Source organism: Aegilops tauschii, chromosome 5 (genome assembly GCF_002575655.3).
Source record: "Aegilops tauschii subsp. strangulata cultivar AL8/78 chromosome 5, Aet v6.0, whole genome shotgun sequence".
In the NCBI taxonomy this organism is placed as follows: domain Eukaryota; kingdom Viridiplantae; phylum Streptophyta; class Magnoliopsida; order Poales; family Poaceae; genus Aegilops; species Aegilops tauschii.
Genome location: NC_053039.3, coordinates 408813339 through 408885427, shown reverse-complemented (window position 1 = coordinate 408885427; position 72089 = coordinate 408813339). Strand labels below are relative to the sequence as shown.

The 72089-nt window shown below is 43.9% G+C and overlaps 4 protein-coding genes, 1 long non-coding RNA gene and 1 pseudogene across 5 annotated transcripts; 5 read left to right on the top strand and 1 right to left on the bottom strand.

The window, feature by feature from the left end:
* Positions 1 to 34052: 34052 nt before the first annotated feature.
* LOC141022929 (uncharacterized) lies at positions 34053 to 35016 on the top strand. The gene is made up of 3 exons (XM_073499216.1): positions 34053 to 34844; positions 34890 to 34935; positions 34994 to 35016. The coding sequence occupies exons 1-3, from the start codon at positions 34053 to 34055 to the stop codon at positions 35014 to 35016; spliced, it is 861 nt and encodes a 286-aa protein (XP_073355317.1).
* LOC109753938 (uncharacterized) lies at positions 34984 to 36494 on the top strand. Its single transcript, XM_045228166.2, has 2 exons — positions 34984 to 35989; positions 36072 to 36494. The coding sequence occupies exons 1-2, from the start codon at positions 35042 to 35044 to the stop codon at positions 36330 to 36332; spliced, it is 1209 nt and encodes a 402-aa protein (XP_045084101.1). The 5' UTR covers positions 34984 to 35041; the 3' UTR covers positions 36333 to 36494.
* A 207-nt stretch (positions 36495 to 36701) lies between these two features.
* LOC109753944 (uncharacterized) lies at positions 36702 to 38023 on the bottom strand. Its single transcript, XR_012185052.1, has 2 exons — positions 37140 to 38023; positions 36702 to 37058 (listed from the first exon to the last, which is right to left on the bottom strand). It is a non-coding gene; the product is annotated as an uncharacterized lncRNA (long non-coding RNA).
* A 196-nt stretch (positions 38024 to 38219) lies between these two features.
* Positions 38220 to 42831, top strand: LOC123494172 (uncharacterized). The gene is made up of 3 exons (XM_045229036.2): positions 38220 to 38463; positions 39213 to 39338; positions 42151 to 42831. The coding sequence occupies exons 1-3, from the start codon at positions 38308 to 38310 to the stop codon at positions 42409 to 42411; spliced, it is 543 nt and encodes a 180-aa protein (XP_045084971.1). The 5' UTR covers positions 38220 to 38307; the 3' UTR covers positions 42412 to 42831.
* Positions 42832 to 43624: 793 nt separating this feature from the next.
* On the top strand, positions 43625 to 47374 carry LOC109753939 (uncharacterized; annotated as a pseudogene).
* Positions 47375 to 47863: 489 nt separating this feature from the next.
* LOC109753928 (uncharacterized) lies at positions 47864 to 51409 on the top strand. The gene is made up of 4 exons (XM_020312851.4): positions 47864 to 48335; positions 49264 to 49361; positions 49458 to 49523; positions 50517 to 51409. Exons 1-4 carry the CDS (start codon positions 47968 to 47970, stop codon positions 51194 to 51196), a joined length of 1212 nt encoding a protein of 403 aa, XP_020168440.1. The 5' UTR covers positions 47864 to 47967; the 3' UTR covers positions 51197 to 51409.
* Positions 51410 to 72089: the final 20680 nt, after the last annotated feature.

The following is a 72089-nucleotide window of genomic DNA, read 5'->3' as shown; positions in this document are numbered from 1 at the left end:
TGACGGTAATGTTACTGTCTACAAAGCTCGACTTATTGCGAAAGGTTTTCAACAAGTTCGAGGAGTTGACTACGATGAGACCTTCTCACCCGTAGCGATGATTAAGTCTGTCCGAATCATGTTAGCAATTGCCGCATTTTATGATTATGAAATTTGGCAAATGGATGTCAAAACTGCATTCCTTAATGGATTTCTTAAAGAAGAGTTGTATATGATGCAACCAGAAGGTTTTGTCGATCCTAAAGGTGCTAACAAAGTGTACAAGCTCCAGCGATCCATTTATGGACTGGTGCAAGCCTCTCGGAGTTGGAATATACGCTTTGATAGTGCGATCAAAGCATGTGGTTTTATACAGACATTTGGAGAAGCCTGTATTTACAAGAAAGTGAGTGGGGGCTCTGTAGCATTTCTAATATTATATGTGGATGACATATTGTTGATTGGAAATAATACAGAATTTCTGGATAGCATAAAAGGATACTTGAATAAGAATTTTTCAATGAAAGACCTCGGTGAAGCTGCTTATATATTGGGCATCAAAATCTATAGAGATAGATCAAGACGCTTAATTGGACTTTCACAAAGCACATACCTTGATAAAGTTTTGAAGAAATTCAAAATGGATCAGTCAAAGAAAGGGTTCTTGCATGTGTTACAAGGTGTGAAGTTGAGTCAGACTCAATGCCCGACCATTGCAGAAGTTAGAGAGAAAATGAAAGTCATTCCCTATGCCTCAGCCATAGGTTCTATCATGTATGCAATGTTGTGTACCGGACCTGATGTGTGCCTTGCTATAAGTTTAGTAGGGAGCTACCAAAGTAATCCAGGGGTGGATCACTGGACAACAGTCAAGAACATCCCGAAATACCTGAAAATGACTAAGGATATGTTTCTCGTTTATGGAGGTGACAAAGAACTTGTCGTAAATGGTTACGTATGGAGGAAGGAGAAGAGAAGGGTGTACCCAATTGTTTCCTTAGGGTATCCTATGAAGACGCACTTCTCTGATTTGGGTTCGAGCTTATCAGGCTGAAGCCTTTAGACATAAGTGCAACCCCAAACTTTAAGAAACGACAGCTTAGGTTTCTTGCCAAACCATAGTTCGTACGATGTCGTCTCAACGGATTTAGACGGTGCCCTATTTAACGTGAATGCGGTTGTCTCTAATGCATAATCCCAAAATGATAGTGGTAAATCGGTAAGAGACATCATAGATCGCACCATATCTAATAAACTACGGTTACAACGTTCAGACACACCATTACGCTATGGTGTTCCAGGTGGCGTGAGTTGTGAAACTATTCCACATTGTTTTAAATGAAGGCTAAACTCATAACTCAAATATTCGCCTCCGCGATCAGATTGTAGAAACTTTATTTTCTTGTTATGATGATTCTCCACTTCACTCTGAAATTCTTTGAACTTTTCAAACGTTTCAGACTTGTATTTCATTAAGTAGATATACCCATGTCTACTCAAATTATCTGTGAAGGTCAGGAAGTAATGATACCCGCCGCGTGCTTCAACACTCATCGGACCGCATACATCGGTATGTATTATTTCCAATAAGTCATTGGCTCGCTCCATTGTTCCGGAGAACGGAGTTATAGTCATCTCGCCCATGAGGCATGGTTCGCAAGTATCAAATGATTCATAATCAAGTAATTCCAAAAGTCCATCTGCATGGAGTTTCTTCATGCGCTTTACACCAATATGACCTAAACGGCTGTGCCACTAATATGTTGCACTATCATTATCAACTTTGCATCTTTTGGCATAAATATTATGAATATGTGTATCACTATGATCGACATTCAATAAACCATTTCCATTGGGTGTATGACCATAGAAGGTTATTCATGTAAACAGAACAACAATTTTACTCTGACTTAAATGAATAACTGTATTGCAATAAACATGATCCAATCATATTCATGCTCAACGCAAACACCAAATAACATTTATTTAGGTCCAACACTAATCCCGAAGAGTGTGCGATGGCGATCTTATCAACCCTGGAATCACTTCCAACACACATCATCACCTTGCCCTTAACTAATCTTTGTTCATTTTGCAACTCCTGTTTTGAGTAACTTATCTTAGCAACTGAACCGGTATCAAATACCCAGGGGCTACTACGAACACTAGTAAGGTACACATCAATAATCTGTATATCAAACATACCTTTGTTCACTTTGCCATCCTTCTTACCCGCCAAATTTTTGGGGCAGTTCCGCTTCCCGTGACCATTTCCTTTGTAGTAGAAGCAATCAGTTTTAGACTTGGGTCCAGCTTTAGGCTTCTTCACGGGAGTGGCAACTTGCTTGCCATTCTTGTTGATGTTCCCTTTCTTTCCCTTGCCCTTTTTATGAACTAGTGGTCTTGTTAATCATCAACACTTGATGCTCTTTCTTGATTTCTACCTTCACTAATTTCAGCATCGCGAAGAGCTCGAGAATCATTTTCGTCATCCCTTGCATATTATAGTTCATCACAAAGGGAAAATTTTGTTTTTGCCACTCTAGATTTTGCCAATTTTTCTTATGCCACTCTAGATTTTATTTCATTTTTGCCACTCTTAGCTTTTGAAAATTATCATAATTACCACTTTGAAAATTTTGCTTTTGCCACCGGAATGGCAATTGTGATAATTGTCAAAAACTAAGAGTGGCAAAAGTGAAATGTCAAATTCTAGAGTGGCATAAGGAAAATTGGCAAAATCTAGAGTGGCAAAAACAAAATTTTCCCCATCACAAAGTTCTAGTAGCTTGGTGATAGTGACTAGAGAATTTTGTAAATCACTATCTTATCTGGAAGATTAACTCCCACTTGATTCACGCGATTGTAGTACCAAGACATTCTGAGCACATGCTCACTAGTTGAGCTATTTTCCTCCATCTTGTAGGCAAAGTACTTGTCAAAGGTTTCATACCTCTCGACACGGGAATGAGTTTGAAATACAAATTTCAGCTCTTGGAACATCTCATATGCTCCATGGCGTTTCAAAACAAAAGTTTGAAGTCCCGGTTCCAAGCCGTAAAGCATGGTGCATGATGTCTACTACACAACCTTCTTCTTGTAGACATTGTTGGGCCTCCAAGTGCAGAGGTTTGTAGGACAGTAGCAAATTTCCCTCAAGTGGATGACCTAAGGTTTATCAATCCGTGGGAGGCGTAGGTTGAAGATGGTCTCTCTCAAACAACCCTGCAACCAAATAACAAAGAGTCTCTTGTGTCCCCAACACACCCAATACAATGGTAAATTGTATAGGTGCACTAGTTCGGCGAAGAGATGGTGATACAAGTGCAATATGGATGGTAGATATAGGTTTTTGTAATATGAAAATATAAAAACAGCAAGGTAACTAATGATAAAAGTGAGCACAAACAGTATTCCAATGCTAGGAAACAAGGCCTAGGGTTCATACTTTCACTAGTGCAAGTTCTCTCAACAATAATAACATAATTGGATCATATAACTATCCTTCAACATGCAACAAAGAGTCACTCCAAAGTCACTAATAGCGGAGAACAAACGAAGAGATTATGGTAGGGTACGAAACCACCTCAAAGTTATCCTTTCTGATCGATCTATTCAAGAGTCCGTAGTAAAATAACATGAAGCTATTCTTCCCGTTCGATCCATCATAGAGTTCGTACTAGAATAACACCTTAAGAAACAAATCAACCAAAACCCTAATGTCACCTAGATACTCCAATGTCACCTCAAGTATCCATGGGTATGATTATACGATATGCATCACACAATCTTAGATTCATCTATTCAACCAACACAAAGTACTTCAAAGAGTGCACCAAAGTTTCTACCGGAGAGTCAAGACGAAAACGTGTGCCAACCCCTAGGCATAGGTTCATGGGCGGAACCCGCAAGTTGATCACCAAAACATACATCAAGTGGATCACGTGATATCCCATTGTCACCACAGATAAGCACGGCAAGACATACATCAAGTGTTCTCAAATCCTTAAAGACTCAATCCAACAAGATAACTTCAAAGGGAAAACTCAATCCATTACAAGAGAGTAGAGGGGGAGAAACATCATAAGATCCAACTATAATAGCAAATCACGCGATACATCAAGATCGTATCACCTCAAGAACACGAGAGAGAGAGAGATCAAACACATAGCTACTGGTACATACCCTCAGCCCCGAGGGTGAACTACTCCCTCCTCGTCTTGGAGAGCGCCGGGATGATGAAGATGGCCATCGGTGAGGGATCCCCCCTCTGGCAGGGTGCCGGAACAGGGACCCGATTGGTTTTTGGTGGCTACTGAGGCTTGCGGCGGCGGAACTCCCGATCTATTCTGTTCCCCGATGGTTTTAGGGTATATGGATATATATAGGCGAAAGAAGTCGGTCAGGGGAGCCACGAGGGGCCCACGAGGGTGGAGGGCGCGCCTCCTACCTCGTGCCTTCCTCGTTGCTTCCCTTACGTGCACTCCAAGTCCCCTGGATTGCTTCCGTTCCAAAAATAACTCTCCTGAAGGTTTCATTCCGTTTGGACTCCGTTTGATATTCCTTTTCTGCGAAACACTGAAACAAGGGAAAAAACAGAAACTGGCACTGGGCTCTGGGTTAATAAGTTAGTCCCAAAAATAATATAAAAGTGCATAGTAAAGCCCATTAAACATCCAAGATGAATGATATAATAGCATGAATACTTCATAAATTATAGATACGTTGGAGACGTATCAGCATCCCCAAGCTTAATTCCTCCTCGTCCTCGAGTAGGTAAATGATAAAAAAAAGAATTTATGAAGTGTGAATGCTAGCAGGTGCATAAGTTTGATCAATGATAATTTCAATCACCTTTTCTAGCATCATTATATGTCATAACAGTAGCTCAACTCATAGAACTTTGCATGATCAAGTAACAAACTATTCACATGTTAAAGTATAGATCATAAACTTTCTTGAAAACTAACAAACCGTGTTATTAGTCATCAAACAATTACAATTCATCTTATTTTCAGGAAGTGTCTATGTCAGAGCTTTGATTTAGCAAACTCCACATACTCAACTATCATTTAGTCTTCCATGATTGCTACCACTCAAAGCATATTTTTAGAACAAATAGTATTCATCAAACACAGAGAAAGATAGGGGCTTAATGTTTCGCCTCCCAACCTTTTACCTCAAGGGTAATGTCAACAATAATAATTCATGCTCAAATATATTTGAATGGCCATATATGCTTAGATCTTTCTCCACCACATGATGCTTGCCAACTAAAAAGTAGGTTGGAATGAGAAAGAATACTACTGACTCTTGCATAAAAGTAAAAGATAGGCCCTTCGCAGAGGGAAGCAGGGATTTGCAGAGGTGCCAGAGCTCGAAGCAAAAACAGAGATGAAAATAATTTTGAGAGGTATGCTTTCATTGTCAACATAACGACCAAGAGTTCCCAATATCTTCCATACTAGATACATTATAGGCGGTTCCCAAACAGAAAGGTAAAGATTTTACTCCCCCTCCACCAACAATCACACTCCACGGCTTGTCCGAAACAACGGGTGCCGTCCAACTTTCAACAATCCTGGGGGAGTTTGTTTAAATTATTTGCGAATTTGTTTTTGATCTTTTGATCATAGGACTGGGCATCCCAGTTACCAGCCATTTTCTCGTGAATGATGAGCGGAGTCCACTCACCGTGAGAATAACCCACCTAGCATGGAAGATACTGACAGCCCCTAGTCGCTACATGAGCGATTCGGGCATACAAAACAAATTATTATTTGAAGGTTTAGAGTTTGGCACATGCAAATTTACTTGGAACGGTAGGTAAATTCCGTATATAGGTAGATATGGTGGACACTCATGGAATAAACTTGGTTCAATGAATTTGGGTGCACAAGCAGTATTCCCGCTTAGTACAGATATTTTGGCTAGCAAAGGATTCTAAATAACAAGCACCACATGTTAGAGGATCCATAACAATATAACTTCTATACAAATATACCCAAGCATAACTCATTATGTTGTCTTCCTTGTCTAGCTTCAACTAATTTGCTCAGGTTTAAAAATAATTAATGGGGCTCACAATCATAGAAGATGTCCAAGATAGTATATTTATATGTGAAATCTCTCTTCCTTCAATATTCTTTCATGAATTGTTCAAGTGACCAATACAATGTTTGCTAACCTTCCAAAAATTTACCACCTCTACTTCTTATATGTGAAGCCATTACTCCCCATGGGAAAGGCATATGAAACATATATAATTTCAGATTTATGACATTCAAATCATTCAACCATTTACTCATAGGATATAAGTGAAGCACATGAGTAAATGACAAACTACTCCAAAAAGATATAAGTGAAGATCAATGAGTAGTTAAATAATTATGTAGCTTTGTGAAGACTCTCTCTCATTTAAGAATTTCAGATCTTGGGATATTATTCAAACAGAAAGCAAAACAAAATAAAATGACATTTCAAGGATAGCACTCATCATGTGAAGAAGCAAGAACTTAGGCTCAACCGATACTAACCGATAATTGTTGAAGAAGAAAGGTGGGATGCCTACCGGGGCATCCCCAAGCTTAGATGCTTTAGACTTCTTGAAATATTATCTTGGTATGCCTTGGGCATCCCCAAGCTTGAGTTTTTGTGTCTCCTTAATTCCTCTCATATCATGGTTTCCTAAATCTCGAAAGCTTCATCCACACAAAACTCAACAAGGACTCGTGAGATAAGTTAGTATAAACCAATGCAAAAACCTTATCATACTCTACTGTAGCAAATCACTAAAATTATTATTCAACATTGCATACTAAATGCCTCTCCATATTTAATAGTCCCATCCTCAAATAGAATCATTAAACAAGCAAACATATGCAAACAATGCAAACATAACAGCAATCTGCCTAAACAGGACAGTCTGTAAAGAATGCAGCAAGATCCATACTTCTCTAGCTCCAAAAATTATGAAAGAAACTTCCCACTGTAGTAAATTTATCAGAGCTTATTATGCAAAAGGTTTCAACATTTTATCACATTCTTACTTTTCTAGGGAATTTTTGCAACAGCGGTAAACTTTCTGTTTTGAAACAGCAACATGTATACTTGCAAAATAAGCATGGTAAAGGCTATCCTTGACATTTTTATTGAAAATAGAGATGCAAAACATTATTCTAAATAACAGCAAGCAAAACAAAAGAAAATAAAATGACGCTCCAAGTAAAGTTACCGATGAACGAAGACGAAAGAGGGGATGCCATCCGGGGCATCCCCAAGCTTAGGCTTTTGGTTGTCCATGAATATTACCTTGGGGTGCCTTGGGAATCCCCAAGCTTAGGCTCTTGCCACTCCTTATTCCATAGTCCATCGAATCTTTACCCAAAACTTGAAAACTTCACAACACAAAACTTAACAGAAAATCTCGTGAGCTCCGTTAGCGAAAGAAAACAAAACACCACTTCAAGGTACTGTAATGAACTCATTTTTTATTTATATTGGTGTTAAATATACTTTATTCCAACTTTTCTATGGTTTATAAACTATTTTACTAGCCATAGGTTCATGAAAATAAGCAAACAACACACGAAAAACAGAATCTGTCAAAAACAGAACAGTCTGTAGTGATCTGTAACTAACGCAAACTTCTGGAACTCAAAAAATTCTACAAAACCAGGAAGACCTAGATAATTTGATTATTGATCTGCTGCAATTGGAATCAGTATTTTATCACGTTCTGGTGATTTTAAACAATTGTTTTCGTGAACAGAAAGTTTCTGGAATTTTCAGCAAGATCAAATAACTATCATCCAAGAAGATCCTATAGGTCTTACTTGGCACAAACACTAATTAAAACATAAAACCACATCTAACCAGAGTCTAGATGAATTATTTATTACTAAACAGAACCAAAAAGTAAGAAACAAAAATAAAATTGGGTTGCCTCCCAACAAGCGCTAACGTTTAACGCCCCTAGCTAGGCATGATGATTTCAATGATGCTCACATAAAAGATAAGAATCGAAACATAAAGAGAGCATCATGAAGAATATTACTAGCACATTTAAGTCTAACCCACTTCCTATGCATAGGGATTTTGTGAGCAAACAACTTATGGGAACAAGAATCAACTTGCATGGGGAGGTAAAACAAGCATAACTTCAAGATTTTAAGCACATAGAGAGGAAACTTGATATTATTGCAATTCCTACAAGCATACATTCCTCCCTCATAATAACTTTCAGTAGCATCATGAATGAATTCAACAATATAACCATCACCTAAAGCATTCTTTTCATGATCTACTTGCATAGAAATTTTACTAATCTCCACATAAGCAAAATTCTTCTCATTCGGAATAGTGGGAGTATCATAAGAGACTTGAATACTATAAATTGTTTCCACATTAAAAGAGTAATGTTCAGAAAAAGGGTAATCATAATCATGACAAGTTTTATAAATATAATCATCACTACTTTTTATAGCATAAGTACCATCACAATAATCATCATAAGTAGCAACTTTGTTCTCATAATCAATTGAAACCTCTTCCGAAATAGTGGATTCATCACTAAATAAAGTCATGACCTCTCCAAATCCACTTTCATAATTATTATAAGATTCAACATCCTCCAAAATAGTGGGATCATTACTTCCTAAAGTTTACACTCTTCCAAACCCACTTTCATCAATATAATCATCATAGGTAGAAGGCATGCTATCATCATAACAACTTTGCATATCAAAACTTGGGAGGCTAAAAATATCATCTTCATTAAACATAGCATCCCCAAGCTTGGGACAAACATTAATTTTAGCAAATATATTCTCAAATATGTCATCCTCATTAAACATAGCATCCCCAAGCTTGGGCCTTTTCATATCATAAGCATAATCACTCTCATCATTAATAGTATGGATAGCACCAATAGTATAGCAATTATCATCATCACAATGAGTAGTAGGAGCAACATCATTTGGGAGGGATACCTTTTTACCTTTGCTACTCCATTTTTTCTTTTTCTTCTTCACATCATTTGTGGGTTTATCCCTCTTTTTTGAGCTCCTTATTGATGAGATTGGTTGAATAGAAAGCTCCTCCTTGTTACCTGATTCATCATAAGAAATAATAGGAGGACATTGGGAAGTATCTTCCCTTTCATCAGTGTTCTCTTCATCTTCTATTTGCTTTCTTTTCTTTATGTAATTGACAATATACGGATTTTCAACGCAATTCACTGCACAATACATATAAATTTCCTCTAGATCAAAATCAAGAAGTTTATCACGGGCAAATACTGGAAGATAGTTAGTTATACGTTTCATTTCTTCATAACCCATAAGCAAACTAAGTTCATTATGATGTGCAAGGGAAATCAAGTCATCACAATTTTTGGGATTAGATCATGAAACAATTTGCATCGGATAGTTGAATGACCATGTTCATTGCAAAGTTCACAAGTATGGCTAAGAAAATTTAAATTTTCAGCACAAACATCTAGCCTTTCTTGCAACCATTGAGTTTCTAAGTACTTATGCCTCTTGCAAAATCTATCTTCTCTAATTGGTGTGTACTTGCAAACTGTATGTATTCCACAAAAGTTGACATGCTTATAAGAGATATTTCCATCATGACTAGTGCAATCATCATTAGTACTATGGATATTCAAAGAGTTCATACCAACAACATTGCAATCATGCTCATCATTCAAAGATTTAGTGCCAAACATTTTAATGCATTCTTCTTCTAACACTTTGGCACAATTTTCCTTTCCATCATACTCACGAAAGATATTAAAAAGATGAAGCGTATGAGAAAAACTCAATTCCATTTTTTGTGGTTTTCTTTTATAGACTAAACTAGTGATTAAAACAAGAAACTAAAAGATTCGATTGCAAGATCTAAAGATATACCTTCAAGCACTCACCTCCCCGGCAACGGCGCCAAAAAAGAGCTTGATGTCTACTACACAACCTTCTTCTTGTAGACGTTGTTGGGCCTCCAAGTGCAGAGGTTTGTAGGACAGTAGCAAATTTCCCTCAAGTGGATGACCTAAGGTTTATCAATCCGTGGGAGGCGTAGGTTGAAGATGGTCTCTCTCAAACAACCCTGCAACCAAATAACAAAGAGTCTCTTGTGTCCCCAACACACCCAATACAATGGTAAATTGTATAGGTGCACTAGTTCGGCGAAGAGATGGTGATACAAGTGCAATATGGATGGTAGATATAGGTTTTTGTAATATGAAAATATAAAAACAGCAAGGTAACTAATGATAAAAGTGAGCACAAACGGTATTGCAATGCTAGGAAACAAGGCCTAGGGTTCATACTTTCACTAGTGCAAGTTCTCTCGACAATAATAACATAATTGGATCATATAACTATCCCTCATGCAACAAAGAGTCACTCCAAAGTCACTAATAGCGGAGAACAAACGAAGAGATTATGGTAGGGTACGAAACCACCCCAAAGTTATCCTTTCTGATTGATCTATTCAAGAGTCCGTAGTAAAATAACATGAAGCTATTCTTCCCGTTCGATCTACCATAGAGTTCGTACTAGAATAACACCTTAAGAAACAAATCAACCAAAACCCTAATGTCACCTAGATACTCCAATGTCACCTCAAGTATCCGTGGGTATGATTATACGATATGCATCACACAATCTCAGATTCATCTATTCAACCAACACAAAGTACTTCAAAGAGTGCCCCAAAGTTTCTACCGGAGAGTCAGACGAAAACGTGTGCCAACCCCTATGCATAGGTTCATGGGCGGAACCCGCAAGTTGATCACCAAAACATACATCAAGTGGATCACGTGATATCCCATTGTCACCACAGATAAGCACGGCAAGACATACATCAAGTGTTCTCAAATCCTTAAAGACTCAATCCAACAAGATAACTTCAAAGGGAAAACTCAATCTATTACAAGAGAGTAGAGGGGGAGAAACATCATAAGATCCAACTATAATAGCAAAGCACGCGATACATCAAGATCGTATCACCTCAAGAACACGAGAGAGAGAGAGAGAGAGAGAGAGAGAGAGAGAGAGAGAGAGAGAGAGAGATCAAACACATAGCTACTGGTACATACCCTCAGCCCCGAGGGTGAACTACTCCCTCCTCGTCATGGAGAGCGCCGGGATGATGAAGATGGCCACCGGTGAGGGATCCCCCCTCCGGCAGGGTGCCGGAACAGGGACCCAATTGGTTTTTGGTGGCTACTGAGGCTTGCGGCTGCGGAACTCCCGATCTATTCTGTTCCCCGATGGTTTTAGGGTATATGGATATCTATAGGCGAAAGAAGTCGGTCAGGGGAGCCACAAGGGGCCCACGAGGGTGGAGGGCGCGCCCAGGGGGTGGGCGCGCCCCCCTGCCTCGTGCCTTCCTCGTTGCTTCCCTTACGTGCACTCCAAGTCCCCTGGATTGCTTTCGTTCCAAAAATAACTCTCCTGAAGGTTTCATTCCGTTTGGACTCCATTTGATATTCCTTTTCTGCGAAACACTGAAACAAGGGAAAAAACAGAAACTCGCACTGGGCTCTGGGTTAATAAGTTAGTCCGAAAAATAATATAAAAGTGCGTAGTAAAGCCCATTAAACATCCAAGATGGATAATATAATAGCATGAATACTTCATAAATTATAGATACGTTGGAGACGTATCAGTGCACTAAACTATCAAGTAGTCATCATTATGAGCTTGCCAAACATTCATAACGTCTACATCTGCTCCTGTAATAGGTGTGTCACATAGCGGTGCAAAACTGTCTTGTACCCTTTGTATGTGAACGTAGAGTCTATCACACCCGATCATCACGTGGTGTCTCAACACGACGAACTGTTGCAACGGTGCATACTCAGGGAGAACACTTATACCTTGAAATTTAGTGAAGGGATCATCTTATAATGCTACCGCTGTACTAAGCAAAATAAGATGCATAAAAGATAAACATCACATGCAATCAAAATATGTGACATGATATGGCCATCATCATCTTGTGCTTTTGATCTCCATCTCCAAAGCATCGTCATGAACTCCATCTTCACTAGCTTGACACCTTGATCTCCATCGTAGCGTCGTGGTCGTCTCGCCAACTATTGCTTCTACAACTATCGCTAACGCATAGTGATAAAGTAAAGCAATTACATGGCGTTTGCATTTCATACAATAAAGAGACAACCATAAGGGTCCTGCCGATTGCCAGTAACTTTTACAAAACATGATAATCTCATACAATAACGTATATCACATCATGTCTTGACCATATCACATCACAACATGCCCTACAAAAACAAGTTAGACGTCCTCTACTTTGTTGTTGCAAGTTTTACGTGGCTGTTATGGGCTTCTAGCAAGAATCGTTCTTACCTATGGCACGAAAACCACAACGTTGATTTATCAAGTTTGCTGTTTTAACCTTCAACAAGGAACGGCCGCAGTCAAATTCGATTCAACCAAAGTAGGAGAAACAGACACCCGCCAGCCACCTTTATGCAAAACTAGTTGCATGTCTGTCGGTGGAACCGGTCTCATGAACGTGGTCATGTAAGGTTGGTCCGGGCCGCTTCATCCAACAATACCGCTGAATCAAAATAAGACATTGGTGGTAAGCAGTATGACGATCACCGCCCACAACTCTTTGTGTTCTACTCATGCATATCATCTACGCATAGACCTGGCTCTGATACCACTGTTGGGAAACGTAGCAAGCAACTTCAAAAATATTCCTATGCTCACGCAATATCTATCTAGGAGATGCATAGCAACGAGAAGGGGAGAGTGTGTCCATGTACCCTCGTAGACCTAAAGCGGAAGCGTTTGACAATGCGGTTGATGTAGTCAAACTTCTTCTAGATCCGACCGATCAAGCACCAAATGTACGGCACCTCCGAGTTCTGCACACGTTCAGCTCGATGACGTCCCTCGCCCTCTTGATCCAGCAAAGGTGTCGAGGAACAAGATGAGTTCCGTCAGCACGACGGTGTGGTGACGGTGATGGTGAAGTGATCCGCGCAGGGCTTCGCCTAAGCACTACGAAGATATGACCGGAGGCATAAACTGTGGAGGGGGCACCGCACACAGCTAACAATTGTTGGTGTGTGTTCTAGGCGCCCCCTCCCCACGTATATATAGGTGGGAGAGGGAGGGGAGCAGCCATGGGGCGCCCCAAGTAGGAGGAATCCTACTTGGGGGCCTCCTCCTATTCGGCCTCCCCCCTTCCGTTTTTAGCCGGAGAGAAAAGGGAATACTATCATCCTATATATCAATCTTTACCTCTCGAACATTTCAGGACTCCTCGTCATGTCCGTGATCTCATCCGGGACTCCGAACAACATTCGGTCACCAAATCACATAACTCATATAATACTAAATCGTCATCGAACGTTAAGCGTGCGGACCCTACGGGTTTGAGAACTATGTAGACATGACCGAGACACCTCTCCGGTCAATAACCAATAGCAGAACCTGGATGCTCATATTGGCTCCTACATATTCTACAAAGATCTTTATCGGTCGAACCGTTATGACAACATACGTAATTCCCTTTGTCATCGGTATGTTACTTGCCCGAGATTCGATCGTTGGTATCTTCATACCTAGTTCAATATCATTACCAGTAAGTCTCTTTACTCGTTCTGTAATACATCATCCCGCAACTAACTCATTAGTCACTATGCTTGCAAGGCTTCTTATGATGTGCATTACCGAGAGGGCCTAGAGATACCTCTCCGATACTTGGAGTGACAAATCCTAATCTCGATCTATGCCAACCCAACAAACACCTTCGGAGATACCTGTAGAGCATCTTTATAATCACCCAGTTACGTTGTGACGTTTGATAGCACACAAGGTATTCCTCCGGTATCCGGGAGTTGCATAATCTCATAGTAGAAGGAATATGTATTTGACGTGAAGAAAGCAATAGCAATAAAACTGAACGATCAATATGCTAAGCTAATAGATGGGTCATGTCCATCACATCATTCTGTAATGATGTGACCCCGTTATCAAATGACAACTCATGTCTATGGTTAGGAAAACTTAACCATCTTTGATCAACGAGCTAGTCAAGTAGAGGCTCACTAGGGACACAGTGTTTGTTTATGTATTCACACATGTATTAGGTTTTCGGTCAATACAATTCTAGCTTGAATAATAAACCTTTATCATGAATAAGGAAATATAAAATAACAACTTTATTATGGCCTCTAGGGCATATTTCCTTCACTTAGGTCATCCACTTGAGGGAAATTTGCTACTATCCTACAAAACTCTGCGCTTGGAGGCCCAACACGAGTCTACAAGAAGAAGGTTGCGTAGTAGACATCAACTCCCACTCAAATCAACATCCCTCCGGTTGTCCGAGTGTAACATGATCCAAATTCACCAACCCAAGTCCGATCATCACATGAGATGAGGTGGTTTCAATGGTGAACATCTCCATGTTGATCATATCTACTATATGACTCGTGTTCGACCTTTCGTTCTCTTGTGTTCCAGGCTATGTTTGTACATGCTAGGCTTGTCAAGTTTAACCCAAGTGTTCCGCATGTGCAAAACTAGCTTGCACCCGTTGTATGTGAACGTAGAGTCCATCACACCCGATCATCACGTGGTGCTTCGAAACGACGAACTTTCGCAACGGTGCACACTTGGGGAGAACACAATTTTATCTTGAAATTTTAGTGAGGGATCACCTTATATTGCTACCGTCGTCCTAAGCAAAATAAGATGCATAAAAGGATTAACATCACATGCAAATCATAAGTGACATGATATGGCCATCAACTTGTGTTGTTGATCTCCATCTTGAAGCACTGGCATGATCTCCATCGTCACCGGCATGACACCATGATCTCCATCATCGTGCCACCATTGGGGTTGTCACGCCAACCATGCTTCTACTACTATTGCTACCGCTTAGCGATAAAGTAAAGCATTACATAGCGCTTAATGATTGACACGCAGGTCATACAATAATTAAAGACAACCCTATGGCTCCTGCTGGTTGCCGTATGCATCGACATGCAAGTCGATATAAACTATTACAAACATGATCATCTCATACATCAAATATATTTCATCATATATTTGGCCATATCATATCACAACATACCCTGCAAAAACAAGGGGTATCTAGCAAAAATGATTCTTACCTACACAAAGCCACAATGGTGATATGCAAGTTTCTATTTAACCTTCTACTAGGACCGCCTTTGTCGAATCCGATTCAACTAAGGTGGGAGAGACAGTCACCTACCAGCCATCTTTATGCAACAAAGTCACATGTCAGCCGATGGAACCGGTCTCATGTACGTGGACATATAAAGTTGGTACGGGCCGCTTAATCCCACAATACCGCTGAATCAAGAAAAGACCAAGGAAGGAAGCAATCTGAATATCAACACCCACAAACTCCTTTGTGTTCTACTCATGATGTCATCTATGCATAGACCTAGCTCATGATGCCACTGTCGGGGAACGTTGCATGGGAAACAAAAAAATTCCTACGCTTAGCAAGATCCAATCTAGGAGATGACCATCTACGGGAGGAGAGATTGGATCTACATACCCTTGTAGATCGCTAAGTGTAAGCGTTAAGAAATGCGGTTGATGTAGTCGAACGTCTTCGCGATCCAATCACGATCCGTCCAACGAACTCCCGATCCAAGTGCCAAACGGACGGCACCTCCGCGTTCAACACACGTATTGTTGATGATGCCTTCACCTCCTTGATCCAGCGAGCGATGGTGAAGTAGTAGCTCGAGTCCTCCGGCAGCATGACAGCGTGGTGGTGGTGGTGGTGGTGGAGAAATCTCGGGAGAGCTTCGCTAAGCACTACAGAGAAGAAGAGGGATGTGAGGAAGAGGAGAGGCAGCGTCGTGGCGTGGAGATGTGCTCAAGGGGTGCAAATGCCCTCTCTCTACCTCTCTATATATAGGGGAAGGGAGGAGGGGGTGGCGCCCCTAGGGGCGGCGGCCAGGGCAGATGGGATCTTCCCTAGGGTGGCTTGCCCCCCCCCAAGCCGGGAGGTGGGAAGCCCTAGGGGGCGCCCCAACCCTCCTGGTTACATGGGATGGGGTGAGGGGGGCGCTCAGCCCCTTAGTGGGCCGGTTTGCCCCATCCCCTTGGCCCATGGGCCCCCCCAACACTTGTCGGGGGCCCCCGAAACCCCTTTCGGTGACGCTGGTCATCATCTGGTACCCCCGGAACAATTTCGGACTCCAATACCCTTCGTCCAATATATCAATCTTCACCTCCGGACCATTCCGGAGTTCCTCGTCACGTCCGGGATCTCACCCAAGACTCAGAATAACCTTCGGTAAACACCATAATGACTCAACTATACTTATATCGTCACCAAACATTAAGTGTGTAGACCCTGCGGGTTCGAGAACTATGCAGACATGACCGAGACACCTCTAAGGTCAATAACCAATAGCTGGACCTGGATGCCCATATTGGTTCCTACATATTCTAAGATCTTATCGGTCAAACCTCGATGTCAAGGATTCGGCTAATCCCGTATGCAGTTCCCTTTGTCTATCGATATGTTACTTGCCCGAGATTCGATCATGGGTATCTCCATACCTAGTTCAATCTCGTTACCGGCAAGTCTCTTTACTCGTTCCGTAATACAAGATCCCGTGACTAACTCATTGGTCACATTGCTTGCAAGCTTATTGTGACGTTGTATTACCGAGTGGGCCCCGAGATACCTCTCCGTCGTACGGAGTGACAAATCCCAGTCTTGATCCATGCCAACTCAATAGACACCCTCGGAGATACCTGTAGAGCACCTTTATAGTCACCCAGTTACGTTGCGATGTTTGGTACACACAAGGCACTCCTCCGGTGTCAGTGAGTTGCATGATCTCATGGTCATAGGAACATATATATACTTGACATGCAGAAAAACGATAGCAATAAACTTGATACGATCATATGCTACATTCATAGTTTGGGTCTTGTCCATCACATCATTCTCCTAATGATGTGATCCCATTATCAAATGACAACTCATGTCCATGGCTAGGAAACCATAGCCATCTTTGATCAACAAGCTAGTCCGTAGAGGCTTACTAGGGACATGTTGTTTTCTATGTATCCACACATGTATTTGAGTTTCCGGTCAATAAAATTATAGAATGGATAATAAACGATTATCATGAACAAGGAAACATAATAATAACCACTTTATTATTGCCTCTAGGGCATATTTCCAACAATAATTTCATGCCGGCAACAAAGCTAGCGGCCGACACACATGCCAGCCTAAAAAAAGGCCATAGTTCATGTCTCGCGGCCTCGCTAGTTCATGCTGGAACACAAGCCGGCTCACTCATCTTGATCGGTCATCTCCTTTGGCTTCTTGTCAAAAACTTCTTATTTTCGGGGACATTCTGCTCAAGTCCACGATCATGAAAGCTAGCGCCGCCTCTTTTTCTTTGGTCTTTGCATTGGTGGCCTCAATTGCGAGCTTCTTCGTTTGGACGGCCTCATCGATCTCGAGCTTTCTCCTCTTGATGACCTCCTCCATGTCAAGCTTCTTTGTTTGGAACTCCATGTAGGTCTTCATTTTCTCCTCCTTTTCTTGGAGCTTCATCTTATCCCTTCCTTCCTCTTGGGTCATCATGTGTTGCAAAGTTTCTTGCAAGGCGAAAGATGACGCATCACGCTTCTCTTCCACCTCTGAGTTGGTCTTGCCCCTCAACCTCTTCACCCCATCTCCATCCCCAACCATGGCAGCCGATCCTCCATTCTTCTTTAGAGCGGCATATTAATGTTTAAATTTGGGGCAATCTTTGATGAGCGTACAACAATGGGTGAGGGTGAATGGCTTGTTCGCATGCCGGACCTTGAAGGCTTCCCAAGTTTTGAATGCTTACACAATCAAAGAGAATACCGCAATGTAATAGCAAGGATACAAAACACAACAAACATGAACATGCCATAGGAATGAAGAGAAGAGGTCATACAAAGTCACCCACGCCTAGGCCACTAACAGGACATGCTTCAATGCTCTCAAGCGTGGCACAAACTTGTTGCATTCTTGTTGGATAAACCCCCATCTATTTTGGATTGAGTTGATGCCACGAGTGCTCGCAAACTTGTAGGGTGGAAACTTCCGACGTTCATGAAAGGTCGCATGAACTCCCCCCCCCCCCCCCCCCGCCAAAAAAGCGGCACCTTTTTGCTCAACACTGGTCTTGGGATCTTGCCCTATTTCCTTCCAACTCTCGCAAATTAACATGTCCTCTTCTTTGGTGTATGATATCGTGTGAATGCTTTGCTTCCTATTTTGTGCATGACTCTTTTGAGTGAGCTCATCAATAAACAATAGCTCCTCCTTAATGTCTACGCCCTCTTGTTCGTCTTCGCAATAGATGCTCATGCCATGAGTTGCCATGGCCAATGTTGTCGGCCTCTTCATCTTGGTTGTGCCCGTCCTGGCTTTGGGTCTCACCGGTATGCGTCGGTGCTATACAAACGGTTTTTAACCCCTTTCCGCGACGGCATTTGGAACCGTCGCCGAGTGTGGGCGATAGGGGGGTCCTTCCCACATGACCCAGAAACCATCGGGGATAGGCCCTCCTGGGACACAGGCTGGGGCAAAATGAGCCCATGTGCGATCGGGCGAGGCATCAAAACCCAATCATTTCCGTTCGTATGTACATCCCACACGGTGAATTCCAGATAAACATTCCCGTTCGTATGTATATCACACACAGTCAATCCAAGGAATACGTTTCCGTTCTTATGTACATCCCACACAGTCAATCCAGGGAAAACACTTCTGTTCGAATGTACATCCCACACAGTCAATCCAGGGAAAATGTTTCCGTCCGTATGTACATCCCGCACAGTTAATCCAGGGAAAACGTTTCCGTTTATATGTACATCCCACACAGGTTTATTTATAGGCTCGTGTGTGATAGGTGTAACTATCACACACACTCTGCCTTGGTTAACCGTTTGCTTTTATCAACTACATCACACACGATTTGATGAAAAAAAAATAGTGTGGCATTGGGCTATCCATCGCAAGCATTTTTACTGCTAGAACTGTTTGCAAAGCTCCATGACACATTTAGCAGGTTTATTAGTTTACAATTAATAATTCCAGTATTAAGCAAATTCGCATTTCATATCGAACAGCTGTTTGCCAATTTCATATCAGGCACATAAATATATTTTAACATCACAGCACGATAGCTACATGAAAACAGCACAATACAACATATAGCTAGTTCAACTTCATAAGAACAGTATTAGAACAATATATTCATTTCCCTAATCGAGATCATCCAGGCTCGTCTTATCCACCTCTGCTTTCAGTTCAGTAAGAACCTGTTTTGCTCTGGCCAACTAGGAAAGTGCCTCCTCCTTCGCCAACACCATCTTAGCAAAGTCTGATTTAAAAAATCTGAGCTCATTCTCCACCTTCCTCTTTTTATCCCGCATCTACAAATATTCTTCAGCGTTGACAACACTTTCTCTAAGCCTACCTCTGTTCTCTTCCTCATACATGCTCCAGAGCTTTGCTAGGCACATCTTCAAAGACTGTGGCCACTCTTGATCAACCCACTCCAAGTAAGAACACTTCCGTTCATCCTATAATATTTAAAACTAGATCAGTAACAATTGTAGGGGAAAAGGGTTTATAGCAACATAGAAAATCACCAATGCTTATTTTGAAAAACTGAAGAAACATGTTAATTATGACATATCTTCTCAAAAAGATCAATGTGCAAATGAATTAATTGCTACTAAGACAACAACCAAATTCTAAAACATCAGAAGCTATAATTAACTACAACAACGCTACAAGTTCTTACTCATGTACAATAAATAACAAATTGAACATTTTATGAGGAAGGTAAATATAACTTCAACAACATAGCGACAGTGTTTGGATGACAACAAATTGATACTAACAGGTGTGTACATGCACAAATTTAGTAACATAGAACTAATAGCACTAAGGAAGTCCACTATGTATGCCAAAATTGGTGTAAAGACAACTGTTGCTACATCTCGCACCGGTGCCCTGCACTGGCGAGCCGATGTAGCGGAAAAAAAATCAGGGACCCGGACTCCGGAGCACCTAGTTGCTCCAATGCCTAGTTCCTTCGTGCCATACAGATTTATTGTTTTACTGCTTGGTTGCTTGGATGTGTGGACCAAAGTTGGCTGCACAAACTGTTGAAGCGGTGCCAAATAATTTTCTAATGGCACCGCTGATGAGATGGCAACAATTTTAGATACTAGGTACAAACTGTGACACTGTCTTAGGATGCGTTTGATTGAAGGTGTGGTATGAATGGGTTGGGACCATGATAGTGTCTGAATCACATCTAACAAATGATTTGTAACAACGAAAGAGGGTCTAACCTTCTCTGCACATGCCAGAAACTTCCTCCCACTGTCCATAGATTCAAACGCAACTAGCTTCACGCATGGAGATTGATGGTGACAACAAGCAGATAGATCTTCAGCCACCCCGCTCCATTCGTTGCCACTGATGGTCCTAGGGAGCTACAAGAGGAAGAAATGATTCAAATTTACCGCCGGGTAAAAAATCCTTCATTCCAAGTCATAGGCCGAGAGAAAGAAGAGAGGCATACCCGGGTGGTGAACGAGTCGTCGTCGAAGGAGGAACCACTGAAGAGGTCTTTGAAGAAGACCATGGCGACCCCGGCGGTAGGATGCGAGACGGCGAGAGCGAGAAGCAAGCGAGGAAGCGGCTATAGCTTAGGAAGGAAGGAAGGAGGAAACAGTGGAAATGCGACTTGTGGTCAGGGAGAAAAGGGGGTGGGAAGGGGGGAGGGGCGGGGGTAGATATTTTGGCGGTAGGCCAAAATTTTGGAAATGTGGAAGGAAACTTAGCGCGCGGTGCCGCCGGACCATTCACTTTGAACGATTGTGTGCATCACAAGCGATTCTTCTGCTTTACGCGCATGGGATGAGTTTGATAATTCAAATTTTGGTGGAAATTTCCCCGGGTATGTCATTGCATAATTTAACATCGCTTGCTTATTTGGGCACACAAAAGAGCGTACAGCAGACGAACCACACTTACTGAATCGAGCAATTTTAGTAATTAAACAGAGCCAGTTGACCTAAACATTGCTCTAACAAAAGACCAACATTAAAAACAAAGCCTAAGTACGCATAATTTTAACAAATCCGCCACCATGCCGGCCTATGCATCGCCGGTGTGAGATGAGACGTCGATGACTTGTCCTAGCGACATGCCGCCGTCGGTGGACTCCGCGTCCCCCCTACTGAAGTCGACCTCGTCCTCGTCCTCATCATCGGCGCCGCCCTCAAGGTTGTAGTACTCGTAGTAGTGGCTGCGCCAGAGCTCGCGTTGGTACCCCACCGCTGATTCCTCGACGGACAGACTCCTCTCTACCTCGACCTCGGCCACGCGCAACTCCTTCTCCCGGTGCTCCTCGATCTCCGCTGCCTCTTGCATCTCCAGCTCCCGCTCGGCGACCTCATGAGGAAGCAGGTGCTCCATGGCCAACACCGCCTTTTCGGACGTGGGTTGCATGCTGGATTCCGACGTGGCCTGGAATATCTTGGCGTGTGCATCCTCGATCTTGGCGTGGATGGCCTCGACCCGGGCCAGGGCGACATCAGCGGCACGGACGGCAGCTCGAGCACTCTCGGCGTTTGCGGCCGCCGTCGCAGCAGCAGCTGTAGCCGTCTCGGCTGCTGCAGCTGCCCTGTCGGCTGCCGCAGACGCCCTCTCGGCGGAAGCGGCCGCGCTCAATGCGGATGCGGCGGCATTCTCGGTGTAGGCGGCCGCACTCTCGGCGTAGGCGTCCGCGCTTGGGGGGGACGCGGCCATCGTACGGGCCTTCACGAAGCGTTTCCACGGCGTCATGTTTGCAAGAAGGGGGTGCAGGAATGGGGGTCGGGATTCGTGGATTCGGGGGTTGCCGGCACTGGAGCAGACGAGCCGGCGAAGCTAAAGGAGGAAGACTTAAATAGAACCAGATATTTTCATCGCAAATGGTTCCTACAAAACAACTGTGTGTGATGTTGTAGATATTTTTTATTAGCTATGAAAGACAAATTTGGAGTAAAGTGGCAACGGATGGTGTTTTAAATGTACGAGAAAATTTGTAGTACTAAAACAACTATCATGTCAAATTTTGGAAAATTTCAAGGGTCATTTGACCTTTTAAGACATTTAAGTGATTTTCTAGCCATTTAATGACCGTTATTGAAATTTGAACTACATGTACATGCAACAGCTAACCATAACGGTTTGAAAAGTCATATTTTATGTACTTGTGTCGATTTAATTCCATGTGCAGTAAATTGGAAGGAATTTTCAAACATATTGGTCTAACGGCTATGACACAATTAAGCATGGAGTGCCATGGCATTTAAATTCCAAAAAATGTAAAAAAAATATCAGAAACACATGAAACATTGGTTGACGTAATGTCATGCCACCAAGATGATGTGGTAAAAAAATTGGCATGTTTGACGAAAGTTTGAACACACACCTCTCACAAACTGGAGCAACTCACTAGAAGACTTGTGGTTCCGAGAGGAAACAATGCATGTTTGATGATGAACGGGAGATAGCTTCCTCTTACGGCGTTCAAATGTTTTCTACGTGTAACGTGCACTAATACAACTGTCATGTCAAATTTTGGAAATTTTCAGGGGTCATTTGACCTTTTGAAGACATTTAAATGATTTTCTGGCCATTTAATGACCGTAATTCAAATTAGAACTAGATGTACGTACATGCAACGGCTAACCATAACGGTTTGAAAAATCATATTTGTGTACTTGTGTATGATTTAATTCCATGTGCAGTAAATTTGAAGGAATTTGCAAACATATTGGTCTAACGGCTATGGCACAACTAAACATGGAGTGCCATGGCATTCAAATTACAAAATATTAAAAAATATATCAAAAACACATGAAACCTTGGTTGATGTAATGTCATGCCACCAAGATGATATGGTAAAAAAATTGGTATCTTTGACGAAAATTTGGACACACAGCCCTCACAAACCAGAGCAAGTCACTAGAAGGCTCGTGGTTCCGAGAGGGAACAATGCATGTTTGATGACGAACGGGAGATAGCTTCCTCTTACGGCCTTCAAATTTTTTCTACGTGTAACGTGCACTAATACAACTGTCATGTAAATAGTTGGAAAATTTCAGGGGTCATTTGACCTTTTGAAGACATTTAAGTGTTATTCTAGCCATTTAATGGCCGTAATTCAAATTTGAACTACATCTACATGCAATGGCTAACCATAACGGTTTAAAAAATCGTATTTGTGTACTTGTGTGCAGTTAGTTCCATGTGCAGTAAATTAGAAGAAATTTTCAAACATATTGGTCTCACGACATGGACATATGCATATGTATGCATGGAGTGCCATGGCATTTTAATTCCAAAAAATTAAAAAATGATCAGAAAAACATGAAACCTTGCTTGATGTAATGTCATGCCACCAAGATGATGTGGTAAAAAAATTCGCATGTTTGACGAAAGTTTGGACACACACCCCTCACTAGCCGGAGCAACTCACTAGAAGGCTAGTGGTTCCAAGAGGGAACAATGCATGTTTGATGACGAACGGAAGATAGCTTCCCCTTACAGCCTTCAAATGTTTTCTATGTTTAACATGCACTAATACAACTGTCATGTGAAAATTTGGAAAATTTCAGGGGTCATTTGACCTTTTAAAGACATTTAAGTGATTTCTAGCCATTTAATGACAGAAATTCTATATGCAACGGCTAACCATAACGGTTTCAAAAAACATATTTGTTTACTTATGTGCGAGTTAATTCCATGTGCAGTAAATTAGAAGGAATTTTCAAACATATTGGTCTCACGGCATGGACACATGCATGGAGTTCCATGGCATTTTAATTCCAAAAAGTTAAAAAAATGATCACAAAAACATGAATCTTTGCTTGATGTAATAACATGCCACCAAGATGATGTGGTAAAAAATTGGTTTGTTTGACGAAAGTTTGGACACACCCCCTCACAAACCGGAGCAACTCACTAGAAGGCTCGTGGTTCCGAGAGGGAACAATGCATGTTTGATGACGAACTAGATATAGCTTCCTCTTACGGCCTTCTAATTTTTTTCTACATTTAACGTGCACTAATACAACTGTCATGTGAAAATTTGGAAAATTTCAGGGGTCATTTGACCTTTTAAAGACATTTAAGTGATTTTCTAGCCATTTAATGCCCGTAATTCAAATTTGAACTACATCTACATGCAACGGCTAACCATAACGGTTTGAAAAATCATATTTGTGTACTTGTGTGCAAGTTAATTTCATGTGCAGTAAATTAGAAGAAATTTTCAAACATATTGGTCTCACGGCATGGGCACATGCATGGAGTGCCATGGCATTTTAATTCCAAAAATTTAAAAATCATCAGAAAAACATGAAACGATTGCTTGATATAATGTCATGCCACCAAGATGATGTGGTAAAAAATTGGCCTGTTTGACGAAAGTTTGGACACAGACACCTCACAAACCGAAGCAACTCACTAGAAGGCTTGTGGTTCCGAGAGGGAACAATGCATGTTTGATGACGAAGGGGAGATAGCTTCCTCTAACGGCCTTCAATTTTTTCTACATTTAACGTGCACTACTACAACTGTCATGTGAAAATTTGGACAATTCTAGGGGTCATTTGACCTTTTAAAGACATTTAAGTGATTTTCTAGCCATTCAATGACCGTAATTCAAATTTGAACTACATCTACATGCAACGGCTAACCATAACGGTTTGAAAAATTATATTTTTGTGTACTTGTGTGCGAGTTAAAAAATCATCAGACAATGTAAATATCTGGTGTTCAAAAAAGAAAATATAAAGATCTGGCAAGATAACCGGTCCCCACATGATTGTCACTCTATCTCGCGGCTCGAGGTTTGGTAGGTGAGTGGCGGGGGTCATTAATCAGACACGGTTCTGTATTGGAAACTGTCAGCTATTATGTTCACACACAGATTTTGCTGCAAGAATCGTGTGTTATTCAAACTACAGAACTAGTAAATTCCGGCGACCGGCGTGTGTACTGTTCCCATCGATCTAGATTCCGGTCGCCAATAAATACTACCTTGCTCACGTCGTCCTGCATGCATTCTCATCTACATCCTCCCCTCGCTCGCCCTCTTTCTCTCTCTCTCTCTCAAATCTCTGCCATGGCGCCGCCGGTCTGCCCATGCGCCAACGAGGAGTCGCCGCCCCCCTGAGGACGCTCACTCGAATAGCAGCGACGAGGACCCCTACGCGCCGCCGGATGAGGTTGCGTCGGACCCCCCAACGTTGGATTGGTTTTGGGGCCAGTACAAGCTTTGTTTGTGGAAGTCGCTGCCGCCGGTTGAGAAAGCCAGGCAAGTGGCGTTCAAGAAGGAGATGGCGGAGGAGGAAGCCAGGTACTAGGCGGCCTGTGAAGCCTGTGATGCCGCCTGGAAAAAGGAGGCGGCGAAGCTTTGGGGGCGGGCGCGTCGTCGTGCGGAGGAGGTGTACGAAGACGGGTACTTCGCGAGGAAGGTCAAAGGCGCTGGATGCCTCGTCGCTGCGTGGAGGTGGGTCGATAAGCTGCAGCATGCCACAACCGAGCAGCTCCGGTGGGTGCCCAATAAAATGGCAAGATCGTTCGCGCTCGTCCGCTAGCAAGAGGCAGATCGGTACGTCAAGCGCTGCGAGGCGGAGGAGATGGAGTACTGCCTCCGCACTGGGAAGACGTCGCGCACCAGGGAGCTGCTGGCAAGGGGCTGCAGGAATACTGGCCCCAGGAGGGATTATTAGTTTTAGTATTGTTCGTTTTCAATTTTATGCATTGTACCTAGTAGTTAAGTATCATCACGTATATGTGATAATATTATATATATATTCTGTGATGAACCAATGAACAATTAATATATATATATGTATATATTATAAATTCCATTTTCTATCTGTTTTTATATACTAATTTGAATCTAGCTGTTATCATCCACATATACAGAATGGAAAGCGTATATACACACATTGAAACAGAACATATAAGAACGGAAAACAGAGTACAGACATTGAAACAAAGCAATAGACAGAGCAATAATATGATTGATGTGAATGCATAGCTATCCACGTCGAAATGACTCAACAAAATAAAATGCGTCCATGAGACCATGACCAGCAGCCCTTACCTACGGTAGCTTTTGGCTCTGCCTGAACTCGTGCAGGCATTCGTCCAAGCGGTCGACACGCTCGCGGTACATCTGGAGCGCGATCTCGAGCTCCAAGTTGGCTATTTCATCGAAGATCACCAGCTCGAGGATGTGACGGCCATGTTCCTCTACTGCGCCCAGGTGGACACCTGGGCCAAGGAGGCGGTCGAGCCTACCGACCAGCGCGTTGGCATTGAGCGGGCCGCGGACAAGGCGAACGGCGCGACCCATGCGAATGGCGTGGCGGGCGTCCGGTGCAAGTACGGCGCAGCCGGCCTCTGGTGCAAGTACGGCGCAGAGGGCCTCTGCCCACTCCTGGCGAGGAATGGGGGTACTGGCAGGACATATACCCAGCTGCGACACCCTGTCGATAGCAGGCAAGCGCCGATGGATCCGCTCTTGCTATGCGGCGCGCCGCGCCTCTCGCTCTGCTGCGCTCCAACGGTCTCACCTTGCGGCGAGCCGCAGCCTATCGGCGCGGACGCGCCTAGCTTGCTCTGCGGCGCGCCATCGATCATGTTGTGCGGCGAGCTGCAGCCTATCGGCACTGACATGCCTATCTTGATCCGCGGCACTGAAGCGCCATGCGCCAAGGGTCTCCTCAACCCTGGCGATGACATGCATCACGACGTCGTCCATCGCGTTGCCGGGGAGCGCCTCGGCCTCGACGGGCCGTGGCGCCTGCTCGTTTTCCTCATCGACGAGGTTGATGGCAGAGGCAGCGCTTTGGTGGGTTCGCATGCTTGGAAAAGGTGGATGTGCTACAGGCTGCGCTTGTTGCCTCCATGCATCGCGCGCCGCCTAGGTTTATGCACAATATCGCTGGGTGGCGGGAAACAGGTGAGTAAATGGCGGGAAACGGTGGCGTGTTCATAAAACACCATCAATTAATGGAAACTTAGCATATAAGGAACATCGAGCTAGCACAAGAAGTAGATGATGATCAGATGAACACGGACCACACTAGGGAACCCGTCGGTGATGAATTCATCAATCGCAAACGGTTGTATACTAGCAAGCGTTTGCCCACAACACACATGGCTCCATCATAAACAGGTCGGATGGATCAACTGTATGCCACGTATCGCACATTGTCAAAAAGTAATGCAGTGGACCTTCTTTAACATGTGTTAAAAAAAAGGACCTTGAGGTTAATTTAACTGATGAGATGGATCATAGAGGTCATTTAATTTGACCTGTATGACCAATCCCATCAGATAATTTAACATCAAGACAACTTCTCATCCAGTCACCCATCTGATGGCTGCTTCAGCTTGAGCATAGTTAACTTGAGAGTTCTCTTAGATGAGCTATTGGTGGAACAGCTAGTCCTTGCTAATATAGGATGCTTCTTCTCATCCTTATTGCGTACCCGGATGACCGCCCGTCGCCCAATGGCCAATAGATGTTGTGTAGATAGAGCATATCACATATGTCTTATTAGAAGCAATCATCTGTGTTATTTTCGGTCTTCACACACATTTCTAATTACAGACCTGTTTGCCGCGTATCACACACATCTTGTTATATAGAACCGTTTCTGTTCTCTTGTCTCAACACAAACAGTTCATCCGAGTGCACCGCATGCCGTATATCGCACACACCTTGATCTGGCTGACCGTTACTTTTATGTTGCCTAATCACAAACAGTTCATCCGAGTGAACCGTATGTTGTATATCACACACACCTTCATCTGGCTGCCCGTTTCTTTTGTTCCTCCTCATCGCAAACAGTTAATTGAACTGAACCGTATGCCCTGCATCGCACAAGTAACTAAAATCTGAACCGTGTTTGATGCATCCGTCATTGCAAACGTTTTGCACCTTTTTGACGGTTTTTTCACACCACCGTTTGCGATTATTGCATCGCACACAGTTTCGTCGAAGGGTCTCTGATCGTAGTGTCGCGTTAGCAGCATCCTGCAGTAGTGTCTCGTCGGGATCGAAGGCTTGGCCTTGGCCCTCGGGGTGGAAAGCTTGACCATGGCCCTCGTAGATGACGTTCTCCATGAAATCACTGAAGTCGGGGTCGTCTTGCGCCGGCGTCGCATTGGGCATTCCATCCAACAGGTTGCGCTTGTCGGGAAGGTTGGCCATAGGAATCGACCGTGGCTACTTTCCCTTGCATCCTGGTGGCCGACTGGTCGGTGCCACCTAAACCAGGTGCGACGTTAAGGTCGACGACGGCCGTGAGGGCGGGGGTGGCCGGCGCGATCACGCCGCCATCTGGCAACGTGGAGAACCGGGTCGCAGCATGCTCGTGTGCTGGATGAACACCGACCGTCTGTGGTGCTATGAAGGAGTTCAGCGAATGGCCATATGGAGGGCGAACAGAAGATGAGCATGTGCTCGCCGCGGCCATGGTGGCGGCGGAAAGAATGGCCAGTGCAAGCCAGCACAACCCTAGCGCGAGAGGGTGTGCGTCGTCGCTGCCTATGTGGCCTTGGCAACGAGGGCCTCGTTGTCCTCAACGAAGGCCTTGTGTTGCACAACGGCGACCTCGAGGGCATACTCGACAGCAGCTTTCCTCTCCGCCTAAACGACCCTCCGGGCTCTCCTCTTGGTCGAGTCGGTCGTGCTCCGCCGGCGTGAGCTCCGTGCTCGGCTACTTCTTCTTCCTCGTCGCGGGACGGGAGGTGGTGGCGGCCGGGACGATAGCGACGGGTTGCTTCGGGGCCCCGACCATGGAGCAGGAAGGGGCGGGGGAGGGCGGGAGCATTTGTGTCCTCGATGGACAGGCCAGGTAGGACAAGGACACGCGTCCCATCTGTCTGTGCATTGTCTGCTTCAACGCAAGCGCCCGAAAATGGGTCAAGTTTGTGACAGAAAACGAACGTCCTTCTGTTTGCGGCCACGCGTTGGGCCGCGATTTATATACATTTCAATCTAAACGGACGCGCCGGACTAAATGAGATCGTGGGTTGGAGTTGGCCTTATGGCCACGGCCTGCACGAAACATTCGGTGGTGGAAGAGGGAGGCGGTGGGTAGGCACGGAGGAGAAAATCACGACGAAGTGTGCATGTTGCTGTCATTCTAAAAATGTTGAAGTAACACTATCTGGATATATTCTGGATATAAATAAAACTGCCGTTTGTTTATATAACAATTATATGAAACCAAAGGCAGACTAGCAGGTAAACGAAAGAGAACAAGAAACATGGATCAGGATGCAGTGGGTCAATGACATGTGGGCCAGCCTCCAAGCTTAACCCCGACGCGGCGGTGTCCTGCCAGCCAGGTGCCAGCTGGGCGCGAGAGAGGGAGGGGGCGGGCGAGAGAGAGAGAGAGAGAGAGAGGGGGGGGGGGGGCGGGCGGGCGAGAGAGAGAGAGAGGGAGAGAGAGGGGGAGGGGAGGGTTTGCACTTTCACGCAACATATCACTCCACGGAATTTCTATTGCAGTCTGCCATTTGCGAGTATATATGTGGCTTGATAAGCCTTGGGGAAAACTAGGTGGGAGCTGACGAGGCTAGAAAGAAGGATGAGTGTTCTTAGTTTGTGGATATTTGCCTAGCCAAAACATGGCCAAATGATCACAAATTTGATGTACTACTACTAGTTATCCATCTGGTAATAGTTTGTTTTTGAGTCCTGCTATACAGACGATACTTTCCATACGATCCATGTCCAACACACCAGGTTGAACCATCCGTGAGTTGGATTCAAAGTACAGCAGGCCACTGGATGTTGCATCGTATGAGGATCGGACAGGGAAACGTTGTGTGTGCAGTTGTTTCGTTTATTTTTACTAGATGGTCTAGTTCATGTAGCCTGTATAGTCACTAATATGAATTAATTGACTACATACCGTTTGAGAAACATATTCTTACTATTAATATCTGTAATTTTGATATATTTTGTACTAGAAGCTAGCATGCGATGCCTCTCTTCCATAATATCAATTTTTTTGGTTATTAAGATACTGCCTAATACCAAAGTATGTTTGAAACATATTTATATGCTGTTATTATCAGTTGAATATGGTATCTTCACATTTTGAAGATTGATAAACAATCAAGAATATTATATATAGCAGTTCCTGCCAGTTCACATTTCCCTCCTCTGTTGTGATTACTTGTGGTGCCATGGCTGCACGTTTGCTCTATGTTGTGAAGCATTTCCAGTTAGATTGTTATAATCGGAGTTAAGGACTAGCCAGAGAAGTGTTGGACAGCTACTTCCATGTTAGATGTTTATATAATTGTATAACCACTTCCCAATATACTAAAATTCAAGCAAATATATCTATGTACATGCATTTGCTTATCCTATTTCTTGCTAGAAAACATGTTTGGCTTCATTTGACCAAACTAAATGCTATTATATGGCAGTGAACAAGTAGTTAGACAAATACCATAAAACCATTTATAAGGCAATCTTCTGTTCTGTTACAACTAAAAGACTATTCTTATCTATTTTTTCTTTAGCTTTTTTTCCAATGCAAAGCTAGTTGCATCTTCTTCAAGTTTGCAATGCATATGTACTGATAATCTCTCAAAAAAAGTGTAGGCATCCTTTACTCCTTTTAGCTTCTCATGTGTTCATTTTGTCAGTTAACCATGTGTATTGTCTCGTGGTTTTTAACAAGAACACCAGTTTTGAAGTCAAATGATCCCTTAAAAAACACTTCAGGTTTTCTCTGCACAATCAATCAGGGTTGTCAATGAGTTCTAATGAGCATTCATTTCCGCAGGTTAAAGACATTAAAGAGCTTTTTGAGAAGAATAAAGGGAAACATGTGTGTTCCGCCGAAAATATGGTGGTATACCATGATGGCGCTAAGCTTCAAAATATGACCCAGGTGGGGACCCTTGACTTAGAAACATGGAACAACATCCTGATTACTTCAGCAGAGGTAATTTTTTTGCCACATAAATCTTAACATCTATACAGTAAGCATGTGTATATACTTGTGTTAACAACTTACAGTGGGTTCTTTTCTGTTGCAGGATCTGAGTTTGCCCACCTCCGATTCATTACAAGAAGTAATGGTGGATGACGTGAGATTCTCACCTCCAAACTACTCTTAGTTCAGTTCGTTTTCTTCAGATGTTGTATTTAGGCTTGTAATAGTTGTTACAAAGTTCAAATCTTGAGAAGTTGTGAGAATCATGGAATCTTGCAAACTCTAAACCAACTTTTGATTTCTTTGCTATGGAAAACACAAATGAGGTGAAATTAAATTATTCTTGTAGGCTTGTAGCAAACTGTAAACTGGAGAACTTATCTTAACCCAAGCTAAGATAGACATGGATCTGAACCCAGGCTAACACCTAATTGCTTATTTGTATTGCAGGGTTTTAGTGTGCCCATTGATTTCTTTCAATTGGAACCTACAAATGGAGGCCAGTGTGGTATGTCGATTGTTGCTTTAACACATCACACTTTGGAAGTATTAGCTACTAGCATACTCATTTCCTTGGTATCTCTTTGATGTCACGGCAGATGCTGTCAAGAGTTCAAGTTCTACAAATGAGGCTGCACTGCCTATAGTTGAGACTGTACCTACTGTTGCTAAGACTTCGCCTATTCCAGCCGATGAATCTCTCCCTTCATATATGTTGTTTGGAAGAGTATTGACCCCTGCGTCTCCTGCAGATTTTACGGGTGAGTGGCCAGGGAAATAAGTCCACATAACCCCCCGAGGTTTCCGAAACCGGCTAATCCACCCCCTCAACTCTAAAACCGGTTTATTAGCCCCCTGAGGTCTCTAATACCAGCCAGGACACCCCCTAATCCCAATTAGAGTGGTTTTTGCCGGTGGTTTTGCTTGCGTGGCCCTGGACCATTGCCACGTCGGCTTGGTGGCGTGGGTCTCAGACTTAACTGCTCGTCCTATTGTTTTGGCCTCATTCTCCGTTCTTTCCTTTCGACGACGCGGCGGCAGGGCAAGACGTTATGATCGGCGCTTGACGGGAGGCGGCGGGTGACGAGCAGGTCAGTCCCTTTCGATGACTCTAGTGCTTGTGTGTCAAAGTCGGGTTTTTTGTAAGATCGGAGAGGGGTTTGGCGCTAGGTTTGAGATCCTTTGTTCTTGTTTGTTAGGGTGATCACGCTTGCAGGAGGTGGCTTGACGACAAGCAGGTGAATACCAATCTCCCCGATTACTCCAGCTGAGGCGCTCTGCTCGTCCATGCCAGTACACACGTCCTTCTCTATGAGGACCATGTGTTGAAGCTTGCACGCCTGCAGTGCAATGATGCACTTTTCCTTCCTTTTGACTGACGAGCAGCACGATTGCACTTACTCATTGAAACAGGCCGACCATTATTAGTACTAACGCACCACACCTACACCGGACAAGTGCCTGTTCAGTTAATGTGCATACCGTGCGTATGATGTTATCCTTATACGTTTGAACAGTCCAGGTTGTAAAGATTTTTTTAGTAGTTCTAGTCAAATTCAGAAGATCGAACTGAAATCCAACGATTTTGATTGGAGTAAGAATACAGCTAGGATGTTAATACAGCTTACCCGCAGCACTAGTCGTAGTATTACATCCTAGCTTTCTTTTACTTGTGTGATCATCATAATTAAACAACTCGCCTGCCGACTACAGTAGCCATTAATTTTTTTTAGAGTGTAGTAGCCATTAATTAGCTGCACCACAATCAGTAGGGCCCTTTCGGACACCTGCTGGAACTAAACAACTTTTGCTAAAGGTCATGTGTATTCCAGGTTGCATACCTTTAGCATTAACAGGGCCTGGGCATTTTAAATTTTTAAATATAATGAACTCTTCATATTAACATTGTTATGTGAGTTCAGTAATTTGTAAACATTCAGAAGCAAATCCTAGTTTGTGATGGTTTGATTGCATAGAGGTTCAATCTTATATATGTGCAGATCGCTTATATATGTTTTTTTGTTATTGTTTTTCATGAAACCACTCAATTACCTATCCGTTCGGTTTCATTTCCGAGGCGAATTACATCATGATGGAATTCAGTGGAAATATTTGGATGGAAGGTCAGGAATGTCCACAATTGAGTATGACAAATTGTGTCTACAAGATTTGAAGAAACACCTTGCAGATCATGTTTCTTGTTCTGATGAGGTACTAAATGCCACAACTTTGCATTGGATGTTTCCTTTAAATGGCAAAGGTGCTCTGGTTATTATGGATGATGAAGAATCGGTCCTTCAAATGGTCAAATGTGTAACTGATGTTGGTGTTATAGATCTTTATGCTAACATGCCAAAAGAGCCTAGTGCCAAGACTAGTGATTGGGAGGTAGAACAGGGAGAGGGACAATGGGGAGAAGAACAACAAAAACAATGTGTAGATCAGCAGAAAAATTCAGAGGAATGCAAAGGAGGTGCAGAGGAGATGCAAGAGGCAGCTGAAGATGCACGTGCATTTCATCAGCCCTAAAAGTTGCCAGTTTTTAGGAAGATTGTTAAGGGTAGTAGCTCCATAGGAAAACTAAAGGTGGCTGAAGGGAAAAGAAACAAAGGCGGTGAAGATGAATCCACAAGCAGTGATAGCGACTATGAGGTTGGTTTAGAAGATGAAGACAATAGTTCTGCTGAAGATGGAGAAACAATTGAATTCAGAAAATATGCAAGGGAACTTAAGAACAAGATCACGAACAAGATGCTTGGGGAAGAGGATGAGAAAGGTGTTGATGTGCCAGAGGATTTCCTTGTCCCGGAGGATTGCAAGCTTGATGATGGTGATGGTGATGTGACACCGTATTTTGACAGTGCAGATGATTTCTCTTATGATGAAGCAAGTGATGGGGATGACATGCTTAAGAGGAAGAAGACAGAGCACAAAGTTTATGATAGTACTTCTGAAATTCCTTTATTCTCTGTTGGTATGGCCTTCCATGACAGTAGGAAGTTCAAGAATGCATTGGTGAAGTATGGACTGAAAACGTATCACCACTTGTTATTTCTAAAAGACGAGAAGAAGAGAGTAAGTGCAAAATGTAGTTGGCCAGGCTGTCCTTGGAGTATTTATGGATCCATTACCAGCAGGTCTGATTGGTTGCTAGTAGGGAGATACAACAATGAGCACACATGTATTCCAAGAAGGGACAACAAGTTGGTCATATGTGGTGTCATTGCAAAAAAGTACTTTAGGCAAATCAGGGACAATCCATCATGGAAGGCAGAGCACATTCAACAAGCTGTTCTTCAGGATCTAGTGGCTGATGTGTCCATATCCAAATGCAAAAGAGCAAAGAAACTTGTTATGGAGAAGATAATTGATCTATCAGATGGTGAGTATGCTAGAGTTTATGATTATCAACTTGAGTTGCTTAGAAGCAACCCAGGTAGCACTATTGCAGTGACATTAAATCCAGAAATTCTTGAGAGCAATGTGTTTGGAAGAATGTATATGTGTTTAGATGGTTGCAAGAAAGGATTTCTAGCAGGATGTAGAAGAGTTGTGGGGCTAGATGGATGCTTTCTGAAGGGTGCATTCAAGGGGCAATTGCTTTGTGCAATTGGTAGAGATGCCAATAACCAGATGTATCCAATAGCCTGGGCTATAGTAGAGGTTGAGAGCTATGATTCTTGGTATTGGTTCATTGGGTTTCTTCAAAAAGATCTCCAGATAAACAACAATGGTGAAGGATGGGTGTTCATCTTCGATCAGCAAAAGGTGAGCTAAATACTTTTTTTACTCGTACTGTTGTTATGGATCTAGTCCTATGTTAGGAAGGCGTCGAAGGAGGTGGTGGCGGCTAGTGGAGGTATGGTTTTGTATGTGAGATTGTTTGCTAATGTGGTTTTTTTGCTTCTCTTATGTAGGGTCTCATCAGGGCAGTCAATGAGCTTGTGCCCCAAGCAGAGCATAGGATGTGCGCAAGACACATTTACGCTAACTGGAGAAAAGAGCATAGGGACAAGGTCTTTCAGAAAATGTTTTGGGCATGTGCCAAGTCATCGGATAGAAGCCAGTTCAATTACAATAGGGCTAAGCTTGCACAAAAGACAATAGAGGGTGCGAAAGACATGATGAAAACTACACCAGAGTATTGGTGTAGGGCCTACTTCAGGATTGGGTCTTTTTGTGACTCAGTTGAGAACAACATGTGTGAGTCATTTAATAATGCCATCATGAGATCTAGGTTCTATCCGGTATTAACTGCAATGGAAATCATTAGAAAGAAGGTCACTGTGAGGATCCAACAAAACAGAGCAAAGTCTGAGAAGTGGTATGGAACCATTTGTCCAAATATTTTCAAGAAGTTGAAGGTCAACATTGAAAGATCTGCTAGGTGTCAAGTGTTGTGGAATGGAAAGGATGGGTTTGAAGTACATGAAGGTGAGCATAGGAGATACACAGTCAATCTAGAAAACTGGACATGTTCATGTAGATATTGGCAACTTTCCGGATTACCTTGTTGTCATGCGGTTAGTGCAATCTACACCTGCTCTAGAGATTTGGATCTCTACATTTCACCTTGCTACTCTATTGCTGAGTACAACAGAATTTATGATCATGTTCTTCAGCCTATCAATGGACTAGAAGATTGTCCAATTTCTGAAAAACCTAGACCTCTTCCACCTAAGAAAAGAACACAGACTGGCAGGCCCCAGACAAAGAGAAGGCAGGAGGAAGGAGAGAAACCTAGGAACCAATCAAAAATGTCAAGAGCAGGCACTCAGGTGACATGTTCAAGTTGTGGAACTCAGGGTCACAACAAAAGAAAATGTACGAATAACAATACTGCTGGTAATAAAGAGCATGCCAACTTCACAAGAGCAGCTACAAGGAGAAAGGCCAAGCAAGCAAGAACAGAGGTGCCCCTTTCTATCTTCTTTTTTTTGCATATTTTTTCCTGACATGTGCAAATTTGCTAATCTTAACTGTTTTTCAATACAGCAAGCTCATGTTCCATCAACACAACAAAGTTCGGCTCCTGGCCCATCAACACAAGAAGTTCCTCCAGCATCTAAGCCACCAAAGAGGAAGAAGAAGGCCTCTGGTGCGCAAAATAGTCCTTCCACTGCACCTTTCTATGAGAGAGCAAAGAACAGAAGGAAATCACTGATACAATCATCTCAACCAACATCTGGAACATCTTCTTATCAACCAGCACCTAGGGCGACATCTCAGCCAATGCCAAACCAATCAAGATTCTAGTGGTGGTTACATGGCAATAACTAAACTTCTAGTTATTTAGCTACAATGAGATATAAATAAACTTGTGGTGCATGGCTGACTGTTATGCATTTTTTTGTTCATGCTATATTATGTAAAGCTAGTACTTCTTCCCTATTATCTGATACATGTACTGTTTTCTGATGTGGGGCATGACTGGGTATTCTGGGATATGTTCCTTATTGCATTCAGAAAAATGTGTTCCTTCGAAGTTAAGCTGAAACTGTACAGAGAATTTTGGGCATGTCTTGTTTCTTAATTATGCTATTGCCAATTTGTAAGAGTGATGCTGATGTAAACAAAATGCTGCAAATTTGCAACCATGATAGTTGCAATAACATAGTACTTTCAGTTAATAAAAGCTTTCATTCATGACAGCAAGAAAAGCTTGCTTTCAGATTACATATATCTTTGCGTATGCAACAGATTGCAGAGCTACAAGTACATTCCCTTAAAAAAATTGCATTATCTGAATTCTCTCTTCTCAACTAGACTGAGACGACCATACCAGCAACAAAATCTAAAACTAAAGAAACAACCCACAATATCATGATAAAGGCACATGTCCCTTTTTTTCTTCACTTTCATATCTTCATATACAGCTGACAATCTCCAATGCAACTGCAACATTGATCTATCTTGCTCTTTCTTGTGCATTGCTCTCTCTTGCTCCAATGCTCTTATAAGATGATGAAGTTGTTCATTCCTCTAGTCCAAAAAAATGCAGAAAGACACCACATTAACAAGCAGCAAAATAAATACCGAATGAGAAGGAAGAACTTCATTAACCTGGTGTCATCGTTCGCAAATGTAGTGCCTCCTGCAAGTTTGGTGCTTAGAGCCTCCGATTGAAGTCAGAAAAAATTCATATGCACCAATACAAAATTAAGTCATTAGCATGTCCCAAAATATATAATAGAATAGGTTAGGAATGCGAAATTAACTGGGTGAATGAGAAATTTATATTAACTTGCGAGTATTACTTCACAACGATATTCAGTTTGGAGCTCTGAAGTTGTCTTGGCTATACTAAAAATTCAGTCTGATGCTAAGCTACGTACAGTAGCAACAGCAAGTGAATCAAAGAATCAATTGTGTTGGCAAATTGATAATAATCGGTACATATTCTGGGTAAAAAGATAACCTGTACACCAACATCCATTTTTCTTTTCTCACGAAACTAGCATCCACTTCTTACCTGAAGAACAGGAAGAGATGAACAAGAACTATAGGGGATCGGCGGCCCGCTACGGCTAGACGACGAGTCAAACAGGAACTCCAAGACAAGCAGTCGCTGCTCCATTGAGCCATGACGAGGGCGGTCCTCGTCCAGGGCGCTGGAGAATGGGGGATCGAGGGAGGAGGAATTACGTAGGTGGGGCGGCCATGGAGACACACAGGGAAAGGGAGGAACTACATAACAGAGGAGGACGAGACTCATCTGGCGGCCATGGCGGCGAACAGGGGAGAAGGAAGAGGGGAACTAGGGATTGCGCATACCGGATTGGGGATTGAGTAAAACTTCACGCGCGTCCTCGTATCTCTTCGCGCCTTCCACCAAGCCGACGTGGCAATGGTCCAGGGCCACGCGAGCAAAACCACCGGCAAAAACCACTCTAATTGGGATTAGGGTGTGTCCTGGCTGGTATTAGAGACCTCAGGGGGCTAATTAACCGGTTTTAGAGTTGAGGGGGTGAATTAGCCGGTTTCGGAAACCTCAGGGGGTTATGTGGACTTCTTTCGTGGCCAGGTGGAAAAGCTTTCCCTTTTGTAGGTTGTCTAGGTTGCAAAGGGACTTTTTCTTACCAGCTCTTTTGTTTTCATTGTAGATCAACTACTGTCCAATAGTGATATTCATGGTTTCAATATCGTGAATGAATTGTTAAGTGACATAAACGTGGGGCCACCAGGGTGGATTAAGAAGAATCATGCCCTAGCGTTACTATATAATGGAGCAATGTTTTCAATTGATCATGATGTCCAAGAAGGTGAAAAGCAAGATGGGTTAGTTTGGGTTATTAACTCAACCAAGTCTCGCATATCCAGTTCAGTTAAAGGTTGTAAGGCTGCATCAGATGAAGAGTCGACAGAACATTTCATTAGTACTATGAAGGTACAATACAACACTATTTGTCTTTTAGATATATATGTTTCTGTAAGCCTTGTTTGATAACTAATGGTTCGAAGACTAGGGATAGGATAGTGATCTAAATCTTAGTCAATTTCTGATTCTTAGTGGTTTGAAGACTGGGAGTAAGATAGTGCCTTTAGTCTTAGGGTGTGTTTGAGAGATCTTTGCTTCACCTAAACTTTGCTCCGCCTTTAAACTCTGGAGCCACACAACACTGTTTTGGGGAAGGTTGGCTCCAGATCCACATAGATGGGCAACACTGATTTAGAAAGAACGGGGAATTAGGGAGGGGGCAGCTTACTTGAGGCGCGGTCTGTTCGGGAGAGATGGGGGGAGAGGAGGCCCGGCGTGGGCAGCTATGCCACCGGGGAGAGGAGTGGAAAATTACCATGGCCACGGTCAAGGAGAAGAGAGGCAACGGTGGCGTGAAGGGTGCTGAATCTAGGGGTGTATCCAGTGGCAGTTGTGGTTAATTCTCTATCAACTACAGGGCCAGGTGGACAATCCGCTCCCCCCAAAATATGGAGCTGTGGATGTCTGTAGCACTACTCCACCATATTCACTACTGAACATGTGGAATGGAACTGTCCCATACACACCCTTAGTCAACTTTTGATTACTAGTGCTTCACTGTCTCTATCTTAAATTTCTTAATTAAATAAAATATTTATATCTTTACTCGGTTGATTTTATTGTTGTTTTGCACTAATGCTGCATATGTTAAAATGCAGGAAAAGGATGTCAAAATAGATAGGTTCGAAGTAAGAGGAAAAGCATGGACTCGTCGAAGGCTTGTTCTGACAGGAAGTGATGGTGCGTTCCATGTGCTGCAATGGAAACAACACAAAACAAGAAAGGTGCATAGTTTCTTTTTTGTTTCTCTTTTTGGTTCCCGTGCCTATCCCCGCGCGCGCGCGTGTGTGTGAGAGAGAGAGAGAGGGCGTCTGTACAGGCATGATCCTTAATTAACTACTACTATGAGTAACTAGAATATATCATTTGGAGATGAATACATCATTATTAAAGGTAGCACTACTTTATAATGGTTCTTGCATCTTATGAAGTGATGCAAGTTTTGTGCAACTTCTTTATATGAGCACGCTGGAGAGCTGTGTACCATTTCATTAGGAAGAAGGAATAAAGATAGAAGGGAGAGAGCGTAAAGACCCTCACCCCAAACATGCTCCACGTGACCGCGCACACACACAGATATAAGCTAGTACAGGATCGCCACTCACACACACATGCACATGACCAGCTGGCCCAGGGGAAGGACCAAGTGTCTGGGGTGAGCGACCTTAGGAGCAGCTCATGGAGTCCTCAGCCACCAGCCAAACATCACAGAGCGCTCTCAGTTGCCACTTTTTGTAAGACCTTTTTTTACGGGTACACTTTCTGTAAGCCCAGTGAAACACGGGCTAGTTCCGTTAAGCACACAACCGTTTCCTATGTTTCCACATCTCACAAGCAACTAAGATGATCAGAGAATTGAGCCTTCTCTGGAATTCTTTAGCCGCACAACCAGCTTGAGAAACAAATGGCGTAGTAGGCTAGGGCACAATGGTATTGGTAGCTAAGCCCAACCTTTTGCAGAATGTACGTCCATACTTGCCGAGCGAAAACACACGAAAAAGTATGTGCTGGATTGACTCTTCCGCCTGATAATAAAGAGGGCAGGCCACAGAGTGCGATTGTCCCCTCTTGGCGAGGCTAGGAGTCCAACGAGTATCATTGATGGCAAGCCAAACGAAAAACTTGCAGCGCAATGGAGCCAGCCTTTCCAAATTCTTTTCCATGGCGCAAATCCGATTGACCCGCGGAAGAATGCATTGTAAGCTGACTTGCTGGTATATGAGCCTGACCATGTAAGCCGCTGTCGATGCTGATCAGGAGTGTCTTGTTGTAGGATTGGACCATCCACAAAGTCCCATATATGTAGGTCTATTAGGACTTGGACAGTGAGAGCTCCTTAATGTCTGTAACCCATCTGCTATGGCTGCTTGACAGCTCCTTTAGAGATCAACTTGAATAAGTTTGGGGCCAATTCAGCAACTGTTCTATCCTGTAACCATCAATCAGACCAGAACATGGTGTTCTGTCCATTCCCTTCAAAAGTTTCCACCGCAACACTGTACAAAGCTTGGGCATTTCGCGGGACTTGGATGGGTACCAGCCCATGGCTGCAAGGGCTGCAAGGCGTCCTTTTCTGCATCCATCGGATTCAGAGTGCCCACCCTAATATTTCCAGTTATGTATGCCCAGTCCTCCATATTGGATTGGTCAGTTTACCCGCTCCCATGAGACATGACAATTATCACTATTAGCCTTTCCAAAGAAAGCCCCTGTGCAGCTTATCAATGGCTATCACCCATTTTGGCAGATCCAAAGCAACCATATTGTAGATGGGAATAGCGGTGAGTGCCACTCGTACTGTAATGAGACGGCCATCACAGTTCATGAGGGACACTTTCAACCTGGGAGATTATCTGCCATCTTGTCAATAAGCGGGTGTAATTCAGCCTTAGTGGGCTTCTGAATAGTAAGTGGAAGGTGGAAGGCCAAGGGTGGTTCAAGGGAAATCTTTTATTTCACATAAATGGCCTCTTTGCTTCACAAGGAATTTCAAAACACAAGAACAAGAAGAATACAGGATTGAAGTGGCATGCCCACTTGAATCGTAATATGATTAGCAGACAGTGTTTGATGCCATATGAAAAATAAAGGAATTGTAAAAGTAGGTTGGAGTGGATGCTAGATTTCCTATGGAATGTAGTAAAAATGATTCCTTAGGAAAATTCCAACAGGATCCAATCCTACGAATCAAAAGGAGGTATGAAGGGACATGAAACGGAACCAAAAGCTTTAGAAATATCCAACTCAAGGAGGATGTGTGGTTCCATTTCTATTGTAAACTTCTTGCCATTTGCTGGACAAGGGGAAAATTATCATGTATGCTCTCGTCCCCTTGATAAAACCACCTTGGTTGATAGGACACTATGCCAGGCAGCAGTGGTGATTGGGCATGAGCTTTGCAACTAACTTAGCAAAACTGTGAATAAGACTCATGGGAGGGCCTGCAGCACATCTCCCTTGACCCCCCCCCACAGACACAGACACACAGTCAGCAAGATTTATAGGAACGACTAGTAAACCCATCTGGCCCCAGTGGCTTGTCCAAAGGTAGGTTCCTAATGGTTGCCTAGACTTCCTCAGTAAAAGGTTCATCCAAGGATGCCAAGTCATGATGGTGCTTGTGGGAGGCCTGAAGGTTTGAAGTGTAATCTCTCGTGAGTTCAACCGAGAAGGAACTTTTGTACAGTGTTGAAAATTTATGTGGAGTGTTTTGTTGTTGCTTTGAACTTTTTCCTTTGAACTCACTCTAGATTTTTTTATCTATTATTGATAAATTTTGTGTCAGCATTATTTTTATTTCTCTTTCGCCTGTGATATGTTGATTTTGTTGTTTTCTGTGGTGGTTCTATGGGCTGGCCTTTTATACACATCGTACAGAGGGCCCGTCCATGTTCAGTTGATAGCAAATAAAAAGTGTAGACACCAGTGACTGACTAAAAGAAATAGGCAACATAAGTTTAGACAATCTATAAGTTAAGTTTTATTGAAAATGTACTCGTCTGAGAAACATTCTGATCATTTTATCTTTGATTGTAGATGAATGTTGGCTCGGCAACTACTTCTGGTGAGAGCGAGCGGCTGTCACGTGGGTTGGAGGAGGAGAACTCAGCGGGAGTCAAGGAGCTGAGGGCTTTGATTCAAGGTGTTGAAGCCAGAATCAGTGCACAGTTGAAGGACTTTGAGACAACAATTTCCACTCGGTTCTCTCCGTTCGAATCCCGAATTCAGAGCATGGACATACGACTACAGGCAATAGAGCAGGAGAGAGCCGAGTCTACGGGGACCAATGTATGGTAGAGTGATGGAGAGATAGTGTAAGTAAGTTGATGTGGACTCGAGCGTGAGGGATGTGTATCCCTTAGCTACTAAGACGATGTTAGCCTAATCACTGCCGCTTTTTACACTGCGGCTTTTTACACTAGAAAAACGGGAGATTTGTAGATCACCGCCATTGACGAGAAGCCACACATCACACTTGGCTTGCATCCTATGCGTTGTTTCTTCTTTGATGTATGACTGCACGAGCTTGTTTCAAAAGAAATTAGAATTTATATTAGCTCTAAATAATTGTTTACATGGTTGTATTTTCGATGATGAAATTTTAAAAAAGTAGATTGGCTTGGACATATTGTATGAAATCCGTCCGTTAGTCGTTAGCTTGCAAAAGCGTTTTACATGGACGGAGTCACGGAGGGAGTATTTTGCAATAAAAATAAAGATGTAGTTTAATCTGTCTATTGCTTTTGACAGATAGATAGTATGAACAAAAAATTGGACGCCGACTTGTTTTTTTTTTTAATAGAGAAAGGCCGACTTAGTTATGATATGACTTGGGCGAGTAAATAGCAAAAAACTACCAGTTTACAGGCTAGGGTTCCAAAAAACTACCAACTTTTAATTTTTCTCAGAAACCTACCAGTCGCGTGGTCCGCTGTTTCAAAAAACCCAAATCACCGAGTCTTTATCAGTTGATCCTGATTATGACAGGTTGGGCCCGCACCTAAAACAAACCGTTAGTTTGACCTTAGTTTGACCGTTAGCTTACATGTGGAGCCCACATGTAAGTTTTCTCTTCCTCTTCTCTTTCTTCCTCCTCTCTATCTCTTCTGTTCCCTCCTCTCTGCCTCCCGTGCTGGCCCTCTCCCCTCCCGAGCTAGCGACCCACCTCCCCCTCCCAAGCCGGCGATCCTTCCCACCCCCCAAGCCGGCGACCCTCCCCCCCAAGCCGGCGCCCCTCCGCCCATCCCAAGCCGGCGACGACCCTCCCCAGCGTCCCAACAGTCGTGGCAGGTGCTCGCCGGAGCTCCTGGTGGCGACGGTGGCGACGAGGCCGACCTCGTCCGCGGCGACGGGAGGTGCGTACTCCACAGCGGCGCAGGCCGTCGCGTCGAGCTTGAGGAGCTCGCGGCAGGGGATGGGGGCCGCCGCAGGCAAGGCGCGGCGTGGCGGCAGGTGACTCGCAAGTCATGGCGTGGCCGCAGGCGAGGCACGGCAAGGCGACAGGGGAGTCATGGCGTGGCGGCGGCCGCAGGAGAGGCACGGCATGGCGGCCCCTGCGGGTGAGGCTCACCAGCCTCAGGCGATGACCAGCGTGGATCCAGCCGCTGCGGGCGCGGCTGACCGGCCTCAGGTGGTGCACGACATGGATTCCGCCGCTGTAGGCGCGGCTCGCCGGCCGGAGGAAGCATCGCTGCCCTGCCAAGCGGGATCGAGCTCGTGGCTGCATGGGGACCCGATTGCTTTTTCAGAAAAGTCACAGGGACCTGATTGCTTTTTTCAGAAAACTTACAGGGACCCGGATGCTTTTTTAAAAACTTACATGTGGGACCCAGATGTAAGTTAACGGTCAAAGTAAACGGTCAAACAAACGGTTATCTTACATGTGGGCCCGAACTGTCATAATCATGATCAACTTATAAAGACTCGGTGATTTGGGTTTTTTGAAACAGCGGACCACTTATTTGATAGTTATCTGAGAAAAATTAAAAACCGGTAGTTTTTTGAAACCCTAACGTGTAAAGTAGTAGTTTTATGCTATTTACTCGACTAGGGCTGTACGTTGGTTAGCTTCGCGCACTCTCAGCTAAAGCCTTAAACCCCATCGTCTCTAACTCCACCCCATTTCCCGCCTCCCCGCTCGCCGCCGCGGGGAGCCTCCTCCCGGCGGCGCCGGTCCCGTTTTCGGCCGCGGCGGCCAGGCGATTCGCGACGCAGCCCGCTCACTCGTCACTGCGGGCGAACTGGAGCAACCGCCCGCCTAAGGAGACGATCCTCCTCGACGGGTGCGACTTCGAGCACTGGCTCGTCCTCATGGAGCCGCCCCCAGGCGACGGCGCCAACGACATCCCCGGCGACGAGATCATCGACAGCTACATCAAGACCCTCGCTCAGGTCATCGGAAGGTATGGATCCCAGTACCACATTTCCCTCCCGCACTGACGCACGCCTCACATCCTCGAGGTTCTGGACTCTGGAGCGTATGTTCCAAACTTCCAATTTGTCTGGGGAATTCGGGGTGGGGAATGTCGAGGGATTAGTAAGTTGGTGCGGAGTATGTTGTACAGAGAAGTGATACTAGCCTCCACTGTGTGTACAGAGAAGTGAAAAGAGGAGTACCGGTTTCTGTTAGCAGGGTTTCTCTGATCACCATATTAGAGATTGTGCTAGTAGTTCCAGTCTATCATGTTCATTACTGACCATGGCAGTCTGTTTATGACAGAATGGGGAATTGATTTAGTTGGTCTGTAGTGAGGTCTCATTTTGATGTTATTGACTATGGGAATCTTATGACAGAATGGGAAGTTCATATCGTCGGTCTGTATTGCGAGGTCTCATTTTGATGTTATTGACTATGGGAATCTTATGACAGAATGGCAAGTTCATATTGCCGGTCTGTGTTTCAAGGTCTCATTTTGAGGCACAGCTATATTTGTAAGTGTTTTAGCGGGCAAGGAACTGGGTTGAAGATTGGTAGATGAAGTTTGGTTATTTTGTAGATTTATTACTTATGGAGGTGATTTATCGATTTGATGTGTAATGGCTCGGAGTTGTTGAAGTGCGATAAGTTTACCTTACCTAGCTGTTTTTGTGTCACTTAATCATTTAATTACATGATGATTTCTATGCATATTCATTCAAGAATCACACTCAATCATTTGTGCTGATGGTGATTCTGGCTTGAGGAGCATGCTTGGTATCAGTTATTTGTATGTACATAGACGACTATCAGTGCACTAACTTCCTTTCACCATTTCTTAGTAATTTTGTTTGCCTCTCTGAACCATAACAACTCATTGCTTCGAGAACAGAACAGAGTTCTCCCTGATGTCTTGGTTCTCTCCAGTCCTAACATGAAATGTGTTTTAAATCATCTTTGTGCTTCATAACATATCTGTATCTTGAATAATCTTTCCTATATGTTCCAGTGAAGAAGAAGCAAGGATGAAGATCTACTCTGTGTCAACTCGGCATTATTTTGCTTTGGAGCCCTAATATCTGACGAACTCTCCTATAAACTCAAAGGTATTGATCATTACATGAAATTTTTTGTATGGCAACTTTTTTTGAAGGTGACTTCACATGGTCTTCGTGTAACCTCATGCCTCTAAATTTTTATCTCCAGAGTTGCCTAAGGTCCGCTGGGTCCTTCCTGATTCATATCTGGATGTCAGAAACAAGGACTACGGAGGTAAATGATTATGTGCTTCCTACCTTACTTGTCCACTATAATAATTTGAAATGGTTGCTACTTACCCCCTGATTAGTTAATAGATTTACCACTCTGCTGCTATTTATTATGTTGTGTTATGAGCATCTATCTTAATTGCATGTTCCAGACCTAGGAATTTTGAGAATCCCTATATAATACTTCTGTTTGAGGTTGTAATTTCGTCTAGCACATGCTTTTAGGAATTGTATTTTTACTCAAAGTCTTAGGACATGCTTTACCTTCAGATTATTTTTCCATTTATTGATTAATGATCACTGTTGGAATCCAATTTGTGCTGCAATTCCTGTAGCCCTTTGCATTATAGTTTAGCAGTAAACTATAGTGGTGAACATCTCATCATCGGTATCATGTGGAATTTTCTAGTATTTGAGTATACTCTTCACTGCTCTCTGTATCTTCATTTCTACAGTATGTAGTAAAGGATGTCACCAATATATATGCATTGGTGACAACTTGATTAACTGGTACGTAACTAGGAGGTTACGTTGGCCACTGTTACCAACCACAAACTTTTGTTTTTGATGAAACCTGAATATTACACAGTTCATTTAAAATTAATTGGGAGCTACTCCCTCCGTTCCATAATACAAGAACGTTTTTCAAGCTAAGTATACGGCACCGAACCGCTTCTCTAGTTGCTAGTGTTTGTTTAAAATATAATTATATATATAGTCCTCCTAGTGGTATACGTTTTTGGCTGCAAGCTGTCTCTCTTATTAACATATCAAGTGTTTGTCGTTCTGTCTTGGCCTTCTAAGCTCCTTGAGGTGGCAGCTTTAACATCTTAACCTGTTGCGTTTCCCTGGATGATTTGAGATTGTGCAACATATTCATTTTTCATCTTCTTCACGTGGTAAAGATATCTGGGTGTATCTGATGCCTTTTCTTGCATTTCAGGGGAACCATTTATTGATGGGCAAGCTGTTCCTTACGATCCCAAATACCATGAGGAATGGGTGATTAACAATCGTCGTGCTAATGAACCCCAGCACAACCGCGGCGACAGAACTCGCAACTTTGACAAGAGAAGGGAGAACACATATCAAAGCAGGCCTGCTCCACCAAGTTACCAGTCTCCCGACCAGAACCAAATGCCACCCCGCGATGGTTCTCCAGTGCGCCCTACAGAGGGGCCGCCACCACCAAATTACCAGCCCCATGCAGCAAACCGACAATCAGGCTATGTTCCAGCAGGGGGACCAAACTATCAGAACACATCACACCCTGGATACCAAGGTGCCCCAACTCCTGGGTAACCAAGATGGTAACCATGGTGGCAACATGCACGGTGGTCCAAGCCTTGCCTATCCGAGCAACAACCCTGGATACCATGGTGGAGGGCCAGGTGGCAATCCGCCGCCCCCTTCTGCAGATGGCAACAATCCTCCCTACCAAGGCGTTGGTCATAGCTATGGTGGTGGTGCACAAGGATACCAAAACATAAGCTACCAGGAGGGCAGTGGCAACTACAACAATGCCGCACCACCGCCCTATGAGGGCAGGGACGGGCCAGGGAGGCATTACCAATAGAGAAACACTGCTAGAAGAGCACCGCGTAGGAAGTTCGTACATGCTCTGCTCGTGTCTTGTACTCTCGTTTGTTGCTCTCATGGACTTTTATGCATGTATACTATTCTCTCTCCCTAGTGGTGTTTTGAGAACTAGAATTACTAGAAGCTTAGCTAAGTGCTCATTGTATTCCCACTGTCGAAATAAACACAATGCTGACTATGTTTTCGTATGTCCTCATTGTTTGTTCACTTTATATCGAAATAAACACAGTGCTGACTGCTGACTATGGTGCCAGAGCTGTTTTTCCTTTTTCTTTTTGAGACAGCTGTGTTATTTTTTGATTGGCACGTAAACACGTGAAAAAAGGCTTAGATCCTAGGCCGAAATCGAATCGCATCGAGCTTTTTTTGCGGCCCATCACACATGGAGGCCCATATTCCTAATACAACAGATCACACTCTTCACAGCCCAAGCCCAGGGAATGAAGATATTTCTCGGCCGCAACAGAACACGGGCCCCTCTATAAATCGCACTCTCGCTGAAGCCTTAAACCCCCGTGGTCACTACCCGTCCCATTCCCCCATCCCCCATCCCCGCTAGGGTTTTCCACCATGGCGTCGGCGTCGCGCGCGCTCCTCCTCTCCAGGGCCTCGCCCCTCCATGCCGCCGCCTCCCGCTTCCTCCGCCCGGTCGCGGCCGCGGGGAGCCTCCTCCCGGCGGCGCTGGTCCCGTCCCCCGCCGCGGCGCCCTGGGCGGCGGCGAGGCGATTCGCGACGCAGCCGGCGAACTCGTCGCTGCGGGACTCGTCCCCGAACTGGAGCAACCGCCCGCCCAAGGAGACGATCCTCCTCGACGGGTGCGACTTCGAGCACTGGCTTGTCGTCATGGAGCCGCCACCAGGAGACGGCGCCAACCCCGATGTCACCCGCGATGAGATCATCGACGGGTACATCAAGACCCTCGCCCAGGTCGTCGGAAGGTATGGCTCCCCGTGCCACATCCCCCTCCCGCACTGACGAGCTCCTCACATCAGGGTAGTTTTATGGTGCGTATGTTTGGATCTGGATTCTGTGGAGGGGATTCGGGGTGGGGAATGGCGAGCGTTGTTAAGGTGGTGTAGTTGATGGCGTGCTAGCGTCTGTTGTGATACTAGCCTCCAATTTGTGTGTACATAGATTTTACCAGTTCCTGACCAGGGCTTTTTTAATTTATTATGCAGCAATAATGACCTCATGGATGTATGAAATTGCTATGTTAGTTGAATAGAGACGACTGTTTGATGCTCTGATCACTGTTTTAGAGATCATGCTCGTTGTTCTTAGTCTTTTATATGCAATATTGACTATGGTAGTATGGTTATGACAGAGTGGGGATTCATTTGTATGGTCTATCTGGGTGGGGTATTGTTCTGATGCACCGACATGTTTCAGGGTGTTTGGAAATTAGTGGGTGTAGAGACTCAGTTAGAGAGGGGTCGTTGAAGTTTGGTTATTTTGTAGATTTACTGATGGAGGTATTTTTATCGATTCCATGGGTTATGAGTCGGAATTGGAGAAGTGTGATAATGTGTCCATTGTTCCTATCTCATTTTTGTGCAATTTTATCATTTTAATGCTCCTTTCACATTTATCATTTGTGATTCTTACTTGGGGATCATGCTTACTATCTGTTTTGGTACCTAGACAACTGTGAGTTCATTAACTTTGTTCTTGGACATCTGTTGCAGTTTAACCATTTCTTAGTATTTTTGTTTGCCTCTGGACCATAACAACTTATTGGTTTGATGAGAATAGAACATAATTCTTCTTTATGTTTTAATTGTCTCCAGTCTTAACATGAAACGTGTTTTCAGTCATCTATGTGCTATTCATAACATATCTGTATCTTGGATCTTTCCTATGTTCCAGTGAAGACGAAGCAAGGATGAAGATCTACTCTGTGTCAACTAGGCATTATTTTGCTTTTGGTGCCCTAGTATCTGAGGAACTCTCCTACAAACTCAAAGGTATTGATCATTACATGAAAAGTCTTGTATGTGATCTTTTTATGAAGGTGACTTAAAATGATCTTGTGTTAAATGCCCCTAAATTATTGTTTTCAGAGTTGCCTAAAGTCCGTTGGGTTCTTCCTGATTCATACCTGGATGTCAGAAATAAGGACTATGGAGGTAATGATTATGTACTATCTGACTGAATATTGACTACAGTATAATAATTTTAAATGCATGTTGCTCTTTCCCTGACTAGGTAATAGATTTACCACTCTGTGCTGCTACTATGATGTTGTGTGTTATGATTATCTTAATTCCAGATCTAGGAATTTTCAGAATCCCTATATAATACTTTTCCTAGATGTTGTAATTTCCTGTAGCGCATGCATTTTAGGAATTGTATTTTTACTCAAAAGGTTAATATTGTTATCCTGTCAGAATATTTTTCCATTTATTAAACAATGATCATCATTGTTATCTTATTTGTTCTGCTGATTTGCTTCTGTACCCCGTTGATTTGTAGTTAAGCATTTATCTGTTTAGTGATGAATGTCTCATTGTTGTTATCGTGGAGTTTTCTAGTATCTGAGTTAAATCTTGACTGCTCTCTGTATCTTCATTCCTACAGTATATAGTAAAGGATGTAACCAGTATGTAAAATATCTTTTCAACTGAAAGAAATGGTGTTTGTTGACAACTTCGTTAATTTTTAATTGAAGTATGAGCTTATGTTGGCCCCTGTAACTTTTTGGTAACGCTACAAACTACAAACTTCTGTCTTCTGATGAAACCTGAATATAACAGAGTACAACTCAAAATTGATATGAGAGCTATATGGTAGTGCTTCTGTAGTTTCCAGCTTTTGTTTAAAGTATACATCGTCCTGCTAGAACTATATATCCTAGTACAGTATAAGATAAGGGCTATATCCTAAGATAAAAATGCAAATCTGTATGACTATCTAGCCTGTCGAGTGCTTTGTGCAAGACGATTTATAGTATCTAGTGTTTGTCATTCTGTCCTGGCAATTTGATCCCCTTGAGGTGGCAGCTTTTAACATTTTAACCTGCCGTTTCTTCCCTGGATTATTTGAGCTTGTGCACTTTTTCCAGTTTTCATCTGTGTCCATATGTAAAGAGAGTGTATTTGATGCCTGTTCTTGTATTTCAGGAGAACCATTTATAGATGGACAAGCTGTTCCTTACGACCCCAAATACCATGAGGAGTGGGTGAGAAACAATGCCCGTGCCAATGATAGATCCCGGCGCAATGACAGGCCTCGCAACTTTGACAGGTCGAGGAACTTTGAAAGGAGAAGGGAGAACACACAGGCCTACCAGAGTGGTCCTCCAAACCAAATGCCACCCCATGATGCTGCTCCTCCAAGTCGCGGTGCACAGGGCCCGCCGCCGCTTTCAGGTGCTCCACCAAATTACCAGCCCCATGCACCAAACCCACAGGCAGGCTATGCTGCAGGAGGTGGACCAAACTATCCAAATGCACCACCACCCCCTGGATACCGAGGTGCCTCAGCCCCTGGCTACCCAGCTGGCAACCAAGGTTACCAGGGTAATCCTGGTGGCAACATGCACAATGGACCAGGCCCAGCCTACCATAGCAACAACCCTGGATACCAGGGTGGAGCGCCAGGAGGCAACCCGCCGCCGCCTTTCGCAGGTGGCAACCAGCCTCCTCCCTACCAAGGCGGTGGTCCTAGCTATGGTGGTGGTGCACCAGACTACCAGGGCCAACCAGGTGGTAACCCAGGCTACCAAGGTGGTGGTAACTACAACAACGCGGCCCCTCCTCCATATGAGGGAAGGGACGGGCCAGGGAGGAACTACCAGTAGAGAACACTGGTAGAAGAGCGCCGTGTAGGAAGTTAGTACGAGCTCTGCTCGAATTGCCCTATGTTGTTCTCGTGGACTTTTATGCATATATTCTCCATCCATAATGGTGTTTTGAGAACTAGAACTACTGCAAGCTTAGGTAAGTGCTTTGTTTTTCTCTCTTTGTTGAAATAAATACAATGCTGACTAACGTATGAAGCCAGAGCTTTATTATTTGTTGCCGTATTGTAATAGCAACATGTTCTGTGTGTTCTATCGAATCACTTCTATATTCTTCAGAATTTGGCTGAACTGTTTGTCAGATTCCCACAGTTACGCACCAGTTAGCCACTTTGTTCTCGACTATTCTGATTTCATCAAACAGAGGCCATGTACCGCGACCTGCAGTTATGAGGGAGCTCTTAACGGTCGTGATTCCGAGATCCTGGTAGCATGTTTAGAAAGTAAAGCAACTAGGAAAGCAAATTGTCCAGAGGAAATTCATGCAGAATACGGGTATGGCCAATGTTGGTACAACATTTCAAATTCGGTCAGACAAAAGAGAAAGTGCGATCGTCCAGAATCAGTGTACTAGAAATTTTCGACTCTGACATATAGTAGTACTGATAAGCAAATTCCGATAAACACCCCCTTTCAATTCCGTGGCTTGAGTATCTACATCCAAACAGAGCCTATGTCTGTATGCTTTCCAGTGCAAACCTTGCAAAGCTCCAAATGAGGTACCCCATACATGAACGCCAAAATATTGTTAGATGTATATAGTCCCTTTTCGGTATATCCTCATTGTATGAGGAGTTTCTTGCACTTTACCATATGTAATGGCCTTTGGCCCTCAGTGAATATTAGTTGCTGATTCTCCAACATGGTATCAGATGCCAGGTTAGCCTCTTCTTCTCGCACGCTGCAACTCCGTGCGCATTGTGCCTAGCCTGCCCGTCTTGGCCTGCCGTGGACCGTCTCCGGTCGTCTCCCCTTCAGTCCCCGGCCCGGAATCGTTGCGCTGTTTCCTTCTCCGTCCGGCAAGAGCTGTCTTCGGCTCGTTCGGGCCTCCTACCCGCTCCTGCTGCCATAGCAGCTGTTCGCCCGCTGCCCCGTCGGGTCGCCGCTGCCTCCGACCTGCTCGGCCGCCGTCGTCCCGGCCCGGTGGTCGCGCCGTCGCCGCCTCTTTCTCGTCCGTCCGCCGTCGTCCCGGCCTGGTCGTCGCTGCCCCCTTCCGGTCTAGCTCCGCCGACCTCCTGGCTCCCTTCCGGTCGACTTGCTGCTGGGGCTTTGCAGCAGGCGCGAGCGGGGCTCGTCCCTGCTTCCCGAACGAGCGGCGCTCGGTTGGCCCGGGCGCAGGCGCGAGCGAGCACTCCTTTGCCTCGATCTTGCTCGATCCGATCCAGATCGAGTCTTTCTCGTCCTTGACTAAAAAAAAGAGGAGAAGCAGAGAAGCAGAAGGGAGACTTCCTCATGTCTTCTTCGGGCTATGTCGCTGTCCTCAGTGCTCAGTGATCTTTGATGGCACCAACTATGCTGAGTTTGCGGGTTTCATGCGTATCCATATGCGTGGCCTTCTGCTGTGGGGCGTTCTCTCTGGCGAGGTTCCCTGTCCGCCCTGCCCTGTTGCTCCGGTGGCTCCTAGGTACCGCCGGTGCTTGCTGCTGATGCTTCTCACGCTAATCAGGATGCAGCCAAGGCTCTTGATGATGCTGCGGTTGATGCTTATGATCAGCAGGTCTCCGCCTATTCTGATGCTCTTTTCGTCTATCGGGATGATCTGTCTGCTTACACTCAGTGGTGCAATGATGATGCTCAAGCTGCTACTGTTCTCACTACGAGTGTTCTCCCTCAGTCTGCTTCGGAGTTCATAGGACTCGGCACAGTTGCAGCAATGTGGTCTTATCTCTGTCAGCGCTATCAACCCTCTGGTGATGCTCTCTACCTATCGGTGGTGCGTCAGGAGCACGCACTCCAGCAAGGTGATTCCTCTGTTGATGAGTTTTATTCACAGTGCTCTGCCATCTGACGCCAGCTTGACTCTCTTCGGACAGTTGTTTGTGGAACTTGCCGTTGCTGTCAGACTACGCGGTCTGATTTGGAGTTTCAGAGAGTCCATGAGTTCTTATCTCATCTCCGTTCTGAGTTCGAGCCTCGACGTGCTCACTTGCTTGCTTGTGGCCGTGTGCCTATCTCGGAGGTGCTTGACGAGCTTCGTGCTGAGGAGACCCGCCTTCGCTCTGCTGGGTTGCTTGTGGTTCCATCGGTGTTGGCTGCCCAAGCTCCTGTGTCCTCTGCTCGTCTCACTGCTCCTCCGCTCCTGCCCACAGCTTCAGGGGGGGGGGGGGGGTTGGTCGCGCTCTCTATGTTGAGAAGGGCCGGTCGCGCCGTGACACCTTCTGTGGCTACTGCTCGCGGCCAGGTCACCAAGAGTCTGATTGCCGTGAGAAGAAGCGAGACCAGAGTCGCTCCTCTTCCAGTGGGACTCCTGGATCTTCCCCGACTCAGTCACTCACTGACCAGGACATTGTGCGGCTCAAGCGCCTTCTGGCTTCCTCCGGTTCTTCATCGATGGATTCTGCTGCTGCTGTGACTGCTTTCACCAGCTCATCACCACCAGCATCTACACCGTCAGGTACATCTTCGTGGGTTCTGGACTCTGGAGCTTACTTTCATATGTCCTCTGATTCTTCAACGTTGTCTTCTCTTCGCCCTTTTGATTCTCCTATTAATGTTCTTACTGCCGATGACACATCTCTTCCTGTTGCTAGTCGTGGTATTCTTTCCACTCCGTCCTTTTCGGTTCCTAGTGTTTCTCATGTTCCTCGCCTTACCATGAATCTTTTTCCCGCTGCCCAACTTACGGATTCTGGTTGTCGTGTTATTCTTGATACCGACTCTTGCTCCATTCAGGATCGTCGCACCAAGGTTTTGGTTGGTGCTGGCCCCCGGCGCCGTGAGTCAGATGGCCTTTGGGAGGTTGACTGGCTTTGTGTTCCTTCCGCTGCCACCACTTCTGCCAGTTCTCATGCACTTGCTGCCTCCTCGTTTGCGTCCTTTCAGCAGTGGCATCATCGCCTTGGTCACATCTATGGCTCTCGCTTATCATCATTAGTGCGTCAGGGCCTCTTAGGGTCTGTATCTGGAGATGTTTTTTTTACATTGTAATGGTTGTAGACTTGGCAAACAAACCCAGTTACCTTATTCTATCAGTGAGTCGGTATCCCAGCATCCCTTTGACTTAGTTCATTCGGATGTCTGGGTCCTGCTCCCTTTGATTCGAAAGGTGGTCATCACTACTATGTTTTGTTTATTGATGATTTCTCTCGCTACACTTGGCTCTACTTCATGAAATCTCGTAGCGAGGTTCTCTCTACATACAAACGATTTGCTGCCATGGTTCACACCCAGTTTTCCACACCTATTCATACTTTTCGTACTGACTCCGCTGGAGAGTATATCTCCCAGCTATTGCGTGGTTTTCTCGCAGAACAGGGTACTCTTGCCCAGTTCTCTTATCCTGGTGCTCATGCTCAGAATGGCGTTGCGGAACGTAAGCATCGTCATTTGCTTGAGACGGCTCATGCGCTGATGATTGCCGCTTCCCTTTTGAGCTGAGGCTGTTTCTGCATCAACCTACCTCATCAACATTCAGCCATCGACTACCCTGCAGGGTGGTATTCCTATGGAGTGTCTCACTGGTCGTTCTCCTGACTACTCCGCCCTTCGTATGTTTGGATGTGTGTGCTATGTCCTTCTTGCCCCGCGAGAACGCACCAAACTGACTACTCAGTCGGTTGAGTGTGTTTTCCTTGGCTATAGTGATGACCACAAGGGTGTTGACACATGAACACGTCACGTGTACCCTCGACGCCGGGGGTGATGCACCGCAGCTCACGTCGAAGGAGACCCAACCGACAGCGCGATACGCAGGACAGTCGGTGGGCGCTTTTGCAGACCCGAAACCCCACACCCCCGGGAGGGACCCCGTCAGGGAGTGCGGCGGCTATGGGCTGCCCTAGGTCGATTCGCTCGCCCCTAGAGCCTCAGGATTCGCAGCTCTCAAATTCGAGGAACAGCGAAGAACGAGAGAGAAAAACGGTGGAGAGATAAAACGTAGATGAAAAAGTAGTATATTGATTTGTTCGATTGTGTGTTGTTCAATCGGCCGTCATCCCCAACATATATAAGAGGCGGCTGGACTTCCCGTACAAGTAAAGGATTCATCTAGGCTTTCCTTACACGAAAAATTACATCAATTCACGTCCCAGAGTCCTAGTTCTATTCCAACTCGGATTCAGTCTGAATCTGGCCCAACTTCTGTCTTCCTCCTTGCGCGGGCCATTGAGTTTGCATATGATCTCCGATCAAGACGGCCCAAATATCAAACTTGTGCGCCTCGATGATATGAACAACTCTCATGTTGATCACTTTTTCAAATAAGGCCATCTTGAATATTTCTCGAGGTCATCTTTACCTTCCAGTCGGACTCGGTCTTGCAGTAGACTGGATTATCCAGTTTTGTAGTGAATTTGCAGGCCATATACTATCTTTGATGATGATGACTCCAAAACCAAAGTTTACCGTCTTGATGATACGCACAACTTCTGTATTGAACACTTCTTCATCCGAGGTCATCTTGATAAACTTTCGGGCACATGTTCAGTTTCACTCGGATTCGAGCTCATCCACTCGGATATTAGAGACTTTCGCTCGGATCGTCCGACTGGACTTTTTCACTCGGAAGACAATCTTTCACTCGGATGACTATATTTCCACTCGGAAGGCAATATCTTACTCGATCGGCAAGTTTTCGTTCCGATGGCAATCTTTTCACTCGGAATATTTTTACCTGAAGGAAAATTTCACTTGGATGACTATATTTTTACTCGGATAATAATAAGTTCATCCGGTCAGCAAACTTTCACTCGACCGGTAAATTTTCACTCGGATGGTAAACTTTTTCACTCGGATTTCCGACTGAAAACACAGCCTGATCTTGTCTTGCCTCCCCAGGTCGCATACTAACTCGGATCGAGACAATTTATATATGAAAATCGATCGGCTTGACAGGACGAAAAACTTTCATGTTGAACACTTTTAGATCCGAGGTCAGCTTCAAGGGATAATTGCGCACGCATTGTACCAGACACCCATCAACATGTGTCTGAAGTCCAGCGTAATATTTTGATTCCTAGCTGGTCCGCACCATATTGACTGTAACTTTTGCACACGAACTCGGATTGAGATGATTTATATATGAAAATCGACTGTCTCGACGAGACGAAGACAATTACTTTAGAGCACTCCTTCATCTGAGGTGATATTGAGGGCGTAATCGGCCGAAAAGCACTCAGAACACTAAATTTTGTCACTCGGAGTACAACTTCGGCCACTGAGATGAGGTCGAATGGCGATAGCTAAAACATCAAAGTTGTTCCACTCGACGATGTGAAACTTTCTCATGCTGAAAACCCTTTCACTCTGTATCTTGCCAAAATCAGGTGTCAACAAAGGGCTATCGCTGTTGGGACCCTGTTGGTCGTCGTTTGCGCATCTCACGTGATGTGACCTTTGACGAGTATCGCTCTTACTACCCACGTCCTTCTTCCTCGAGTTTCTCTGTGGACGATATTTCCTTTCTTCTCCTTCCCGATACACTCTGCTATGTGCCTCATGTTTCACCTCTTCCTCCTGCACCTCTCACTCATTCTCATTCACCACCGACACCATCTTCCCCATCCTCCTCCTCCACCTCTCTGCCATCTTCTCCTGTTCGTCGCTCTCTCTCACCGTTTCCTCTCCACTATACTCGCCGCCCTCATACTGAGGATGCTTCCCCTGACTCGCCTTCCACCTCTGGTGCACCTCCGTTCATGCCTCCCCTGGTTCATAACCTCCGTGCTCGGCCTCGCCCCCGCCTGATCGTTATTCTCCTAACCGGTATGGTCTCTCTGTTATTGCCGAGCCCACTTCCTATCGGACTGCCATGACTCAGCCTGAATGGCAGCTTGCGATGGCCGAAGAGCTTGCTGCCCTTGAGCGCTCTGGCACCTGGGATCTGGTTTCCCTCCCTTCCGGTGTTCGTCCCATCACCTGCAAGTGGGTCTACAAGATTAAGACTCGCTCCGATGGTTCTGTTGAGCGCTACAAAGCTCGTCTTGTGGCCCGTGGTTTTCAGCAGGAGCAGGGACGCGATTATGATGAGACATTCGCTCCTGTAGCCCACATGACCACTGTGCGCACTCTCTTTGCTGTGGCTTCTGTTCGTCATTGGTCTATCTCTCAACTTGATGTCCAGAACGCCTTTCTCAATGGCGAGTTGCGTGAGGAGGTTTATATGCAGCTACCACCGGGGTACTATGCTCCTGATGGTGTGGTCTGTATGTTGGGGAACGCAGTATTTCAAAAAATTTCCTACGACCACGCAAGATCTATCTAGGAGATGCATAGCAACAAGAGGGGAGAGCGTTTCTACATACCCTCGTAGACCGAAAGCGGAAGCGTTATATCAACGTGGTTGATGTAGTCGTACGTCTTCACGATCCGACCGATCCTAGCACCGAACGTACGACACCTTCGTGTTTAGCACACGTTCAACTCGATGACGTCCCTCGTACTCTTGATCCAGTTGAGGCCGAGGGAGAGTTCCTTCAGCACGACGGCGTGGCGACGGTGATGATGATGTTACCGGTGCAGGGCTTCGCCTAAGCACTACGACGATATGATCAAGGTGTGTAACTGTGGAGGGGGGCACCACACACGGCTAAGACAAATCTTGAGTGCTTTTGGGGTGCCCCCTGGCCACGTATATAAAGGAGGGGAGGGAAGAGGTGGCCGGCCCAAGGGGGGCGCGCCAGGTGTGGGGAATCCTACTAGGACTCCCTAGTCCAAGTAGGATTCCCCTCCTCTTTCCTATTCGGAGTAGGAGAGAAGGAAAGAGAGGGAGAGGGAGAAGGAAAAGGGGGGCCGCGCCCCCACCCCTTGTCCAATTCGGTTTGGGCAGGAGGGGGAGGCGCGCGCCACCTCTTGGCCCTTCTCCCCTCTCTCCACTAAAGCCCAATAAGGCCCATTACTTCCCCCCGAGAATTCCCGTAACTCTTCGGTACTCCGAAAAATACCCGAATCACTCGGAACCTTTTCGATGTCCGAATATAGCCTTCCAATATATCGATCTTTGCATCTCGACCATTTTGAGACTCCTCGTCATGTCCGTGATCTCATCCGGGACTCCGAACAACCTTCGGTACATCAAATCACATAACTCATAATACAAATCGTCATCGAACGTTAAGCGTGCGGACCCTACGGGTTCGAGAACTATGTAGACATGACCGAGACACATCTCCGGTCAATAACCAATAGCAGAACCTGGATGCTCATATTGGCTCCTACATATTGTACGAAGATCTTTATCGGTCAAACCGCATAACAACATACGTTGTTCCCTTTGTCATCGGTATGTTACTTGCCCGAGATTCGATCGTCGGTATTCTCATACCTAGTTCAATCTCGTTATCGGCAAGTCTCTTTACTCGTTCCGTAACGCATCATCCTGCAACTAACTCATTAGTCACAATGCTTGCAAGGCTTATAATGATGTGCATTACCGAGAGGGCCCAGAGATACCTCTCCGATACACAGAGTGACAAATCCTAATCTCGATATATGCCAACTCAACAAACACCTTCGGAGACACCTGTAGAGCATCTTTATAATCACCCAGTTACGTTGTGACGTTTGATAGCACACAAAGTGTTCCTCCGGTATTCGGGAGTTGCATAATCTCATAGTCAGAGGAACATGTATAAGTCATGAAGAAACCAGTAGCAATGAAAACTGAAACGATCATAATGCTAACCTAACGAATGGGTCTTGTCCATCACATTATTCTCTAATGATGTGATCCCGTTCATCAAATGACAACACATGTCTATGGCTAGGAAACTTAACCATCTGTGATTAACGAGCTAGTCAAGTAGAGGCATACTAGGGACACTCTGTTTGTCTATGTATTCACACATGTACTAAGTTTCCGGTTAATACAATTCTAGCATGAATATTAAACATTTATCATGAAATAAGGAAATAAAATAATAACTTTATTATTGCCTCTAGGGCATATTTCCTTCAGTCTCCCACTTGCACTAGAGTCAATAATCTAGTTCACATCGCCATGTGATTTAACACCAATAGTTCACATCACCATGTGATTAACACCCATAGTTCACATCGCCATGTGACCAACACTCAAAGGGTTTACGAGAGTCAATAATCTAGTTCACATCGCTATGTGATTAACACCCAAGAGCACTAAGGTGTGATCATGTTTTGCTTGTGAGATAAATTTAGTCAACAAATCTGCCACATTCAGAGCCGTATGTATTTTGCAAATTTCTATGTTTACAATGCTCTGCATGAAGCTACTCTAGCTAATTGCTCCCACTTTCATTATGTATCTAGATCGAGACTCAGAGTTATCCAGATCGGTGTCAAAGCTTACATCGACGTAGCTCTTTACGACGAACTCTTTATCACCTCCATAACCAAGAAACATATCCTTATTCCACTAAGGATAATTTTGACCGCTGTCCAGTGATCCACTCCTGGATCACTATTGTACCCTCTTGCCAAACTCATGGCGAGGTACACAATAGGTCTGGTACACAGCATATCATACTTTATAGAACCTATGACTGAGGCATAGGGAATGACTTACATTCTCTTTCTATTTTCTGCCGTGGTTGGGTTTTGAGTCTTACTCAACTTCACACCTTGCAATACAGGCAAGAACTCCTTCTTTGACTGTTCCATTTTGAACTACTTCAAAATCTTATCAAGGTATGTATTCATTGAAAAATCTTATCAAGCGTATTGACCCATCTCTATAGGTCTTGATGCTCAATATGTAAGCAGCTTCACCGAGGTCTTTCTTTGAAAAACTCCTTTCAAACACTCCTTCATGCTTTCCATAAAATTCTACATCATTTCCGATCAACAATATGTCATTCACATATACTTATCAGAAAGGCTGTAGTGCTCCCACTCACTTTCTTGTAAATACATGCTTCACCACAAGTATGTATAAAACCATATGCTTTGATCACACTATTAAAGTGTATATTCCAACTCCGAGAGGCTTGCACCAGTCCATAAATGGATCGCTGGAGCTTGCACACTTTGTTAGCACCTTTAGGATCGACAAAACCTTCTGGTTGGATCATATACAACTCTTCTTTGAGATATCCATTAAGGAATGCAGTTTCTACATCCATTTGCCAAATTTCATAAAATGCGGCAATTGCTAACATGATCCGGACAGACTCTAAGCATTGATACGAGCGAGAAAATCTCATCGTAGTCAACACCTTGAACTTGTCGAAAACCTTTTGCGACAGTTTGAGCTTTGTAGATAGTAACACTACCATCAGCATCCGTCTTCCTCTTTAAGATCCATTTATTCTCAATGGCTTGCCGATCATCGGGCAATACCACCAAAGTACATACTTTGTATTCATACATGGATCCTATCTCAAATTTCATGGCCTTAAACCATTTTGCGGAATCTGGGCTTGATACGTCCATTTTGCATCATGCTTTTATATTGATATTTATGGCATTATGGGCTGTTATTACACATTATGTCACAATACTTATGCATATTCTCTCTTATTTTACAAGGTTTACATAAGGAGGGAGAATGCCGGCAGCTGGAATTCTGGGCTGGAAAAGGAGCAAATATTAGAGACCTATTCTGCACAACTCCAAAAGTCCTGAAACTCCACGAAAGTTAATTTTTGGAAATAATAAAAAATACTGGAAGAAGAATCCACGTCAGGGGGGCCTCCACCTGTCCACGAGGGTGGGGGGCGCGCCCTACCCCCCTGGGCACGCCCCCTGCCTCGTGGGCCCCCTTTTGGCCCTCCGGTGCCCATCTTCTGCTATATGAAGTCTTTCGTCCGAAGAAAAATCATAATCAAGCTTTCGGGATGAGACTCCGCCGACGAGGTGGAACCTTGGCGGAACCAATCTAGGGCTCCGACAGAGCTGTTCTGCCGGGGACACTTCCCTCCGGGAGGGGGAAATCATCGCCATCGTCATCACCAATGCTCCTCTCATCGGGAGAGGGCAATCTCCATCAACATCTTCACTAGCACCATCTCCTCTCAAACCCTAGTTCATCTCTTGTATCCAATTCTTATCTCCAAGTCTGGGATTGGTACGTGTAGGTTGCTAGTAGTGTTGATTACTCCTTGTAGTTGATGCTAGTTGGTTTATTTGGTGGAAGATCATATGTTCAGATCCTATATGCATATTAATACTCCTCTGATTATGAACATGAATATGCTTTGTGAGTAGTTACGTTTGTTCCTGAGGACATGGGAGAAGTCTTGCTATTAGTAGTCATGTGAATTTGGTATTCGTTCGATATTTTGATGAGATGTATGTTGTCTCTCCTCTAGTGGTGTTATGTGAACGTCGACTACATGACACTTCACCATTATTTGGGCCTAGAGGAAGGCATTGGGAAGTAATAAGTAGATGATGGGTTGCTAGAGTGACAGAAGCTTAAACCCTAGTTTATGCGTTGCTTCATAAGGGGCTGATTTGGATCCATATTTTTCATGCTATGGTTAGGTTTACCTTAATACTTTTGTTGTAGTTGCGGATGCTTGCAATAGAGGTTAATCACAAGTGGGATGCTTGTCCAAGTAAGGACAGCACCCAAGCACCGGTCCACCCACATATCAAATTATCAAACTACCGAACGCGAATCATATGAACGTGATGAAAACTAGCTTGACGATAATTCCCATGTGTCCTCGGGAGCGCTTTTCTCTATATAAGAGTTTGTCCAGGCTTGTCCTTTGCTACAAAAAGGATTGAGCCACCTTGCTGCACTTTATTTACTTTTGTTACTTGTTGCTCGTTACCAATTATCCTATCACAAAACTATCTGTTACCTATTATTTCAGTGCTTGCAGAGAATACCTTGCTGAAAACCGCTTATCGTTTCCTTCTGCTCCTCATTGGGTTCGGCACTCTTACTTATTGAAAGGACTACGATAGATCCCCTATACTTGTGGGTCATCAAGACTCTTTTCTGGCGCCGTTGCCGGGGAGTGAAGCGTCTTTGGTAGGTGGAATTTGGTAAGGAAAAATTTATATAGTGTGCTGAAATTTACTGTCACTTGTTACTATGGAAAGTAATCCTCTGAGGGGCTTGTTCGGGGTATCTTCACCCCGACCAGTAGAGCAAAGAGTTGCTCCTCAACCTACTGAAAATAAAAATGTCTACTTTGAAATTCCTTCGGGTATGTTAGAAAAACTGCTGGCTAATCCTTTTGCAGGAGACGGAACAATGCATCCTGATGAGCACCTAATCTATGTGGATGAAGTTTGTGTATTATTTAAGCTTGCAGGTATACCCGATGATGTTATTAAGAAGAAGGTCTTCCCTTTATCTTTGAAGGGAGATGCATTGACATGGTATAGGCTATGTGATGATACGGGGTCATGGAACTACAAACGATTGAAATTGGAATTTCATCAGAAGTTTTATCCTATGCATCTTGTTCATCGTGATCGCAATTCTATATATAATTTTTGGCCTCGCGAAGGAGAAAGCATCGCTCAAGCTTGGGGGAGGCTTAAATCAATGTTATATTCATGCCCCAATCATGAGCTCTCAAGAGAAATGATTATTCAAAATTTTTATGCTCGGCTTTCTGATAACAATCGCACCATGCTCGATACTTTTTGTGCTGGCTCTTTTACGATGAAGACTATTGAATTAAAATGGAACTTATTGGGAAGAATTGAACGCAACTCTGAAGATTGGGATCTCGACGAAGGTAAGGAGTCAGGTATGACACCTAAGTTTGATTGTGTTAAATCTTTTATGGATACCGACGTTTTCCGTAAATTTAGCACTAAATATGGACTTGACTCTGAGATAGTAGCTTCCTTTTGTGAATCTTTTGCTGCTCACGTTGATCTCCCTAAGGAGAAGTGGTTTAAATATCATCCTCCCATAGAAGTAAAAGTAGCTGCACCTATTAAAGTTGAAGAAAAGACTATCACTTATAATGATCCTATTGTTCCTACTGCTTATGTTGAGAAACCACCTTTTCCTGTTAGGATAAAGGATCACGCTAAAGCTTCAACTGTGGTTCGTATAAGCAATATTAGAACCTATACACCTCCTGAGCAAGTTAAAGTTGAACCTAATATTGCTATTGTTAAAGATCTCTTGTCTGATAATATTGATGGGCATGTTATTCATTTCCGAGATGAAACTGCTAGAATTGCCAAACCTTGTGCTAAAGATAAACATAGACCTGTGGTAGGCATGCTTGTTATTTCTGTTAAAATAGGAGATCATTGTTATCATGGCTTATGTGATATGGGTGCTAGTGCTATACCTCATGACTTATACAAAGAAATTATGCATGATATTGCACCTGCTGAGATAGAAGATATTGATGTTACCATTAAGCTTGCCAATAGAGATACCATATCACCCATCGGAATTGTTAGAGATGTTGAAGTCTTGTGTGGGAAAACTAATATCCTGTTGATTTTCTTGTTCTTGGTTCCCCACAAGATAGCTTTTGTCCCATAATATTTGGTAGACCCTTCTTGAACACTGTTAATGCTAGGATAGACTGCGAAAAGGATGTCGTTACTATTGGCTTGGGTGATATATCTCATGAGTTTAATTTCTCTAAATTTAGTAGACAACACCGTGAAGAGGAATTGCCTAGTAAGGATGAAATTATTGGTCTTGCTTCTATTGCCGTACCTCCTAGTGATCCTTTAGAACAATATTTGCTAGACCATGAAAATGATATGTTTATGAATGAAAGAAGGGAAATAGATGAAGTATTCTTTAAACAAGAACCCATCCTGAAACACAATTTGCCTGTTGAAATCCTAGGGGATCCTCCTCCACCCAAGGGTGATCCCGTGTTTGAGATTAAACCGTTACCTGATACTCTTAAATATGCTTATCTTGATGAAAAGAAGATATATCCTGTTATTATTAGTGCTAACCTTTCAGAGCATGAAGAAGAGAGATTATTGAAAACTCCAAAGAAGCACCGTGCTGCTATTGGATATACTCTTGATGATCTTAAGGGCATTAGCCCCACTCTATGCCAACATAAAATAAATTGGGAGAAAGATGCCAAACCAGTTCGTGATCATCAATGACGGCTGAATCCTAAGATGAAAGAAGAAGTAAGAAAGGAAATACTAAAGCTCCTTGAGGCAGGTATAATTTATCCCGTTGCTGATAGTCAGTGGGTAAGTCCTGTCCATTATTTCCCTAAGAAGGGAGGTATTACTGTCGTTCCTAATGATAAAGATGAATTGATCCCGCAAAGAATTATTACAGGTTATAGGATGGTAATTGATTTCCGCAAACTAAATAAAGCTACTAAAAAGGATCATTACCCCTTACCTTTTATCGATCAAATTCTAGAAAGATTATCTAAACATACACATTTTTGCTTTCTAGATGGTTATTCTGGTTTCTCTCAAATACCTGTGTCAGCCGATGATCAATCAAAGACCACTTTTACTTGCCCTTTCGGTACTTTTGCTTATAGACGTATGCCTTTTGGTTTATGTAATGCACCTGCTACCTTTCAAAGATGCATGATGGCTATATTCTCTGACTTTTGTGAAAAGATTTGTGAGGTTTTCATGGATGATTTCTCCGTCTATGGATCCTCTTTTGATGATTGTTTGAGCAACCTTGATTGCAGAGATGTGAAGAAACTAACCTTGTCTTGAATTGGGAGAAGTGTGAAGGAAATATGCCCTAGAGGCAATAATAAAGTTATTATTTATTTCCTTATATCATGATAAATGTTTATTATTCATGCTAGAATTGTATTAACCGGAAACATAATACATGTGTGAATACATAGACAAACAGAGTGTCACTAGTATGCCTCTACTTGACTGAATCGTTGATCAAAGATGGTTATGTTTCCTAGCCATAGACATGAGTTGTCATTTGATTAACGGGATCACATCATTAGGAGAATGATGTGATTGACTTGACCCATTCCGTTAGCTTAGCACTCGATCGTTTAGTATGTTGCTATTGCTTTCTTCATGACTTATACATGTTCCTATGACTATGAGATTATGCAACTCCCGTTTACCAGAGGAACACTTTGTGTGCTACCAAACGTCACAACGTAACTGGGTGATTATAAAGGTGCTCTACAGGTGTCTCCAAAGGTACTTGTTGGGTTGGCGTATTTCGAGATTAGGATTTGTCACTCCGATTGTCGGAGAGGTATCTCTGGGCCCACTCAGTAATACACATCACTATAAGCCTTGCAAGCATTGTAACTAATGAGTTAGTTGCGGGATGATGTATTACGGAACGAGTAAAGAGACTTGCCGGTAACGAGATTGAACTAGGTATCGAAATACCGACGATCGAATCTCGGGCAAGTAACATACCGATGACAAAGGGAACAACGTATGTTGTTATGCGGTCTGACCGATAAAGATCTTCGTAGAATATGTGGGAACCAATATGAGCATCCAGGTTCCGCTATTGGTTATTCACCGGAGAGGTGTCTCGGTCATGTCTACATAGTTCTCGAACCCGTAGGGTCCGCACGCTTAACGTTACGATGACAGTTATATTATGAGTTTATATGTTTTGATGTACCGAAGGTTGTTCGGAGTCCTGGATGTGATCACGGACATGACGAGGAGTCTCGAAATGGTCGAGACATAAAGATTGATATATTGGAAACCTGTGTTTGGACATCGGAAGTGATCCGGGTGAAATCGGGATTTTTCTGGAGTACCGGGAGGTTACCGGAACGCCCCGGTAACTTAATGGGCCTTAGTGGGCCTAGGTGGAAGAGAGGAGAGGAGGCCAGGGCAGGGCCGCGCGCCCCTCCCCCCAGTCCGAATAGGACAAGGAGAGGGGGGTGGCGCCCCCCCTTCCTTCCTCCCCTCCACCTCTTCCCCCTCTCTCTCCTAGTCCAACATGGAAAAGGGGGGAGTCCTACTCCCGGTAGGAGTAGGACTCCTCCTGGCGCGCCTCTCCTCCTTGGCCGGCGGCCTCCCCCTTGCTCCTTTATATACGGGGGCAGGGGGGGCACCTCTAGACACACAATTGATCAACGATCTTTTAGCCGTGTGCGGTGCCCCCTCCACCATATTACACCTCGATAATATTGTAGTGGTGCTTAGACGAAGCCCTGCGTCGGTAGAACATCATCATCGTCACCACGCCGTCGTGCTGACGAAACTCTCCCTCAACACTCGGCTGGATCAGAGTTCGAGGGACGTCATCGAGCTGAACGTGTGCTGAACTCGGAGGTGCCGTGCGTTCGGTACTTGATCGGTCGGATCATGAAGACGTACGACTACATCAACCGCGTTGTGTTAACGCTTCCGCTTTTGGTCTACGAGGGTACGTGGACAACACTCTCCCCTCTCGTTGCTATGCATCACCATGATCTTGCGTGTGCGTAGGATTTTTTTTGAAATTACTACGTTCCCCAACAGTGGCATCCGAGCCTGGTTTTATGCTTTGATGTTATGCACGAGTAGAACACAAGTGAGTTGTGGGCGATATAAGTCATACTGCTTACCAGCATGTCATACTTTGGTTTGGCGGTATTGTGAGATGAAGCGGCCCGGACCGACATTACGCGTACGCTTACGCGAGACTGGTTTCACCGTTGCGAGCACTTGTTGCTTAAAGGTGACTGGCGGGTGTCTGTCTCTCTCACTTTAGTTGAACCGAGTGTGGCTACGCCCGGTCCTTGCGAAGGTTAAAACAGCACCGACTTGACAAACTATCGTTGTGGTTTTAATGCGTAGGTAAGAACGGTTCTTGCTAAGCCCGTAGCAGCCACGTAAAACTTGCAACAACAAAGTAGAGGACGTCTAACTTGTTTTTGCAGGGCATGTTGTGATGTGATATGGTCAAGACATGATGCTATATTTTATTTGTATGAGATGATCATGTTTTGTAACCGAGTTATCGGCAACTGGCAGGAGCCATATGGTTGTCGCTTTATTGTATGAAATGCAATCGCCATGTAATTGTTTTACTTTATCACTAAGCGGTAGCAATAGTCGTAAAAGCAATAGTTGGCGAGACGACAACGATGCTACGATGGAGATCAAGGTGTCGCGCTGGTGACGATGGTGATCATGACGGTGCTTCGGAGATGGAGATCACAAGCACAAGATGATGATGACCATATCATATCACTTATATTGATTGCATGTGATGTTTATCTTTTATGCATCTTATCTTGCTTTGATTGACGGTAGCATTTTAAGATGATCTCTCACTAAAATTTCAAGATAAAAGTGTTCTCCCTGAGTATGCACCGTTGCGAAAGTTCTTCATGCTGAGACACCACGTGATGATCGGGTGTGATAGGCTCTACGTTCAAATACAACGGGTGCAAAACAGTTGCACACGCGGAATACTCAGGTTAAACTTGACGAGCCTAGCATATGCAGATATGGCCTCGGAACACGGAGACCGAAAGGTCGAGCGTGAATCATATAGTAGATATGATCAACATAGTGATGTTCACCATTGAAACTACTCCATCTCACGTGATGATCGGACATGGTTTAGTTGATATGGATCACGTAATCACTTAGAGGATTAGAGGGATGTCTATCTAAGTGGGAGTTCTTAAGTAATATGATTAATTGAACTTGAATTTATCATGAACTTAGTACCTGATAGTATCTTGCTTGTCTATGTTAATTGTAGATAGATGGCCTGTGCTGTTGTTCCGTTGAATTTTAATGCGTTCCTTGAGAAAGCAAAGTTGAAAGATGATGGTAGCAATTACACGGACTGGGTCCGTAACTTGAGGATTATCCTCATTGCTGCACAGAAGAATTACGTCCTGGAAGTACCGCTGGGTAACAGGCCTGCTGCAAGAGCAACACCAGAAGTTATGAACGTCTGGCAGAGCAAAGCTGATGACTACTCGATAGTTCAGTGTGCCATGCTTTACGGCTTAGAACCGGGTCTTCAACGACATTTTGAACGTCATGGAGCATATGAGATGTTCCAGGAGTTGAAGTTAATATTTCAAGCAAATGCCTGGATTGAGAGATATGAAGTCTCCAATAAGTTCTACATCTGCAAGATGGAAGAGAATAGTTTTGTCAGTGAGCATATACTCAAAATGTCTGGGTATAATAATCACTTGATTCAACTGGGAGTTAATCTTCCGGATGATAGCGTCATTGACAGAATTCTTCAATCACTGCCACCAAGCTACAAGAGCTTCGTGATGAACTATAACATGCAAGGGATGAATAAGACAATTCCCGAGCTCTTCGCAATGCTAAAGGCAGCGGAGGTAGAAATCAAAAAGGAGCATCAAGTGTTGATGGTCAATAAGACCACTAGTTTCAAGAAAAAGGGCAAAGGGAAGAAGAAGGGGAACCTCAAGAAGAACAACAAGCAAGTTGCTGTTCAGGAGAAGAAACCCAAGTCTGGACCTAAGCCTGAGACTGAGTGCTTCTACTGCAAGCAGACTGGTCACTGGAAGCGGAACTGCCCCAAGTATTTGGCGGATAAGAAGGATGGCAAGGTGAACAAAGGTATATGTGATATACATGTTATTGATGTGTACCTTACTAATGCTCACAGTAGCACCTGGGTATTTGATACTAGTTTTGTTGCTAATATTTGCAACTCGAAACAGGGGCTACGGATTAAGCGAAGATTGGTTAAGGACGAGGTGACGATGTGCGTGGGAAATGGTTCCAAAGTCGATGTGATCGCCGTCGGCACGCTACCTCTACATCTACCTTTGGGATTAGCATTAGACCTAAATAATTGTTATTTGGTGCCAGCGTTGGGCATGAACATTATATCTGGATCTTGTTTGATGCGAGACGGTTATTCATTTAAATCAGAGAATAATGGTTGTTCTATTTATATGAGTAATATCTTTTATGGTCATGCACCCTTGAAGAGTGGTCTATTTTTAATGAATCTCGGTAGTAGTGACACACATATTCATAATGTCGAAGCCAAAAGATGCAGAGTTGATAATGATAGTGCAACTTATTTGTGGCACTGCCGTTTAGGTCATATCGGTGTAAAGCGCATGAAGAAACTCCATAATGATGGACTTTTGGAATCACTTGATTATGAATCACTTGGTACTTGCGAACCGTGTCTCATGGGCAAGATGACTAAAACACCGTTCTCCGGTACTATGGAGAGAGCAACTAATTTGGTGGAAATCATACATACAGATGTATGTGGTCCGATGAATATTGAGGCTCGTGGCGGATATCGTTATTTTCTCACCTTCACCGATGATTTGAGCAGATATGGGTATATCTACTTAATGAAACATAAGTCTGAAACATTTGAAAAGTTCAAAGAATTTCAGTGCGAAGTTGAAAATCATCGTAACAAGAAAATAAAGTTTCTACGATCAGATCGTGGAGGAGAATATTTGAGTTACGAGTTTGGTCTACATTTGAAACAATTCGGAATAGTTTCGCAACTCACGCCACCCGGAACACCACAACGTAATGGTGTGTCCGAACGTCGTAATCGTACTTTATTAGATATGGTGCGATCTATGATGTCTCTTACTGATTTACCGCTATCGTTTTGGGGTTATGCTTTAGAGACGGCTGCATTCACTCTAAATAGGGCACCATCAAAATCCGTTGAAACGACACCTTATGAACTATGGTTTGGCAAGAAACCAAAGTTGTCGTATCTTAAAGTTTGGGGTTGCGATGCTTATGTGAAGAAACTTCAACCTGATAAGCTCGAACCTAAATCGGAGAAATGTGTCTTCATAGGATACCCAAAGGAGACTATTGGGTACACCTTCTATCACAGATCCGAAGGGAAGACATTCGTTGCTAAGAATGGATCCTTTCTAGAGAAGGAGTTTCTCTCAAAAGAAGTGAGTGGGAGGAAAGTAGAACTGATGAGGTAACTGTACCTGCTCCCTTATTGGAAAGTAAATTATCACAGAAATCAGTTTCTGCGACACCTACACCAATTAGTGAGGAAGTTAATGATAATGATCATGAAACTTCAGATCAAGTTATTACTGAACCTCATAGGTCAACCTGATTAAGATCCGCACTAGAGTGGTACGGTAATCCTGTTCTGGAGGTTATGTTACTAGACCATGACGAACCTACGAACTATGAAGAAGCGATGGTGAGCCTAGATTCCGCAAAATGGCTTGAGGCCATGAAATCCGAGATGGGATCCATGTATGAGAACAAAGTATGGACTTTGGTTGACTTGCCCGATGATCGGCAAGCCATTGAAAATAAATGGATCTTCAAGAAGAAGACTGACGCTGACGGTAATGTTACTGTCTATAAAGCTCGACTTGTTGCGAAAGGTTTTCGACAAGTTCAAGGGATTGACTACGATGAGACCTTCTCACCCGTAGCGATGCTTAAGTCTGTCCGAATCATGTTAGCAATTGCCGCATTTTATGATTATGAAATTTGGCAAATGGATGTCAAAACTGCATTCCTGAATGGATTTCTGGAAGAAGAGTTGTATATGATGCAACCGGAAGGTTTTGTCGATCCAAAGGGAGCTAACAAAGTGTGCAAGCTCCAGCGATCCATTTATGGACTGGTGCAAGCCTCTCGGAGTTGGAATAAACGCTTTGATAGTGTGATCAAAGCATTTGGTTTTATACAGACTTTTGGAGAAGCCTGTATTTACAAGAAAGTGAGTGGGAGCTCAGTAGAATTTCTGATATTATATGTGGATGACATATTGTTAATTGGAAATGATATAGAATTTCTAGATAACATAAAGGGATACTTGAATAAGAGTTTTTCAATGAAAGACCTCGGTGAAGCTGCATATATATTGGGCATCAAGATCTATAGAGATAGATCAAGACGCTTAATTGGACTTTCACAAAGCACATACCTTGACAAAGTTTTGAAGAAGTTCAAAATGGATCAAGCAAAGAAAGGGTTCTTGCCTGTACTACAAGGTGTGAGATTGAGTAAGACTCAATGCCCGACCACTGCAGAAGATAGAGAGAAGATGAAAGATGTTCCCTATGCTTCAGCCATAGGCTCTATCATGTATGCAATGCTGTGTACCAGACCTGATGTTTGCCTTGCTATAAGTTTAGCAGGGAGGTACCAAAGTAATCCAGGAGTGGATCACTGGACAGCGGTCAAGAACATCCTGAAATACCTGAAAAGGACTAAGGATATGTTTCTCATTTATGGAGGTGACAAAGAGCTCATCGTAAATGGTTACGTTGATGCAAGCTTTGACACTGATCCGGATGATTCTAAATCGCAAACCGGATACGTGTTTACATTGAACGGTGGAGCTGTCAGTTGGTGCAGTTCTAAGCAAAGTGTCGTGGCGGGATCTACGTGTGAAGCGGAATACATAGCTGCTTCGGAAGCATCAAATGAAGGAGTCTGGATGAAGGAGTTCATATCCGATCTAGGTGTCATACCTAGTGCATCGGGACCAATGAAAATCTTTTGTGACAATACTGGTGCAATTGCCTTAGCAAAGGAATCCAGATTTCACAAGAGAACCAAGCACATCAAAAGACGCTTCAATTCCATCCGGGATTTAGGGTAGGTGGGAGACATAGAAATTTGCAAGATACATACGGATCTGAATGTTGCAGACCCGTTGACTAAGCCTCTTCCACGAGCAAATCACGATCAGCACCAAGACTCCATGGGTGTAAGAATCATTACTGTGTAATCTAGATTATTGACTCTAGTGCAAGTGGGAGACTGAAGGAAATATGCCCTAGAGGCAATAATAAAGTTATTATCTATTTCCTTATATCATGATAAATGTTTATTATTCATGCTAGAATTGTATTAACTGGAAACATAATAC

Bases quoted from the DNA above. Each gene is read 5' to 3' on its own strand.
- LOC141022929 (XM_073499216.1), top strand. From the start codon at position 34,053: ATGGCCTTCCATGACAGTAGGAAGTTCAAGAATGCATTGGTGAAGTAT. The intron at 34,845-34,889 runs GTGAGCTAAATA...TTATGGATCTAG, and splicing joins TCATCTTCGATCAGCAAAAG to TCCTATGTTAGGAAGGCGTC. The intron at 34,936-34,993 runs GTATGGTTTTGT...TCTCTTATGTAG, and splicing joins GGTGGTGGCGGCTAGTGGAG to GGTCTCATCAGGGCAGTCAA.
- LOC109753938 (XM_045228166.2), top strand. From the start codon at position 35,042: ATGTGCGCAAGACACATTTACGCTAACTGGAGAAAAGAGCATAGGGAC. The intron at 35,990-36,071 runs GTGCCCCTTTCT...TTTTCAATACAG, and splicing joins CCAAGCAAGCAAGAACAGAG to CAAGCTCATGTTCCATCAAC.
- LOC123494172 (XM_045229036.2), top strand. From the start codon at position 38,308: ATGTTTTCAATTGATCATGATGTCCAAGAAGGTGAAAAGCAAGATGGG. The intron at 38,464-39,212 runs GTACAATACAAC...GTTAAAATGCAG, and splicing joins ATTTCATTAGTACTATGAAG to GAAAAGGATGTCAAAATAGA. The intron at 39,339-42,150 runs GTGCATAGTTTC...CTTTGATTGTAG, and splicing joins AACAACACAAAACAAGAAAG to ATGAATGTTGGCTCGGCAAC.
- LOC109753928 (XM_020312851.4), top strand. From the start codon at position 47,968: ATGGCGTCGGCGTCGCGCGCGCTCCTCCTCTCCAGGGCCTCGCCCCTC. The intron at 49,362-49,457 runs GTATTGATCATT...TATTGTTTTCAG, and splicing joins ACTCTCCTACAAACTCAAAG to AGTTGCCTAAAGTCCGTTGG. The intron at 49,524-50,516 runs GTAATGATTATG...CTTGTATTTCAG, and splicing joins CAGAAATAAGGACTATGGAG to GAGAACCATTTATAGATGGA.